Source organism: Juglans regia, chromosome 1, assembly GCF_001411555.2.
Source record: "Juglans regia cultivar Chandler chromosome 1, Walnut 2.0, whole genome shotgun sequence".
Lineage (NCBI taxonomy): Eukaryota > Viridiplantae > Streptophyta > Magnoliopsida > Fagales > Juglandaceae > Juglans > Juglans regia.
Genome location: NC_049901.1, coordinates 41,266,823 through 41,338,911, shown reverse-complemented (window position 1 = coordinate 41,338,911; position 72,089 = coordinate 41,266,823). Strand labels below are relative to the sequence as shown.

Here is a 72,089-nt window from a genome sequence, read left to right as displayed (position 1 = left end):
TGTCCTTATGATACTCTTAATCATGACAGTTCTTTGAGATGCAACGCCATGATGCTATGAGGGCGCTTGATATATACGGGAGGGCGGGGCAGCAGGTAACATTGTTTTTTTGGAATCTTTGCCCTGGTCTAGACTGCTGCTCAGTGTTTGTAAGGGAAGGAATTTACTTATGTCATTTTTACATATTGTGTATTTTTCAGGCTGATCGACTATCAGAATTTTATGAAACATGTAGAAGTTTTGATATTGGCCGTGGGGAGAAGTTTATTAAGATCGAGCAGGTTTGATGTCTTACTTGTGTTTTCTTCTGGAGTAGCTGTCTTGGATTTTTTTCTCCCCTTTTTTTGTTTTAAATATTTTTGTTATTAAGTGAACTACTTTATTCAATGAAGCCACCTGCATCATTTCTACAAGCCATGGAAGAGTATGTGAAAGAAGCTCCACGGGGTTCAACATTTCGCAAGGACCAAGTATGGAACAACTCTTTCTTAAACTTTATTAGACTTGGATCAAGTAAATTATTAGAAATAAATTTCTATGTGCATTAATATTTAAATGTAAAGCAAAGAACATCAGATATTACTGACCAGTAGTAATGCAGGGAGTGAGTAGTTTCCAAAAGTGCAAACTTATAAATCAAAACTAATTGAAATTATGGTATTGATTTAATTTGGAGCTTTTGGAATTTACAAGGTCTCTGTCTATTTAGTTTGTCCTATTTTTGCATCTATTTGTATTAGGAAGTTTTCGGTTCAGTTTTGATTGAGTTTTATTAAGTATAGATAATAGAGTAGTATCGAGGTTTGCTGGATAGGTTGTACCTGAGGCTGATAATTCTTCTTTTATGTACTTTTTTTTTATTAATTTCATTTTTGTCAAATACTTAACAAAATTCTAGGACATTCTAGAAAAGGTGAAAGTTGATAGAAAGGAAGAAACTTCTTGAGTGAAGAGTCCAATGGTACAGAGTCTTTACCATTTGTGCAGCAAAGAGTTCTCAAGAATGGAAGAGTTCAACATAGCAACATGGCAGAAAATAAAAGAGATAGAAAAGCCTATTTCCGTAGTTCAACCTGCGCAACAATTTAAGACCATGTCACCTGCATTGATGGTTCCATTTCTTGAAAAGCTCAATGCTCTGATTGCAAAGAAGGATGTCCTGCTTCATTATGGTTTGCATTAAGGCGAAGCCAAGTACACGAGACATATACAAGAGCAACACCTATGCATGGGTGTCTAAAGATACAAGGAAATCATGTATGTTCATGCCATTAAAGTCTATTACAATCGACCAATGGAATAAAGTTTAAAGAAAAAAGTTCTAAGCTCATCCATTGTCCTTTCACGATCCTCAAAGCTGCGACCATTCCTCTCTATCCAGATGCACCACCATAGACATATTGGTATCATCTTTCACATAGCTGCAATTTGAGAGGTGCCCCAGAGGCCTTGCCAGCTGGCCAAAAATTCAACAACCCTTCGTGGCATCACCCAATGGAGCCCCGCTCTAGCAAAGATATCATTCCACAAACTCCTAGCCACGTCACAATGCAATAATAAGTGATCCACTAACTCCCCACTTTTCTTGCACATATAACACCAATCCAATACAATGAGTTGATGTTTCCTTAAATTATCTAAGGTGAGGATCTTCCCTATTGAAGCTGTCCATAATACTATTCACAGAATATCTGAGATCACCTCACTATCCAAATGCAACCTTAGTCTTCCATATGTTCTTCCATGGGAATAGGGGACTTATAGTATACCCGAACAGTAAATCTACCCTTCAAGAAGCAAAGAATTTTAGTACTTCAAAGCTTCAAAACTTTAGGTCTTCTCCAAACAGGGGAGAACGATGCGGTAGCAAGAAGGTCTTTGAAGAGTGGACTTAAATACCTGAATTATTTGAAATTATGGTCTTTATTTGATGTGGGGCCTATATGTATTGAGAACCTTTTGGCTTAGTTTTAAGTAATTTTTTAAAGTAGGGATAATCTAAAAGTACCTTGATTTGCTGGAATGGTTTCTACTGGAGGCCCATGAATCTTCTTCCTATGTCCTAGGTTCTTTACTCCGGTTCTGATTCAGCAGTTTCTCACTTGGTTTAGAAGTTCTTTTGATTACTTTGCTTTCTTGTTTGGAATCCTAGTCTTCGTGAGAAAATGATTGGGATTCTATCAAGATATGGTGGAGATATTGGGTTAAATAATGTAATTATTTTTAAGCTTTGAGGGTGTGATAGTTTTTGTCCTTCTTAGCTGCGATTGCTTGAGCAATGTAGGTGTGCTTGCCTAGAATTTCTCATAACCTAACCAGCACTAAATTCTTAAACATCAGACCTCATCCAAGAAGCCGAAATTTCCTAGAAACCTGATCTAGTGCTGGGCAACGTATTTAGGTCTGCACACATGCAATCTCGTATGATGGTCAGCAGTCAGCTTTCTTTCTCTTTTACGTAAGAGGACAACGCAATAGTCTGTGCAGATTGGACAACTAAGTATAATAGTCTGAAAAGTGACCCGATTCTCCTTTAACCTTTCTTGTTTTTCCTTTTCTTTTGATTCAATTTTTGTCTTCCCTTTTTCTCTCACTCTATTGAAGGCATTGTTATCCTTTTATCTGCATTCTTTGGAATAATAAGATTTTCTGATCAAATTATAGTATGGTTACAATTTCCTAAATTTTTATCTTAACCAATCAGGTGGTTGATAAAATTGTCTCCCCCAAGGAAGTCTTGGCCATAGAATATAAGAAGGCCCCAGAGGTGCAGGAGGAACGTCCAGCATCGCCACCTCCACCTCCACCTGAACCAGTGAAAGTAGAAGCGCCTGTAGTTGAACCTGATTTGTTGGTAATTCTCAAATCTTGCTTCTTATTATCTTAAAAACTTAGGTTAAGCTGAAGCTTATGTGCATATTTTAATTTTGAAAAATTTGCATCATGGATGAACACAACTTTACCACTTAAGCATGCTCACCAATGCGTTGAGTCTTTAATAGTTTTCCTAAGGGTTTTGTTTCTTTCTTGGTTGCTAGGGTCTGCATGATCCTACTCCAGAAGCTTCAGAATTATATGAGAAGAATGCTCTGGCTTTGGCTATTGTTCCAGTTGGTAAGGCGTCATTTTTCTTTGTCGAATATATCCAATGTAGTGTTTAGCCACCCAAAGAGGTTAAGAACTGGATTTAGTCCCCATAAACGTCAACTTGAACTGGTTGTGTTCCAAGATTCAGAGCTCTTAATATTAAGAATTGAGAGCTCCATATATAATAAACCTCAAGGAAATTGGGAATATAAATCTTAGTTTCCCTACAGACTAAAGTTAGATTGAGATAAAAAATTTGTTCATTAATTGGAGTGAGCTTCCATGTTTTGTTGTGATGGTGGTTGCAGCTGATCAACCAAGACCTGCTGCTCCAAATCAAGTAAATGGAACTACAGGCTGGGAGTTGGCACTTGTCACTGTTCCAAGCTCAAATGAGAGTGCGACGGCTGCTAGCAAACTGGTACTTGATCTGTTTCTTTCCCCCACCATTTTGCCTTAACCTCTCTCTCTCTCTCTCTCACACACACACACACACACTCATAAACACACAACAAACAAGTTTTTGCTAGTTCACTAATGACTGATGAATGTTGTACTGATGAATGATACTTTTCCTTTGGCTGAGTGTAATGACAATAATGCTTTCCAACACTGTCATTATTGAAAATAGGCTGGAGGATTAGACAAGCTTACACTAGACAGCCTTTATGATGATGCAATCAGAAGAAATAACCAGAATGTGAGCTACAACCCATGGGAGCCAGTCCCTATGGCTGGTGCCATGGTGCATCAGACAACACAAGATCCGTTTTTTGCCTCCAACACTGTGGCTGCACCACCTACTGTACAGATGGCAGCAATGGCCAACCAGCAGCAGGCCTTCATGTTGCAGCAGCAACAGCAGATGATGATGATGGGCCCACAACAGCAACAGGGTTTAAATCCTTTTGGAAATCCATATGGAGCCAGTGTCCACCCCTATGGCTCAGGTATGCCCGTTCAAGCCTACAATCCATACACAGGCCTTATCTAGATGCTTTGTCCGAAGACCACATTCTTTGTCCAGAAACATTGTGGAAACCGAAAAATGGGAGAGAAGTCAGGTTCTTGGCTATTGAAATGCAAAATATGAAGAATAGACAGATTATGTGTACCATATGTTGTGCATTGTGCAGTAGTTAGTTAGGGTGAGATTCTTTGTTGAATAATTAGTCGGAGCGAGGACTTTGGATGATTTGATCATTATTTCATGTCAATGAAGGTTGGTAATAATGTCTTCCAGACTACTTTTAGTGATTCTTTTTATACCTGCTTAATCTTTGATATGCTTGAGCAGGAAATGTATTCTTGACTTCTTGTATATGACCAGCCATAATAGTACTACTACTACATTCATGTAATGAATAGCCATTAATTTCTCTCTTTTGCCAAGTTTAATTTCACATTTTATTTTTGTTTTTAGTCATTTCGTTTGTGTTTTTTGGTCAGTGTGATAATCCAAACTGTATTTTACGTTGGGTGATTAAGAATGCAATAGCCACTATTGTTGGATGATATAGTCCCGGTTTGGATTGAAAACTCTTATCTCATTTTATCATTATAATTTTTTTAATTTTTACATAAAATATTATAAATAATTTAATATTTTTAAATTTTAAAATAATAATAATATTTTATTTAATTCATCTAAAATCATCTTAACTATTTTTGAATCCAAACAGAGCTGTTGGGTCAAACTTGAGAAAGAATGCGATTTCACACTATCAAGAGTTTTCAAGTGACTTCCAAAAAAAAAAAAAAAAAAGTGGCTGCCAGGTATAAAGGGCATATGCAATGTTTCAAAGTTTTGCGAAAGGTTGGTAGAGACAGATTTCTTGCAGTTTTGGTTGTGTTTGAATGTTGAAGTGAGTTGAATTGAGTTGAGTTAAGATAATAAAATATTGTTAGAATATTATTTATTATTATTATTATTATTTTAAAATTTGAAAAAATTGAATTATTTATTATATTTTATGTTAAAATTTGAAAAAATTATAATGATGAATTGAGATGAATTGAGAGGAATTGTGATTCCAAACGAAGCCTAAGTTAATGATTGTTGAGGTGGACATCCCAACGGCCAAGGGAGACTCGGACTTTTGGGGAGGGGAACTGACATTTCCTAGGCAGTTTGGGAGCATCCCAAAATGATAAGTTTTTTTTTTTTTTTTTTTTAAATAAAGTTGTACCTATTTAGAAAAACTATTCGTGATTTTAATTTTCATCATTTTTTTACGAGTATTATTACAATCATAAAAAAAATTATATAAAAATAATTTTATAGATTGACATGATTTTATGTAGTCTATTAAATTACTTTATAATAAAATTAATTTTATAATCTGACAAATTATATCAATTTATAAGATTATTTTTACATAATCTATTTGTGACTATAATATTTTTCTCTTTTTATTATTCTATAATATTGTATTAGATAATTAAAAATTATTTATTATATTTAACTTATAAATTTATTATTTAATATCATATTATACGATGATAAAAAAATAATAATTAGTAGATTTTTTCTTTAAAAAATGATATTTTTGCTGATAAAGTCTACCAAAAAAGTATACCGATCGGTATTTTTATCTTAAAATATTTGTGTATTTATTTTTTAGTATTTAAAAAAATACTAATACAAATGATTTAAGAAAAAAATTAACAATATCAGTATACCATTTGGTACTCTTTATCGGTAGTTGTAGCATCGTCCTACCTATTTTACCACTCTTTCAAGTTGTGAGTAGTTATGTGAAATTAAAATTATTGTAATGAAGTGATATAATTAAATAAATAATTTTATTTGAAAGTTTTTATATCACATAATATTCACGTGGCTAATTAATTTGATTTGAAAAATAATTATATTGGTTGATGATAAAATGAGTTTTAAAATAATTATAAAAAAAATTATAGGTATATAATTATCTTGGGATTAATTCTAACTATATCATAATCAAAGTTATTTTAGTACGAATAAATATAGATAGAAGTCACTATTGGTAGCATCTATTTTGCATACATGATGTGGCATCATGTAGACCACACATCTCTCCAAATGAGTGTTGGGAACAATTAATTAGAAGTAGTCATGCAATGAGTGCAAAATATGCACTGTTATAGTGATTTCTCTCTAGAATAACTCGAAACTTTTCAATTTTGAATTTTATAAAATGGGAAATGGCATATACAAGTCTAAATGCACTAGTTTTGTGCAGGTTCTTTATAAAAAAATGAATCTTATTATAAAAATATAAAAAATTCTTTTTTTTTTTTTGTCAGACTCACATTTTTATAAATGAATAATGTTAATGTTAGAAATACTAGATCAAAGTATACAGCAGAAGCGATATTATCTCGTTGAAAATATCTTGGATCTAGTACGATTATTTTATGAATTCTCTGTCATCGTTGTTGTTCATCCATAATCTCCCGTATCGATGCTAGAGTGTGCTACATTGTAAAACTAGAGCAATACTCACAAATTCTATAACCTAAATACCGGGACTAGAGAGAACCATACTTGAGAGAGAGTATGTCACTTTTTGTTGTTACAAGATTGAAGCCACTCATCCAAAAGGGGGAGAGACTATGTAAATACCCTCTCTAAGTGTAACCCTTGACTGGCCATTAAGAGTCAGCCATCAAGGCTAATGAAGTGGTTTAAGAGCCACTTCATAACCCCCAAGACCCTAAGAGAAGGGGAATGGGTGCCCACTATGAGTGCCCATTTCTTATATCTCTCACTCGCACATAGTGGGCAAGACTACAAGTCTGCATCTCTTAATATGTTCTCAATCTTGTTCATACTTGGCAAATAGGCTATGCGAGTCTGTGACCATCGAGCACAACTGTAAAAGTAAAATAGGAGCACTATACCAAATCTCTTTGAGAGAAGATCAGCATAGCATCATCCCTAAAAGTGTCTCATTGTGCTTCGACTCATTTGATCACATCAGACTAAGGGCAGGTTTGGAGCATAAAACAAAACATAAAATTCTCATCTCATCTCATCTCATCATTACACTTTTTTCAAATCTCCATATAAAATATAATAAACAATTCAACTTTTTCAAATTTCAATACACATTTTTCAAATTTCAAAACAATAATAATATTAAAACTTAATATTTTAAATTTCAAAACAAAACACAAAATTCTCATCTCACCCCCCAAACCTACCCTAAGCATTCCTAATCTCTTTCGAGTCCAAATGTCTCAAAGTAATGCTCAATCTCCATAAAACATAATGTACTCACAGTTATGTCACAACTTCTAAGAAGCAACATAACTTGTCGGCAATGAGTATACACCAATATCGATGTGTTATCAAATAGTCTTCTCTCTGTCCTCATGTCATTTAGTTTAAGTCCAGTTACTTTTCTAGCAATGCTTCTTTAGACCGCATCATTTATGGTCATAGATAACATGCCAAAGTAGCAGACACTAAAACATCAATCTTGTGACATAGTCAAAAGTCTCCTAAGGGCATAAATAAATTAAGGTCTTCAATTATGATCAACAAAACTCACACAGTGAGGAATCAGAGATTCATTCACTCACCTCTACTATTGGTCGCAAAAACACATGTAATATGAAATAAATGTTATAACAAAGTTCTTTTTCTAAAATGAAAGAGTGTATATATAATTTCAATACACTGTACAAATCTTAATCTAGTCGTTGTTTCAACGCCTAATTTGAGTCCCTCTATTTGCTTGCTATCCGAAGCATAAATAGGGATCTCGCATCTGGCTAAACCACAAGTTACATGGATTGTGGGTAACCATGCACGATCCTTTTAAATATGATGGACCTCATCTTAGCTCCCACTAAGACGACATATCTTTTGAGTCTTATAACTTATCCCTCTCTAGACAAAATACCAAGTGACACATTATCTCATCTTTGCTTGTTACCCCTTTGTAACGTCAAAAGTGATCGCTCGTGTGAGTGAGCCGATCTATGCCTGTTGATATATCTTTTTCACCATAACTCTCAAATTTATGGTGAATTTGTGCTTATAAAAATGCTTACAACCATGCTACATGATCATAGAATACATCAGTATCATGTGCATGATGAGCAATACCATGATGAAGAGAAATCACTGTGCGCATTCTTATGTGTAGTGACTTTTCAAAACATGCTTTTACAAAGAGACTCTACTTTTAAATATAAAAGTTCTTTGCACAACCATGAATTCAGCGACTCAGCGTGAATCTTATTTAAGGTCAAACTCACAATATAAACCTTAGATTCTAGTTAGCAAGTCCAACTGCGATTTTTAAGAATCCACAAGGTACTATAAATGTCATTTAGCAAACTTAATTTGTGACTTCAAGGTTTTATATAAATCTCTTATACTCAACAAAAGCATGCGAGATAATCATCATTTATTTTTCATTAAGGGTAAAACGATTAGAGTCTTATCCCCCAAAGACAATCACAATAGTTTAGTCATTACTTTTAATGACAATCGCATCGCAAATTCATTTAATCAAGTAAGTCATATTTACCCTCTAACAAAATCTCAACCTCCAACTCCCATGAACAAACCATAATTAAAACACAAAATAGTATAGGTAAAACTAGATTCTTTGATATTTTTCATCTCATTATTTGTCTATGAATTTTGAACAAAAGCTCATAAATTTTGAACAAAAGCTCATAGAAACTATTTTTCTTATACACAGTCTCACAATACGTGAAGTCTTAACTACTTTTCATAAACTCATGTTCATCATCTTGTAATATGGAAAACCTCTAATTAGGCGACAATTAATAATCTAAGACAACGAGATCTTCATATCTCTTATGAGGACATTTTTCTAAAATTGTCAACGACATTCAAAGAACCCAATTTTACAGGTTGTTAATAAAAACAACTGGTACATGAGGTGTCTTTAAATAGCTGCACGAAAACAATACTAGCAACATTGATTCACTTTTTCAACCAAAATTGTACAAGCAACAATCATGCACTCAAAATATTTTACGCCTAAACATCACAAAAAGCTAACCATCTAATTCTCCTGTGATAATAAACTATTTGACTCTTTTAAGAAAAGTTTTAATAAATGTGCGATCAATGGCTGTTGTTTGCTCTATTTTTTCCTAGAGATTTTTGTTGTCCATTACATTTATGGGTAACTAAATTCTCAAGTAGGGTTAGGGATGAACTTGCACAATAGATGGTAATTTTATTTATTTTTAATTTATGTATTTTATTTTCAATTACTAAAACTCTTTTGTTTTATCATTCTCATTTCATTGTTAATGTTTTCTTCTCCAAATAATCATAAAATTTATTCTGTTTATGGATTCAATCATGCTTTTTCTATTGAATGGATTAACTCTTTGATTATGTTTGGATCAATGATTTATCTATATTGATTTAATTTTTTGCTGCAACATCGCTTCCTGAGTATATTATCATTGTTAGATTTTCTCAATAGTGATAATAATTTACGTATTTTAAAAGTGGTGAATGATTTTTCAAAGGGTTACATTTGGTTTAATCTTGGTTTATAAATCTATACATTTCGATTGAGAATTTTGAGAATTGAGTTGCCAATTGAGTTATTTAATGAATTAAGAATAATTAAAATACCAGATTTGTGCAAGGGACTCCCGACGCTTTACTGTTTGTCAAATTTGAATACTTTTTACGTTAGTCACTTTGTTTCACTTTAATTTGCATTTAAAATTAATCTTTGTTCTCCATTAATCATTTAATCTTTTTCTTTAATTTATTTGTTCTTTCTACAATTATTTTAATTTGTTTCTCTGTGGAATCGATACCCCAAAATTGTGCTACAACTACCACGTTATTATTTGGGCATAATCAAATTTTAACGCTGATGAGTGTATGAAAGTGCACTATAAATACTCTATTATTGGACTAAAATGCTAAAATATGAATAAAAATCATAGAAATTAATGTGTATTCTTGAATTGAGTTTCTATTTATTTTGGGATACTCTTGAACAGATTTTTATATTTAATTTCAGAGTCTATAAAAGAGCAAGTCCAAACCCAGTCAAATTCAAAGGACTTTCAAGTGGGCAAGACGTTGGAACAACCTATAAAGTTTCAACGAGTGTAGGATTCTTTAAATAAGGATAATGATGAAATTTTAGAGTAATTCGGATCTAGAGAAATAGTCAGTCCGAAATTCGCTAGAAGCAGCTTGTACATACTTTAGTATTTTGATCATAATGTTCTGCTCAAATATCATATTGATGCGATTCTTATTGGAAATATATTTTAAAGGGTTACAAAGTTATCTCTAATAAGGATTTCCAAATTCAAACTTCTGAAGTGCGTACGTGACTGCCAAGATTAGTTTTAAAATTTAGGCGATTTTGTATGTGGGAATATGAAAGACATTAGGGTTTCTTTCCTACCCTATATAAGCATTTCATTAGTACGAAATTGAGGGTGGATAAGGGGGAAACGACTCAGTGTTGAAGAGGGGGAGACGAAATTAATTTTTATGGCCGTCGTTTGCTTTATTTTTCTCTTAAGATTTTTGTTGTCCATTATATTTATGGGTAACAAATTCTCAAGTAGGGTTAGGAATGAACTTGCACATTAGATGATATTTTTTATTTTATTTTAATTTATGTATTTTATTTTCAATTACTAAAACTATTTTGTTTTATCATTCTCAATTCATTGTTGATGTTTTCTTCTCCAAATAATCATAGAATTTATTCATCAGTCATGCCTTTTCTATTGAATGGATTAACTCTTTGATTATGTTTGGATCAATGATTTATCCATATTGATTTAATTCTTTGCTGCAATATCGTTTCCTGAGTATATTATCGTCGTTGGATTTTCTCAATAGTGATAATAATTTATGTATTTAAAAAGTGGTGAATGATTTTTCAAATGGTTAAATTTGGTTTAATCTTGGTTTATAAATCTATACATTCTAATTGAGAATTTTGAAAATTGAGTTGCCAATTGAGTTATTCAATTAATTAAGAATAATTAAAATACCAGATTTGTGCAAGGGATTCTCGACGCTTTAATGTTCATCAAATTTGAGTATTTTTTTCGTTAGTCACTTTGTTTCACTTTAATTTGCATTTAAAATTAATATTTGTTCTCTATTAATCATTTGATATTTTTCTTTAGTTTTTTTTTTCTTTCTACTATTCTTTTAATTTGTCTCTCTGTGAAATTGACACCTCAAAGCTATGGTACAACTACCGCATTATTCTTTGGGCATAATCAGTGAAGTAAATCTAAAATTCTATATTCGGATTCCTACTATATGAATTCAGTATATTTAGCGGAGTCATATTAAAAATATTCTCTTTTAGTCTTTCTAAGCAACGAAAAATTACTGATATATAGCTTCCACGCTATTTATGAGAATTTTTATATTCTATAACTTTTGAGAGTCACTATCACTAATGGTACACCATTACTAGTTAGTGAATTACTTTTACTATTTTCGACGATCTTTTATAAAAAAAAATTTGAAAATATTAATATTAAAATAATGCAGAATGAAACGCTCTTTCTAAAAAATTAAGTGTTACAAAAATCTACAAACTCCCACTAAGATAAGCACTCTTCCGAGCTAATCACATGCAAAAACAATTTTTTCTAGATCAAAAAAATCAAATTGAATCAGTCATAAGCATGAACTGAACAAACTCGGGCTACTTAATCATTTATTTTGTCACATTCTAAAAGTTTAAAGACTAATTACTATAATTAGCCTAACAAATACTAGTGATAAAATAAGTTCATACTATGTCATGTAAACACAATACATGTACAAAAAGTTCATCACATTTTGTCCAAATAATTATTATTTACAAAAAATAATAATCTAGACAATTTATAACATAAAATAAAATGCCTAACAAATGTGACAAAAACATGACATAATATCATGACATGCATGTATTCAATAACCATAATCACATGCAAAAATATTGTAGATAATTATTCATGTGCCATAACGATATGCTTATTTAAATAAACAAAATCTTCAAACACTCCAACAATAAACTCTAGCCCAATGGTTGAGTTCATTGTCCTTGTGTGTGAGGTCTTAGGTTTAAAACGTACCAACCTTTTTAATTTTGCCTTTAATGATAAAAAAAACAAAAAACAAAAAACTTGGATGGGCAAATGACCCAAAAAGAACACAAAAAATTGGATGGGTTGTGTGCCCAACACATTGCGCTGTCCCGCAGCCAGCGGGCTGTTGCCTAAGCTTGCTGCGTGAGTCTCTTTCTGTTGGGCTTAAGGCCCCAAGTTAATTGAACTCATTTTTTTTTAAGAAAATGGACTGATATTTTTTTAAACACAATATAGTATGGGTCGGATTTAACAAATATGTTTATTGCCAAAACCCATTTCAGCCCAAGCAAATAAAAAAAAATGATCACAGTCCATTTCATTGTCATTGTGTGTGAGGTCTTAGGTTCAAAATGTACCAACCTTTTTATTTTTGCCTTTAATTATTCAGAACAAATAAAAGATTTGGATGGACTAATGACCCAAAAAGAACACAAAAATTTGGATGGGCTGTGCACCCAATGCATTGGGCTCTCCCACAGTTAACGAGCTGTTGCCTAGGCTTGCTATGTGGGCCTCTTCCGATTGAGCTCAAGGCCCTATGTTAACTAAACTCTTTTTTTTTTTTTTAAGAAAATGGACTAATATTTGTTTAAACAGAACATAGTATGGGTATGATTTAAAACAAATATGTTTATTGCCAAAACCCATTTCAACCCAAGCAAAGGAAAAAAAAATGATCACAAACCAAAAGTGATTTTAAAACAAGCCTAAGCATAATTTGAGTCCAAGCCCTTTTCTTAGCCCAAAACCTTTTGAGGTAAAAAAACTGTTCTTCTTTCTCACATGTAACCTACATATGGTTACTATTCATAAACCAGATTTTTTTTTTTTTTGCATAGAGCCGCTGTCACCTTGTCAGCCAACACCGCGCACTGGTGCACATTGCACCTGGTGCCTGCAGCACCCAGTGAGCAAAGCAGCTGATGAGCACTGCATCACGATGAGCACAGCTCTGCTGGTAAGCGCTACACCACAATGCAGGTGGGTTCCGTTGCAGATCTGGTTTCAAATCAGCCAGATCTGATGCGCGTGTGCAATGGTGCGACATGATCCTCTGTTACGGGCCAAGCTACCAATTAGGCCTAAGAGACTTGAGGACTTGTGGCCATCAGGCCCACAACCTTAAGAGTTATATCCGTTTATTTCAAATTGCTGAATTAGTCAAGATTGCAAATAAAAGTTGTTATCTGAGTTGTTGGTAAACAGATAACTAGTGACATCGTGCCTTTAATTTCAGTTGTTAATTTCCCTGTATTTCAGCATTTATGTGCCAGTAAGTAGTTATTTTCAATTCCTTGCAATTGGGCAATTATTTTGCCAGTCAAAAATTATCTCTTCGTTTCTATGGTCCTTATAAAATTCTTGAGAAAGTGAGAACAGTAACATATTGTCTAGAATTTTCCGGTGACTTTAGGATTCATCCCACTTTCCATGTGTCCAGCTTGAAGTCGAAATTGGGTCACCGCAATCTCCACTCCACCCAATTGCTGCTGACAGCTGCTGATGGTGCTTTTAAACTTGAGTCGGAGAAGATCCTACAACGGTGAATGGTGCGAAGAAACAACAAAGCGGGAGTTGAGGTTCTTGTTCTCTGGAAGGGTCTCGCACTTGAGGATGCATCTTGGGTAAATTATTACAAGCTGCAAAAGGACTTTCCTGACCTTGTGGACAAGGTCCCCCAAGGAGAAGGGAATGTTACAAGCCAAGCTACCAATTAGGCCTAAGAGACTTAAGGACTTGTGGCCATCAGGCCCACAGCCTTAAGAGTTATGTCCATTAATTTCAAATTGCTGAATTAGTCAAGATTGTAAATAAAAGTTGTTATCTGAGTTGTTGGTAAACAGATAACTAGTGACGTCGTGTCTTTAATTTCAGTTGTTAATTTTCCTGTATTTCGGCACTCATGTACCAGTAAGTAGTTATTTTCAATTCCTTGTAATTAGGTAATTATTTTGCCAGTCAATTGAGTTAATTGTCTATAGATGCTATTGAAAGCATCAATGAAAAGCATCTGATTTCTAGCCAACAGAAAATCCAGGAGATTGATCTTTTCGAACAAATTAGTTCACTATATTATTTTTGTATTTTCCTCTAACATCATTTGCAGTACAAGTTGCAGAACACGCGATCTCATGCGCAGCATTGCGTGTGGCAGTGCTAGTTGCTGCACCACCCTCGTCGGAGAGACGCGACCTTGACTATCACAACACCTATTGGTATGAGCTTTTGCTTGACGCGCAACACCTTGGTGTTGCAGTGCTACTTGTCACACAACACTTTATTCGATGATGTTTGTCGCGCAACACCACTTTGGGCGCTCAAGGCACTACGCTGAGCAGCTGCAGTGCCCATTGTATCCATGTGGGCATACAATGTCATTGGGTGCTCGATGTTGCGTAGAAGGCAGCCCATGGGTCATCTGGTAGCACTGCTCATGGTGGCAGTGTTGCTCTTGCGCTGGTTGCGCATGCTTGTGGATGAAACAGAGATTGCTATGTTGAGCGCAACCCTTCGTCGCGTGCAGCATAGAGGTGGTTATTGCACCTCTTGCAGTGTTCTTGTAATGCCTTGCTTGCTTTGCCAGTTTGTGTACTAAGGGGTTGCTACCGCTTGCAATGTGCTGACTTGCACAACACTTTAAAATGATACAAACCTCCTCTAATTGCAATGATTCTCAGGCAATCATGTTTTCGAGATAGGAAAATTTTTCTCATAACAGAAAAATGATTTCCTTAAAGAAAATCACAAGCACGTCAAAACTTAAATCAGGAGCAACTGATTTTGCTCTAATACTAATGTTAGAAATACTAGATTAAAGTACATAGCAGAAGCGATATTACCTCGTTAGAAATATCTTGGATCTAGTGTTGTTATTCCATGGATTCTGTCATTGTTTTTGTTCATTCGTAATCTCCCGTATCGATGATGGAGTGTGCTACGTGATAAGATCAGAGAAACATTCACAAATTCCACAACCTAGATGCTGGGACTAGAGAGAACCATACTTAAAAGAGAGTATGTCACTTTTTGTTGTTACAAGTTTGAAGCCACTCATTCAAATGGGAGAGGGGCTATGTAAATAGTTCCTTTAAGTGTAACTCATGACTGACCATTAAGAGCCTTGATGAAGAGCCAACCATCAAGGCTCATGAAGTGACACTTCATAACTTCCAAGAGAATGGAAAAGGGTTCCATTACGGGTGTCCATTTCTTAGAGTTAGAGACAAATGCACAAGGCTTGTGAAAACTTTTTGTAAAAAAATAGATTCCTCAATAAAAATTGAATTTTTTATACTTTTTGTGATGAGATCTAAATTTTATAAAAGACTTGTATAAATCTTATAAATTTAAAAAGGAAAAAGAGAGAGGAGAAGTTATATGTTTATGTATAATATAATTAGAAAAAAAATGTGTATGTAAATATTTTTTCTAAAAAAAAAAAAAGAAGAAAAAATGGGATGGAGGAGCCTTCTTCTTCTACTTGTTGTGGTTCATCATCGTCGTCGTCAAGTTGAAGTGCCATAATTTGATTGAACGTTCAAAATTCAGCAAATCTTCGCATGTTCTCTCTCTACTCCCATATCTTGAGATTGCTACCATTGCAATGTCTTGGTTCTTCAAATCTTTCGAATCCGACGACCCTGATTCTTCCCACTCCCACTCCCACTCCCACCTCTCTTCCTCTCCGGAACACTCCCCCTCCACCTCTCCGCCTGCCCTCACACACGACCTCTCCCTCCTCGGCCAAACCCTCACCACCAGATTTCGCGGCGTTGCCGAATTTCTGGCACCATCGCCTGCTACTTCGATCACCCCCACCTCCTCCGTTGATTCATCCGATGCTCCATCATCGTCGCAATCTCTCCTAGGGATCCGCAACGATCTGGTCGAAATCAGCGGGAGCTTCAGAACCGGCCTTTCCCTTCTGTCCAGTAACAAGGCGGTGAGTGAGATCTCGAGGCTCGCTTCGAACTTTTTGCTGTTCCAGAACGACGAAGTTAGAGACGAACAAGTTTCGGGAGAGGACGACGACGATTGTATTGATGATGGTGTGCCTGGGGTCACCGATGAAGTTGTTGATTTTGTGTGCGATATTTCGGCGCGCCCCGAGCTCTGGAACGATTTTCCTTTACCACTCGACAACGGTAGCGTTTATTTTACTTTATTTTTTTATTTTAAAATAAAAATAATTTTAACTTTTGCTTTTTAAATCAGTTTGATTGGATTTATTGCTGTAATTGTTAATATTTTCAATACATTTTGGTTATTGAGTAAAAAATCATAGCAGCATCGTCGGCTTGCTTACACTGCCTTTTCAATTTCATTCATTGCTGGGAGAGCTCGGATTTTTTACTGTTTTAAATAATCTAATGCATTGTTTACTATTTTCCTTCACTGGACTTCTGAATGGCGTAACATTCTAGGTCGTGGTGGAAACCCAAGAACTGGGTTTTCTGTAGTGGAAAGGTGAATCTAAAAATTTAGAGGAATATTTGGCCAAGGAATTTGTTAAACAAGATGACCTTTTTCCTCTTCATGGCCATAAACTGGATGTCACCACTCTAGTCAGTGAGGTCTAACATTGGCTTTTTAAACCCTGTTGATGCAGTGAATACTCGGGGATATCAAACGAATTTTTATTGACTTCTACTACAGAAGTCAGTAAAGTTTTATCTGTCATTAGAGCAAAGCTTTAGCACACTGCATATAAAGCTTGAGCTTCATGAAGTTCTTTTGGGTTTCTGTTGTATTTATCTGTCAATGACACACATACACAGACGCAGTCCAATAAAATCAGGTATGTTTATATTTGGAGTGGTAGATACTGAAAAAAGTGTTGGATCACTAAGGCAATGGAACAAACGAAGGTAGAGGCCTAGCACGATTAGTTTATAATCTGGCTTGTTTTGTTGCAGATTTCAACATGTCTGATGCTCAGAGAGAACATGCTTCAACCGTTGAGCATCTATCCCCAAGTTTGGCAGCTCTTAGAGTTAAACTTCAGAGTTATATGAGTGAAGAAAGATTTTGGATAATTTATTTCATATTGTTGCTGCCAAGATTAAGTGAACATGATTTTGGGCTTCTATCAACTTCCAAGGCAAGATATTTGTTCCTATATGTTGTCTGCTGTGTTGCTTAGATAAAAAAAAATGTTGCCTTTTGTTTCTCTTCAATTGACCATAGGGAGATTGACCTATGATTTTCCATTTTAGTCTTATAAGCTCTCGCTTGAACGTGGTTGATGTGAAACTGAACCCTTTTAGAATGATAGTATTATAGTTCATGTAAAAGATTTTTTTAAAGCAGATATAAGTTTTTTTTAAAGAATTTAATTGAGAATTAGACCTAGTTAAAAAAAAAATTGTATTCTTTACCCATTTACATTTTGGGAGGGTTTTGATGAGTTTTTTTTTTTTTTTTTTTTTCCCCTCAAACAAATGCATCTCTTTTAATACGTGTTTCTTCTTTGCAGATTGTGGAATCAAGAGATGCACTTTTGCAGAAGCTGCAAAAGAATGCACAGGTGGAGAATGACAACAGAAAGACTCTTGATAAATCTCAAGATGGCTGCATGGCCAGCAAGCCAGAAGGGAAGAATGTACTATCTGAGGAAGAGGCTTCAACTGGCATCATAAGTGGAGGAGTAGAAATGGATGATGAACAGAATACTGACAAGTGGTTAGAAGATGAACCTATTGATACAGGCACTACTTTGGGTGCCCAGGAAAAACTTGAACATGAGGAGGACATTTCATTCAGTGATCTGGAGGAGGATGATAATGATCTCTCTAATAGACTATCAGGCCTTAACTCTGCCGAGGAAACTAAGTCACCCAGAGGATGCAATGACTGGGTTCAACTGAAGGGAAGTCCTGAGTTTCTGGTTGGTGGTGGCCAGCAAAAGGCAGTCCACTCAAATTCTCATGATAAAGATTCGGAAGGTGAGGAGTCGAATGACTGGCTTACTGTTGATGATTTTGATTAGAGTTTGGTAGTTTGTTTTATTCCCGATTTATTGTGAAGTTTCTATTTGTTTTTCTTGGGGCTCTGTACAAAAATTTTCAATCAATAGCATCAAGTTATTTGTTTTAAGTTACTATTCATTCTTCCTTTGAAGAAATCTATTGTCAAATGGCCAGAAATAGGTTCTTTAAAATTTTCAATAGGTTTGCCGTATACTTTATTTTAATGAATGAACGAATGACTCATGGATATTCTTCTAAATCATAACTTAAAAACTGATATTGTCAAGGTTCTTCGCAGCTCTTCACTTTCTCTTGCGTCCGGAATCACTGTTATTTTACTTTGAATCGAATCAGTCTCTTGGCCATTATTTTTATGACCCAGTTTACTGTTTTTTGCACCAAGATTCTGGTATATTTGGATTTCTTTTTTTATTTTGTTAATTCACATTATCACTGTTTTCTGGGAATTCTTATGTATACAGATGTGGTTTGTGTCGGGTCCGAATTCATGACAGTGCATGGTTTGAATTTCTTGTGCCAGATTGATGGCTGCCAGTCTTTGATAAATGACTGTTTCTTGTCTGTTCCCATTCCCATGGTTCCGTCGCGTGCCATAACGATGTCTATAAGGCCATTTCATCAGGGGTGTGGATATACGACACTATCCTCACCCTTTATATTGCCAACTTGGAAGTTGCATGCTCAATACCCTTGAACCAAATGCAAAAATCAAAGTGCTGTGGATAAAAAATAGCAACATAACTGAATTCATTCAACTGTATCTCTTCAACATCTGATCATATCTGTGAGAGGTTGGTGAGTGAGATCTCACGTTACAGGCGCACAAGCTCAAACTACGCTGCGCCAACATGCGGGTTGCACTCAGTTTTTTTCGAGCCATTGAAAATGTTCAATGACTGATTCGGGTCGATATAATTTGAAATTCAAATAACCAATTTATGACCATTTAATACAATAATGGATTATTTTTAAAATTATTTTTATTGTAAAATAGATTTGACGAATTAGATAAAACTACATCAATTTGTGAGATTATTTTTATATAAAATTATTCTTTTCATAAATATATAGATGATAGACTGGCATTCGCATCTCTAAAGTTCTAAAACTAGCTTTTACCTTTTTTAGTTAAGGCTCTTGAAATCCATCACATCATTATCTATATCATTTAAATAATGGAGACCTTCTCCTAATACCAGACAAGTTATTGAAATACAAAATGAATACCGCTTAAGAAAATCATATTTTGAAAAAAAAAAGAGGGAAGACCACGTTAGGATTTTAGATGATTCATAAAATATGAAAACAGGCGACCCTAGGCATGAACGAACACCTAACTTGCTGCTGCTTTAATATTTACAACTTGATGTTCCTACTAGAATCATGCTTCTTCGGTGTCTTTTCTACCTGAAGCAGGATTCTTCTCTACGAGGTTTTGACCACCATTTCACACATCAGTTCAAGGTATCAGCTTACTAGTTTTGTTGATCTCCAAGCATCACGACCTCCAGCCTCTCCAACCAGCAGGATAGATGGGAATTTTAAGATCCGATGTGTTTGACATTGGTCTCGATAGTGGGTTAGAATTGGATCCCATAAAAGAAACTGGACCCCTTTGCATGTATCCGATAGGTGGTCTTGGTTGCACAGGTCTCACAGTGACTGCATTGTGGAAACTATATGCAGGAGGCACTGTCTGGGTTGAAAATGGCGGATAGACTGTGATCGGATGTGGAGATGGGAGCAGAGGGCTTGGAGGACCTGAAGAAATTTGGAACCTTGACTTTGTTACTTCGTGATTGATCATAGTTACCGATGGTCGATTTATCTGTGGAACTGATTGCTTGTGAAGCTCAACATCTGGCGGGCACCATTCAGGCATATCATCGTCATCTTCGTCAAAATGGTTCTTTGAACGTGGAACAGCAATGCTGCTGCTACCAGGTGTGGTAACAGCTTTAATTTGGGCTGCGTTTTGTTCTTCCACAATAGGAAATCCAGATGTCTTGCCATGTTCACCAAAGTTCTTTACTAGAATCTTCTTCTCTTCTAGAGTAAGCATTGGAAGATTTGAAGTTTCCAATCTTCTTTGATTGGCAAATAGCGACTCTACAGTAGGCACCATCCGTGGAAGGGATCCATTCATGTTCCTAAATCCTTGAGAAGCTCCAAAATCAAATTCAGGAAGGTCGTCATCATCAGGCAGAGGTGCAACTCTGTTGACAACATCAGGTGGGAGGGACAAGATAGGCCTTTGAAGTTCCAAGCTCTGTTTAGGTCTCTCGGGTCCCAAATTGTGCATCTGAGGAGCTTCAACTTCCAATGACTGTCCCAAAGAATCCTGATGAGAGTCACAGTCAGAACATGATGTTTCAAGTCCCACTGAAACAGATAGAGAATTGCTTTGGAATGAACGTGTTGGCAAGGGTTTAATGACGGTGGAAGAATTCTGCAACTCAAGTTGAATGTTGCTAGGCTTGATATTCTTCCTTTCAGAACTTTCACTTTTTATAATCTCAAGAGTGGTGCAATCTGCTCCTGACGCAACTGGGATGGATGCCTCAGCTGGTTGTGTATAACGCAAATTATTTTCAGCAACTCTTTGGGTAGAAGAGTCAGGTGGGGAGTTGACAGGGTGCTCTGTCCAGGAACAGTTTTGTTTCTGAGATTTCTTAACAGAATTTGCTCCTTTTTTTCGCCACACAACACAACCAATCAAGGAATCTTGGTTGTCTTCAACAGCAGCCATGCCCTTGAAGAACCCATGCTTAGCAAGTATTGTGATTATGGTCTCACTGCGAGGACAGACATAAAGATCAATACCTGGGGAGAGTTGTGCAAGCCCAACTCTGTCCCCTTCTTTGTACCCTTTTGCAACCTGTCAACAGGAATGACAAGAAATAGAACTATCATCTGTCTATCAGGAAAAAAATAAAATTATATCCATGATGGCTGCCGGTATTTTCCAAAAGTGTTCCCTTTCTGACTCACCTTTTTCAAGCCTGCCAGTCCAGTTTCAGATGACCCTTCTTTCCAGCAAAGTGAGATTACCTGAAGATGAATGCTAAGATTTGTTATAACCTAGATTTCAAGGAACTGTTTGATGTAAGATAAAAGTTTTCTGAGGTAAAGCATCTGAAATACATAAGATATTGTTCATAGGGAATAAAATCAAGAATATTATTTTTTATAGGCAACTAATACATAACTGAGTACTACTGGAATTATGTGATGCATTGAGTTGGTCTCTTATCAACCTTCATAAAACTAAAGTAGCCTGATTTTTATCACTTAACCTGCCAACTTTTCTTTGATCAGATTAGCAACCAAACTGGTTTTAATCAAATTAGCCAATTGATAGTTAATAAACATTTCCTTCTCTCATGCAACCAGACAAATCTCTAACTGTCCATACACCCACAGCCCCTGTATATCTGGTGCACAAGTTTCTGTTATTCAAGATCTCTATGGTCCAAACTTCCAGCCAATGGTGGATCAAGGACCAGACTAGACAGGCAACTCATCCGTGATCTACCCGATCCATGTCTACCCAAATCATTGGTGGCAAAGAGAAAGGTCAAATTTGCTCAAAGTGAAGCAAGGAAATTGGCAATTGGAAATTGGAAGCAATTCAACTCAGAAAAGAAATCATGACATCAAACTAAACTTTTCTTACAAAAATATATATCAAGCACAATCATAACTCTAGTTTCTATATGATTACATATGCATGTACGCCATCTGTGTGGTTTTGCAATAGCACAACTTTTTTCCCATTTTTGGTAAGTAATAGCACAAAATGTCAGCAAATCCAAATGCTCACCAGAACGTTTGGCAAGATTGAACTTAAGATGTAGCCCACCCGAACACCCATCATCTTAATACAAGCCAACTCCCTGGATCAAAAGGTTGCCTTTAGGCTGTTGAAGGATGTTATAATTATTTATGTATAGCTACCAACAACTCTATTTGACACCATTTACAGCATAACTCACTGCACCCAAATGTTTCCCTGACTTTGTAGGATGTTATAATTATTTATGTATAGCTACCAACAACTCTATTTGACACCATTTACAGCATAGCTCTATATTGACATTCATTGGTATCACTTAATTTCCAGATTTTCCAAAATCACCCTATTATTCCTATCAGGAACTAAACATTAACTTTGGAAACTTTATCAATAACAATTTTGGCAACATTGGGGGTGGGGGTGGGGGTGGAAGAGAGGAAGAACCCTACTCTAATCCTCCCAACGAACACATGAACAGCCACAATATATGTCAATGCCACCAAAATAAGCTTCAACATCTTTAATGTATATTCTTGCACCTCCTACAAGTCGAACCCTTTGGTCATAAAGATCATCTATTCATATTCATATTCATATGATTTTTCTTTTCAGCCAATATGAACTTCATATAGTAATCATAAGAAACCTGCCCTTTGTCTAGTAGCTCTTCAGTTTCTAGTGAAGTCACCGCAGAGTATTTCTCTATCAGAACAAAAGCTTCAAAAGTTTCTGGAATGCATCACTTTTCTATCCGTAAACAACACAAAGCTCTTTGATTTTTTCTCACCAAAGCGAAGGAAAACCGCAATCCAGTTGCCTAGAGTATTAGTCATCATCAAGCTAGTATATAAACAAGGAAGATTTTGGCCTTACTTCCATAAATCTAATATAACCCTGTGAACATAAGTGCCTATTTCACAATGGTACGAAGAGGTAAGAGAACCATACCATTAAACCCCGGTTGCGCGAACGAGGGAGATCCTGAATATATTTTTCAAAAGCCTCTAACCTCACTTTCCCTTTGACTTCTACAGATTCAGACCACTTGATATTAGGCATCTTCTCACCGCTACAGAAAAATAATCATTGGACAAGATTAACAGTGAAATTTTTACCCTTCCAAGGTCCAACATTATACATACATGGTGGATGTGATGTTTGGTTGTAGCATATTATCCCAAAACAAATAGGAATGATCGTATACATAACATATTTGAGATGAAGTTCTATAGTGCGTAAACTGAGTATTTTTATTTTAAAAAGAAATCAAGAATGTTCTAATTGAGATTACACAAGGCATCAGAACTTATGTGCAAGTATGCAATCCAAATGCCAGAAGCAATCAAAGGAAAGGAAAAAAAAAAACCAGCTTTAAATCCATTCAGTCGATAAGAACTCAAAAGAAAAAGTGGAAATTTATTACTCCACTTGAAATGAAACAGCGTGTGTAATACCCCCGATTGGATTGAGTAGGAAGGTGGTGAATGGATCCCACAATATTTATTGGGAAGGTTAAATTCTTACTTAACCAAGGATAGAGCATTTTTTAGAAGGAATCCATTTGTCTTAGGATGTTAGTGTACATGCATTTTCTAGATATGGTGTTCACCTTTGACTGAAGCTGAAAGTGGCAGACTTTAAAAAAAAATCAATATGGTGAAAGCCATATGCTGCTCACAACTTTTGGAGCGTTCACTTACTGTCATAAGAAAACATTGCTTCGATAAACAAAACAACTTATACAGATTAATTTTTGTTGACTCCAAATGACAGTAGGCCTTATAACTAGTTTACAAGGGTGTTTGGTGAAACTTGGGAGAAGAGGAAATGGTTGTGGGGTGATCGGTTTCAGTCTGCACAAATGGAGAAAGGCAGTACTGGTTCTGCAAGCGATTTAGTGGAAGAGTTTCATCACATCGTAATAAGTTTTCTAAATTATATTTATTTTCTCATTTTACATTCTCCATATCACTTTTCCTCTTGAAGACAAGATGTCTCTCTTTTCCCCAAGTGATGCAATCTCTATCTAACAAATTTTGTTCCCTCCTTTTGTTGGAAAACAAAACTAAAAGGACAAGTGATGTTAATAAATCTAGGAAAAATATTTTATCAATGAGTTGCAAGTATCTATTTAAAAAACTGAATATAAAAAAGAAATTGAATGAACCTCTTAAAGAAGGCAACCGCAACCACATTAACAGAAGAATTCAACTGAAGGGACCCATCCCAGAGCTTCTCAGCAACAGTGGGAACTACTTTTCTGACAAGTGATTTACTTTTTTCATCATACTTAAAAGAACCAGGACTTGGATAATGCCGAGTATCTATCTGCATAGGAGGAGAATCCCCATTTCTAGGTACAGTTTCTTCCAAGAAGGAATGCTTAGAATTCTCAACATCTGATCCTTCTACCTTATTCATGTTTTGCATATTTCCATCTCCTTGACTTCCACCCTTCTCTTTTTTACAGTTATCAGTCAACCCTGTACCTAAAGAGCCACTGCTAAATGGTAGTTCACTTTGCAGTGACACTTCATTTTCCTTGTGTCCAACGCATGAAGAAGAAAACAAAGAGCCTGTTCCAATATCTGAAATAACATTTACTCTGGGAGAATTTGAAGTCTGACCAATTTGTTTAAAATCAAAAGATTTCTTGATTTTGTAATTCATTCCAGCTTGCAAACCAGGACGACCAAACTCAGCCTTTCCTACAGGTTCATCACAAGATTTCATAACAGACATTTTTTCATGCTCTCCATGAGCTTGAATGAACATATCACGAGTCTGGGATTGCCAGTTTGATTCTTTCAGGATTCCCCCATCCAAAACATGATCTGATTCCGAAATGGTACACTTCGTATCCACAGTTATTAACTTCCTCTTTCTTGATGACTCAGATGTTCCTGAGTGAGGTGTCAGAGTCTTGTTCTCCATAGAGGAGGCCTGAAGACTTTTAGGTGTATGTGAATGCCCTCTTGTTTCTCATGCTGCATATGTCTGAAATCCAATACACCAACAAGCTTTAGTAAGCCCAAATGATCTTTCTTCCTCTAGGTCTGCATTCAGGACATATAAAGCCAAGTAAACAAGAATCTACTGATTCTGAATTAGGCTGTAGGTAAATCATTGCGACAGCCAAAAGTTTCAACTTTAACAATTGGTCTGAATGGCAAAAGCAACAGAACAATCCTTTTGTACACTCAGTTTCTCTTAAAAAGAAATTACTCTAGTCTGAGATCCAGAACAATCCTTTTGGACTTTCAGTTCTCTTAAAAACAAACTACTACTCCAGCTTTAGGGCATCCAAATTTTTTTTTCTTTCCCTTCTATTTGTATCATTACTGAAGAATATTACGTAATGTTTAAACTAATGCAGTAAGAACTAAGAGGTCTTCCTTTCCAAAGTTTGCTAGCATATAGAATCAGATAATTAAAAAACAGCAGATCGAACATCAAGAGAATGTCTAAAAGCCTAATACCTTTGGATCGATCCTCTATATGCAGCAAGCCAAAAAGTACCTACGGACTGAGCCCTCTTGAGCAGACGACTTTGCCATTAGAGAATAAATAGCATTTGAGGCTATGCCACCATTCTCCAACTGTGAGTAAACTCTCAAGGCCTCAAACAATGAGAAACTCAAAGACTTTGGATAGCTATTTTTACTTCTAATATTTTACTTCTCATTTCATCATGATCCTTCTCGGTTACTTTTTTTTTGCATTTATTTTCAGTTACCGAGGATATATAGTACTGCAAATTTCATCTAGGATAGAAATCTCGAAGCCACTAAAAAAACGTTGGTATTTTATTTTGATTTTGTATTGCATCAACTTATAATTAGCACCGATCGAGCCAGCTGGTTTTTTCTCTCTTTTTTTTTTTGTTTCAAGAATGAATCAGGTGATTGTGTAATCTCTACTCTCTCTTTAAAGTCATAAAAAATGCATTGTTTCTCAGCAGTGTCCACGATAAATATCTTTTTTATTATTATTATTTTGCATGTATTGCCGACACATGATCATGTTTTAGTTACACCGGGTTAATTCTGAATGGTGATGCGTCATATATATATATATATATATATATATATAGTACTGCACAAATACATGATGGGATTATTTTATGGTATTTTCTTTTGAAAAGGACAGTATCTCCAGAATATAATTTTCAGTACTTGCATGATTAATGGACAAACAATAATGATATCTTAGTCAAACGAAAGCAATTTTTATTTATATATCGACAAAAATATGTTTGTTCTTAAACTGCAGACTGGTTAATTTGCACTATTGGTTCATGATGTACTAAGGGTTCTAACGATCGATGTATGTAAATATTTAAATAAACCAGCTACTTAATTACTATGGTTCGAATAGTTGTGTTGACGTTCTCGTGAGAGTCATGACGTGCATGCATGCATGGAAGATCCCATTTCGTAAAATTAGTCAGTCTCATTTTGACTGTTCAGTTCTTCTGAAAGCTGATTAGAAAGAAAAAAAAAGAAAAGTACTTCTAGTCAGTCTCATGTATTCAGCCATTTCTGTATTTCATAGAGAGTTTTGAGATGGATGACGCGTACATGTTAATGATTCCAGTTTCATGATCAATATCGGTTCTTTGATATGATCAATATATAGCACGTACGTGTGGAAGAACATGTTTGATTATATATTGCCAAACTTTAATATATTGAATTAATTTCAGGCCAGAGAGAGATATCACAGAGAGAGAGATCTACGTCCATAACTAATTAAGAGTACTCTATATGATCATCATGTTAACATCAAGATTTTAAGACCATAATTACTTATATATATTAATTGGTACTCAATATATATATACATATATATATGAGAATATATACATTAATCTGTAATCTTGGTATATATGCTGCTAATCTATCTGCATGTTTTTGAGTCTTTATCAGATATGATATTTCAGTTTTTGGGCAACCTTCAAATTAAATTGTCTCGTTTGCCAATTTAAGTCAAAGAAATTAAGTATGCTCTATATAATTAGCTGCATGTTTCAAGTAGTAGTCTAAAAAATGTGTCTTAGTCAGTCAAGTAGGCAGGCCGATATTATTCTATTGATCACAATATTATTACGTAGTAGTAGTAGTAGTAGTAGTAGTGTCGCTTTCAGTGGCTGAAAAATAGTAATTATCTAGTCAAGTTTGTTTAGTGCAGAAATTAGCTAGCAGCTAGATCGACGATGGCCTTCAAAAGTACTGCATACTTTATAAGAAGTGGTTATTCTTGCAGCCTAACCAGATTTCAAGGCTGCATGCAAGAAATCTCTAGAAAATGGTCTATTATATATAGGAATCAAGATTCTTAATTCTCCCTTGCAACCAGCTTCTTGTCTAGCTAGCTACTTTGATCAGTGTCAAAAAGAAAATGTAACGATGGATTTTAAGCTTTAAAATACTTTGTAATTTCCTATATAGCTGCTAGCTAGTCAGTGGGGTTTAGAAGTAATTAATTAGGATCATGGCTTCCTGGATTGTAAGCTTTAAAATGCTTCGTATTTTTCTAGTTGTCAGTATTTAGCCAGTGATGATCTACCACATATATAATTATATTTGACACAACTTGTTTGATGGATTTAGACTTTGTAATTTAGCAGTCTAGTTGTTAGCTAGTCTTCTTTGGGGTTCAAGATCTTTTAGAGTAGGGTAGTTTTTTTTTTTTTTTTTATTAAATATCAACAATTGCTTTCAATATAAATGACTAGCTAGGGATCTTGCCACATCAGCGTTTTGTCAAACACTTCTAAAATACATTGAGTGCTGTAAATACTGAGCTAGGATGATAAACAAGCTCATGTTGGTAAACCTAGTAAGTCATGTTGATGTGCCAACCATTTAATTTGAAAGTGCTGATTGAGATTTAAAAACTCTATACAAAAGACTACCTCAAGAATTTTAGTTAGGCCCTATGTGTCAAGAGTTTTAAAGAGTTTTAAAAAGTATTTAAAAAATTAGTTTGTTTGGATGTTACATATTAAAGTACTTTTTAATCTCAAATAAGCTAAAAATTACGTTTACGGAAAAACATAATTTTTTATGCCCTCAAACATGCTTTTCCAGACAATCTGGAATGTAGTTCAAATTTTAAAAAGGCCGTCAATGGGCAAAAATATCTATACAAGTTTCAGATAATTATAACTTTCAAACTTTTAAGGATATGATCATAATTTTTAAAAAATCGAATGATCATCATTTCTACCTCAAAAATCATTTGTTTTCAAACAAATGTAATATATTTGAAAGTACTTTAGACATATGGTTACCGCTTGGAGTCAACATGACTTTTGTTCCATTCTACAACATACATTTATTAATTATTATATATGTCTCAATATTTCAAATTTAATAATTTTTTTTGTAGCCACATCATATGCAAGATGTAGGAACTTTTTTTTTTACAAATATTAGAATAGTCATCAACAATTTTTAGACCTAATAAAAGGATATATAGTCATGGACGCACCACATGATTTTGTATGAACTTTTGGTACAATTTGAATAGTAGGTTAATATTGCTCATTTATGCAAGCATATATATTAATTCACCAATCCAAATCTCAATTAGCTTGGCTACCCTAGCATTATTATTATTATTATTATTTATGAAACAGCCCCTTAATTTCTGGCCTATACAAATTAATGGTCTATTGGCATACTTTAAAGTTATAATTAGTTCCATGCGTTCTAGTACTGTTAGGATGGTGTGGCACCATATAGAATATGTTCGATGTGTAATGCATCCCAAGCATCTCAATATATATTTAAAACTCCTAGGTCTTTTTTTCGTGGGAGGAATCCTTGCATGGGATCACTCTTAATTTCTTATGATCTTATTATTTTTTTTTCTCTACTTCTTGTGTAACACTCACGATCCCCTCCCGGCCTCGGGGGGGGACGTTCTTCCGGCCACAACCCCCCCGACGTCCCTCCCAAAAATCGATCGACCTCCAATATCACATGATCTCCTTAAATCTCTCCTTCTCCCTCCCCATTATCTGCTTCTTCCTCCATTTTCCATTAATTAATACATTAATCTTAGAGAAATAATACTTGCAGTCATGGAATGCGCAAGCGCCATGCAGTTGCTTTGAAAAAAAAATGAATAAATATGAGATCCACATGAAAAGAAATTAATTTTTTAATAGTGGATCTCACTCTTTTTCAAAGCGACTGCACATCGTTTACACATTCCACGACTGTATGTAGCATTACTTTTAATCTTAATATATAATTCCCCTCACACATGACCTAGCTCTACCCTCTTCCTATATATTGTGTTTACACCACCCTATCTCCTCGCCAGTCACCCTATCATGCCTAATTGTCATAAATTAAAAAACAACAAGGAGTCACTATTTTTGCTGCCCCATGAAGCCTGCAGACTAGAAGCTGGTACAAAAACATTAATGTCAGAAGAATACTATGTATCAGCCACTATTCATTCTCACATCTCACACCTCACACTTAATAGCTTTTTCATAGAGTGTAAGGGTGTTTTTTATAGGGTATGGAGATGTTTTTCATAAGGCGTGAATGTGCTTTTCATAGGGTGTGGGGTGTAAAGTAGTGAATGGTAGCTGATGAGAAGAATTTTTCTTAATGTTATTTCGACTTCACTTTGAGCTTCGCTTCATGATTAACTATGTGGATAGAGTCAAAGACCAAAACAAACTCAATAATAAAATCTCGACTCCAATTCTGACTTTTGAAAATTAAGTTTTAATTATAAAATTTATGTGCATTAATTTGAAAAATAAAAAATCATAATCTCTTCTTCTCTTCAGTCTTCCAGATTTCTTTTTCCCCAAGCTTAAAACCCTAGCCATTTTTGTTCGTGTGTGGTCCATTTTTGTTCCCTATTGTGGTTAGAGATCATACAATAAGTATTATTCTTATCGATCCCTGCCCTCTCTCTCTCTACCCTCTCTATCTCTCTCTCTCTCTAGATGCATGCATTCAAGCAAAAACCTGATCTCTAATTTTGTTTAGCAGTAATTTGTCCCTCGATCCAAATTCTAGAATTCTTATTTAATAAGTATAAAGCCAGTTTAATGTCCATTTTTCATTAATTTTGATTAGTCACTAACTAAAAACTCCAACTTTGTTAAGCTATTGCCTCATCAATTAATTAGGAGAGAACAATAACAACATATGCAACAGGAGAAGTGTATTCGGTTACTTGCGGTGGATTAGACTCAAGCATCCGGCAATTAGTAGATCTAGAGCAACTAGGCATGCATTGACTTAGGTACTGTTTAGATAGTGAGTTAAGACGAGATGATTTTAGATGAAAATAGCTGAATACAATATTGTTAGAATATTATTTTTTTAATATTATTATTGTTTTAAAATTTGAAAAGGTTAAAATGTTTATTATATATTATATGAGAATTTGGAAAAGTTGTAATGATGAGATGACTTAAGACAAAACACTTTCACTATATAAACGGGGCTAGTTGATTAGAATTTTCTGTCGTTAATTTGTTCTCTTTGATCATAAAATTTTCCAAAAAATGGAGGAAAAAAACTAATTAATAATGGTATTAAAGTTGCAAAAGGATTTTCCAGTGTCTTCAAACATGATGAATAAGTATCAAAACCATATTAAACTAATTTGACTCTACCTGCATATTGATACTTTTGATCTCCTCATTTTCAGTCTCTAATATTCCATTCAATTGGTAATTAAACACTTCTTCCATTATTCAAGAGGTTTTTCTAATATTATTTAGTGTTAGTCGTTTCAGATCTAGAAATTTGTTGCTCAATTTGAAATTCAATGCATGCCACATTTCGACCACCAACATCAATAATTGACTGTAAAATTTGTAGTTGGGGGCGATCGAGTTGCTAGCTTGACTTGATTCGATCCCACTTTGACATTGAAAAAGTAGAGTGGAGTTGAGTTATATCTAGTCAGAGTCCAAAAGAGCTAACTCCTTTCGGAGTCTTGGAGTTCTCTTAACTCTATTAATGAAGTTAGGGGTGCAAACAAGTTGAGTTAGAGCAAATAGTGAGTACTGGTCAAGTCTTCATGTTCATTCAATTTCTATTCAAACAACGAGCGGGGCTCGAGTTTATCACCAAGTTACAATATTTTACGGTCATGAACAATTCATAGCTTGTTCACAAGCTACTGAGTAATTTATCATCAAGTTACATTTTATATTCACGAACAGTTCATTTATGTTTGAGCTTGTTCACAAGCTATTGCATGATCTATAACCAAGATACATTTATGTTCAAAAGCAGCTCAATTATTACTTGTTCACGACCTACTTAATTTTGACAAATTAACTTATAATTTGAGTACTTACATTTGAGTTTTTGTAAATATCTTTAAATAGTTTATATATACATGATATATCAATTATTATACTCCTCAGGATTCAAATAACACGCATAGTATCGGAAACATGATTTCCTATGATCTTTTCAAATATTTAAGATAATTATAAAGTTAAAAATTATACACTACAAGAAAACTGTTTATTTGTGTCCAGCTATATATTTCTTGCGAAAATGACTATTTCCTGCTAAAATGAGTTTGTTTTTGTCGTAAATAGTCATTCTCGTTGCAAATAATCCGTCACAAATGCTCATTTTTCTTATAGTGATATACCATTAAAAGCAATAAATGCGAAGTTACTCAAGTTCACACAAGCTTAAATGAGTTCGGCCAAGCTTTATACGATTATATCATTTAATAATCAATTATAATTTTGTATTAATAAACAGCCCATTTAATAAAACGAATCGAGCCATACTCGAGTTTAACCAAGCTGATCTTGAGTGGCTTGTCGATTAGTATTGTTTATATTTATAGCCCAACTTAAATTCGTAGCCTAGCTCAAGCCTATTCATGCAAGCCATCCTCTTAATTTTCTCCACGAAGTTGAGTGAGACAAGGTCTCAACAGTTAACACCATCACCAATATTTAGTGACTACAAAGCCAATCATCACCACATATTTGGCTAGACTATTGACGATATATACTCGCTGGTCCAATCCGAAACCAATTAACCACAATTTTTTAAGGCTTTTCATCGAATTAACCACTCATGATATCTTACCAAGCCTATTTTTCATTTCATGGAATCAAATTCGATTTTATTTTATTTTTTCTCATGCATCAATTTTCGATTTCATAAAAATTAAATCCTAATATTATAATATACACTCGTGTTTGGATGCATACTTAAGGTTGGTTAATTGTAATTGATCATTTAAGAGAAGTTGACAACTAAGGTTCCCGATTATAATTTATATATGTTAAGAAAATTTTGTTTTATATTTCAAAATTAACAAAATATAGTTAATTTATACATTTCAGAAAATATTCTTATATATTATGGAATTTATATTTCCCTAGCCTTATATATCTACTTACTGGACACGATTAGCTCATCACTCACACTCAATTCTATGAGTAACTTTCAAATTAAGCTACAAGATGATCTCTCAAGTTGAGATTTTATGGTCAATTATTGTTGCATGCCTAGCTGATAATTATTGGAGAATGATCATTCTTATTAGCTCACTCACACTCAATTCTATAACCTTTCAAATTAATTAATTAAGCTACATGATTAGTTAAAAGGTACCCTTGAAGTCTGTCGATTTAACTGCCCTCCATCTTGTTTTTGAAATTTATTCAATTATATTAATGTTGAGTTTAGGTACCTATAAAAAAAAATAATGTTAAAGAGTTTAGGAGTGTTGAAACGAGATTTTCTGCAAGGAAAGTGAACCTTTGGACTAGAGTACTATTTAAATATTATATAGTATTTAATTGATTTCGTACGTTAGCTTGAGAATTGTGGTACGTGGTTCCTAAAGCGATCTAACTATATTTTGAAAAAATTTAGTCAGATAAATTATATATTATGGCCATTGTGAAATAGAGTTATGCAAGTTGTAGTACATCATGATAAGTTGGCATGCACCATGCTTGACCCTTTGCAGTTAATTGGGGCGTGACATTTTGTACTCAAACTAGAAATTATATACCGTAATATTATACAAAATAAACTAGAAATCAACTTTCAAGGAGAATTAAGCTTATAGCGTGACAACCCCCAATCGAATTAAATTCTCTCTAAATTCCCCCCCACCACTAGCTAGGTCAAGATACTAATATAGCTAGCTAGGTACCTGACATCAAAATAATATCCTATTAATCTTGTTCCCTATATATATACCAACTTCTCAAATCATATTTACCTGATTAATTCTTTTAGTTTTACATGGAAGGATCGATGCTCGTGAAAGAATCATGGAGGATTATATAAGATATATATGTTAATAAGAATAAAGGAATAATAATATTGGAATGGGAAATTACCTGGCAATTGGCTTTGGCTGCTATGGTATATATATAACATCTGGAAAGAGAGAATAACCGCAGGTTTAGAATATAAAATAATAATGCTACTGCTCATCTGTAACATACAACTGTAGATAATGGTAATGTGTAAGGAATAATGCGTCAACCATGATCTTTTTCCCCTTTATTGTTATGAATTGATCATTGGGTTTTAATTTGTACTTGACTTTGATACATGAACAAGTTCAGAGATTTTCTTTTATTTTCTTTGGGGTGTTTGAGGACTTCTGCCACTTGAATGAATGCAGTACTACTGATGAACTGCTAGCTGCATGCATCCATTTGGTTCAGTAATATCTAATCTGGCTTATTCAAATTTCAAACACAATAGGCCAGATAAAGAAAGGGATGATAAAAGGCAATAAGAATAGTACTTAACCATCCCATCTATACCAACAGTACATTATATAAAGTCTTCCACGTTAAAAAGAAAATCATGAAGTCAAATTAGTAGGCGATACCCCAACGACAGCTTAAGTTCAAGAGCTCAAACTTGTCATGTCATCACAAAATACACTCATGCATACATACGTAGATAAAATAATGCTGAATTTTACCAATTAAGACAACTAAAAATGGTGTTAATCTCCTATTGACACGCCATATCTTGCTTCATGAACAGTTATATGGTTAATTACGCGAAGGAAAATTGATCCAGAATAGAGGTGTGAAAAGTTAAGGTCTCTGCAATACCTTTCAAATGGGGGGGGAAGGAAATCAGCCTTCTCCAGCATTAAACTATTAGAGAGGAAAACAACTTCGATCTTCATAATGTCGAAGCTAGAAAAACGAACTAATAAGAGTACTCCTACTAAAAAGAGTACATAAAATATAACTTCGAGAAATTTTTACCACCAATTATGAGTTCTGACGACTTCTGGTCACTCGGACTCAAGCTATAATAATTAAATATATTGGTTTCGGCTGAAAGTTCCATATTTACCCAGGTAATAATCTTCTGATAATACTCTAAAAATTCCTTAGCTTTACCAAACAAAAAGTTTTGAGTAATTTAAGCGTTTAAAAAAACCCATTCTCGAAGCCCTTTAAAAAAAAAATAAAAAAAAATAAACCGCCATTGTTGAAGCCCTTAAGCCCTTGATAGATTCTTCAACTAACCCAAAACTCAATGATCAAATCACAATAAAAGACTCTTCCTCTTTTTTACAGACTATAATGTTTGCATGTGGATCTGAAGCAAATTTCTCTATACAGAAAATCCAAAACCAAGAAACCACAGAAATATATGAAGGGGGCAAGCAACAGCAACAGAGGCAAACAAAGAATTTCGTAATCAAAATTGCTCGGATATTCCAAGAAAATCGAGATTTCTTACCTGGGTTTGGTCCTTGCTGATGCCGGGAGGGAACGGACGGACGCTCTTTTCTAAATTTCTCTGATGGAATAGCATCTGAGGGTTCCGTACACTCGAGGGTAGCCAGCCGTGTAATACGAATACGGATGCAATCTTGGCCTTTGCTTTTAGGAGTTTGTCAGGTGTCACTGGCCTGGGAATGTTAACCTTACCGGCCTTGTCTCACCAAAAAGTGATATGCTTAGGACTAATAATGATTATCTTACACTTCTAGAAAAAAAAAAAGGTAAGAAATAGAATTGAAAAAAAATATAATGGTTAAATAAAAAAATTAAGACTCATGATTTATCTCAAAATTAAATGTCTTAATTTATTTTTGATTAAAATTAAAAATTTTCATTTATTTTTAATTATAAGAATGATCAAATTTTAAATTTATCACTCGGTCAAATTCTGACATTTTGTTATTAGACTCTAGGGTACCATCACTAATCAATGTTTGATGTGTAGCACTCAACACGCCACGTGTGCACCATTTTTTAAAAGATATTAAAATAAAAATAAAAATACATAAATTTAATAAATAAAAACAAAAACAAAAAAAATACTCTAGTATTTAATACGGCAGATGGTGGGTGGGACTCCGTATTTATAAGGTTTAAAATTTAAAATATATTTTTTAAATTAAATTATAAAATGATATGTTATATAAAAGTCTTAGAATTGGGTTATTCTATAAGGGATCAACTGTGTTATGTAATATTGTTCAAGTACATAGTTACGAAATAATATAAAGCCAACCGGCTGAGGATTTGGTCCGAACGAATATTTTTTATAACAATAAATTTTTACAACTTCACATTTCACTCTATATTTTTTTTAATTTTAATTTTTTTTTCTTTTATCAAATATTTATTATATAAATAATAAATAGAAATTTTGAAATAATTTAAAAAAATAAACTAAAAAAAAATTTAAAAATTTACAAAAGTATAAAATGTGATGATGGTTGTGTAACAAAACTCTTTTTATAATTATGAATAATATTAGATACAGTCTTAATTCGAATGTACAAAGTTTACATATTCTATTTGAAAAAAATGGGTACGTCATTAAAAAAATAATTTTTTCATATAAATTTTAGATTTATCTATTTTTTTAAAAAGAATGTGCAACTTACACATTTTAAAATTTTAAATATTATTTCTCTATAATTATTTATCCTAAATATATTCCGTAATCAAGAGATTAAAGATGTAGGTAATATTCGGATCAAAAAAAAAAAAAAACTATTGGATCTTGAAAAGCAAAATGGGAAGTTCTCTAAAGGTCCAATTCCGTCTCCCTCTCTCTTGCGTATAATGGGTTTTGTTGTTCCTGGGCTCGGCCTTTAATATAACGGCCCTCTAGCAATCAATAATTTTTATATTTCAAGTCCGGCCCATATTCGTTATGGGCTTCACGATGACTGAATGAACTGCCCATTTCGGCTCATTGCTAATTCCATCTGGACAAGAAAAGCAATGCTTGTTTCTCTTATAACGGCCATTTTAATTTTTATAGTCATTCTTATCTCATTTAATTATTATATTTTTTAAAATTTTTTATATAAAATAAATAAAAATTTTAATTTTTTTAAATTTTAAAATAAAAATAATATTAAAAAAATATTTTATAATAATATTTTATTTAACTTTAAATTTTTATCTCAATTCATTTATAACTCCAGATTCTTAAGAACATGAGTTTGAGATTTCTATTGTAACTCTGTGCTCTTTTTGTATAAAGTGTTCATCTATTATAAATTATAAATTAAGATTTATTAATAAAATTAGGATACTGTTTTTTTTTTAAATAAAATATACCTCCAATCTATTAATTTGTAACAAAAATTTAAATCTTAAAATTTTAAAAAAATTTCAACTTTTAAGTGTAAATAATTTGAAAATAAATCTTCCAAAACCATCTAAAAGTAAAAATTTTTATTGAATGATTAACTTTCAATGTCTGCCAACTGCAAATTATACAGACAGACCCAGCTACTGGGGCACAAATGAAAACTTCTAGAGCATCAAATCGCAGTAAGTGAATCGAATAAACCAGTCCTGTAGATCATTTACAATTAAAATAATTGAAAATGAATGATTTCTATTTTCTTAGTGTATAAGTACGGTATAATTATTTAAAAAAATAAATATAAAATTTGTAAAAAAAAAAAATAATTTTTAATATGTACTCATAGATTCAGTACAAATGCAATATTCTAAAAAGAAAAATATTACTCTTATTGTTCATTTTTATTGCTCTATTTTATTGCTATGATTTTTTATTTTTTTTTTATTTAATAATTAAGAAAATATTTTTTAATAATATTGTAATTTTTTTAATTTTTTAAAAAATATTAAAAAATATATGTTAAAAAAGCAAAAAGAAAAATTTTTTGCCTAATCCCAGCAGGAGCTGGGAGCGGTGGACGTAGCACGTCCCCTGCCTGCTCCTGCTACATGAACATGATCTGATCATCACATATATATCATTTCATTGCCGCGGTGGAATCATGATCTGATCTCCTCAAAATACATAAACAAATGAATATTATCACCGTCATCATCCTCATCCTCATCATTTACATATCTATTCTCTCACCACGTGCACCATTTTGACATTATTGCAGGAAACAAGAACCTTTTTTTTTTTTTTTTTTGAAGTTTTTGCTGCGAAATAAATAAATAAAACATCGAACATCCTGTGGATCAGTGGATGTACTCTATCCTTGTACAAGATCACAGAGAAAGGCAGCACCACTAGATCGTTGACACCCCCACAGATTTCGTGCATGGGAGCTGAGAGAGTAAGCAATGCATTCATTTGTAGCCATGAATTTCGTGGAGAGATTCTGAGCCATTGGATTCCACTGCAGCACCCTACGTCCATGAATTCTTACTGTATACAGACAACACGCGCGACAAAAAAGAAAGAAAAAAACATACAGAGTACTTAATAGGGTCTGTGTTTTATCCACCAAACACGGTATAGCGCTTATGCATGGGTCTTTCTGTTTGGTCTCGCGATATGTTCCCATTTTCTTGCTAGAAATTTTACAGAAATGGATAAGAATAAATATAGATAGAAGTTATTATTAAGAGTATTTATTTTGTATATATGATATGACATCATCTAGACCACACATTTTTTCAAGTGAGTATTAAGAATAATCAACTAGAAACAACCACACAGTGAGTGTAAAGTATGCACTGCTATAATGACTTCTCTCTAACATTACTCAAATAGATAAATAAAGTCAAATCTAACTAAATTCACTCAAATGGCTAATAGAATGTAAAAATATGCTAGAATTAGGTAAATTCATTTTAAGAGTAACTTTCAACTACAGTAAATGCATACTTTCGGCCATATTTAGATCTTGATTTTTTCTCTTTCTACCGAATTCTGTTATTTTTTGTTGAGCTTCCTTGTTGTTTAGTAAGAAATCAAGATCAAGAGACAGTGGTGTGGATTTAAGACGGCCATACATGTCAGTAGTAGTAATTAATGAATTTTGTCGGTAATTACTCATTGGCCACTATTGGCCGTAATGAATTAAACTCCATCGATCCCTGCTTGAAACGTCCATCTATATATGTATAAAATGCCTGCCATGCAAAGGGTATTATAGATCGATCCAGAACGCATCTTAATTATATATATATACAGACATCATTTTTCAACCACATGCATGCAGTACGATGCATCTGATCTTGGCAGTTGGCATGACAATGATGAACGTTCATTATTCATTCTCTTTCAATTTTTGGGTGAAAATGAAATTCTTTTGTTTATAATTTGATGCCGCTTGTTGCATGTGTTTACTGGTTGCTGTTCTGCAGCTAGCTGTGATCGATATTGTCTAGAGTTGTTCTGATATTGCATGTTTTAATGCATGTGGCATGTACGTACGTACGTACTAGAAGAGATCATGAATGGCATGTGAGGCATGCATGTGTTTATCTTGTACCCTAGCTAGCTTTTTAACTTGCTTCGTCAATATATATGTTTTCTTAACTTAACCAAAGGAAATGAAAATGAAAACACATTGATGATCTATAGCATATGATATATTTGCCCAGCTTCTAGCAGTACTACTACTGGGACCAATGACAAGTGGTTGATTTTGGGTAAGTTTATAATTTCTTGCATACAGATACGGTAGTAGTGCGTCTTTTTTAAGGGAAAGAACAATAATTTGATACTCAAGAGAGGGTTAAAGCAAGCAGGCCAGGAGACCGATCACATCAAAGTGAGCTAGCTAGCTAGCAATGCAGAATCACGGATTCCACAACCTTACAAAACTTCCAGCCTCTTCACTCACTCACGGACGAACTTCCAGACCCATGACCATGACCCTTTCACCCCCACATTCCTTACGGTTTCTCACTGTGTGTTCCTTTTCTTCTTTCTCTCTCTTCCTCTAACCCCACCATTGCACATGCTTGCATAGCTGTACGGTTTCCCAGGGGCCAGTTCAAGATCAACGTCTGCCACCCTCTGTTAATTACATATTGTTTGCATAGTTATTACCATATATCTTAATGTTTGGAAATATTGATCATATATAATTATCATGATCTGTTCTAAGATCAGGCCGATACCTTTTTCCATGCATAATTTGCAGGCCAGGCGCCTTCAAACACAAGATATGCATTATAAGCAATCAAAATAAAAGATGAAATCTCTCATCATGTGTCGCGCACAAACATCTATTATTGACAATCGATGGCTAGGTGTGGTTCAACACAAACTAAAATTAAAGGATCTACATATATCCATATATGAGATCGACATCTCCAACCCATTTCAGATAAGTTTAACAAGCTAGATAATTAGTTTATAAGCGTTCAAATGTCATAAATTATAAACTGTATCAAGTTTCACACATATTTCTACATATAAATATATATGCCACAAACAAGGGCGTACGTAGATACCAGATAAACTAGCTAGCTAGTTGTAAATCTCAGGATCCCATAATTGATTTCTCTCTGTCAATGTCCAGTACTTTTCATGTAACTTTACCAATTGAGGGAGAAAATTATCCAACAAGATTGATTTAATTAGAATGAAGTAATATATATATATATATATATATATGATGAAGACAACAAAACAAGAGTACTGCTTCGGTACTTTCGTGGATTAAATTTGATGCAGGAGAATTTGAGTCAGATGATGCTGAGTTGTCAGACTGTACGTATGCCCTGAAATACCTAGAGGTGGCAGATTAGCGTAAAGAGGATAGAAAATCGTGATCTTTTTCTTGATTGTGGCAGTTTTGGCTACATTTCGATATTTTGGCTATAACTTTCGCTACATGTATCAGAATCGCGCATATGACCCCAATTTGAAAAGCACTTTTCGGCGCGCACATCATGGCCACCCAGCTATGCAAGGTGTGCATCATTTTCGAAGCAAAATTCTACTGTTTTCCCCTCCGATTTCCTTTTTAGTTATTTGTTTCCTTTTATGGTAATATTTCATTTACTGTTTTGGAAGTGATTCTAAACTCGATCTGGGATAGATTTTTGGCAATTACTTCTTTATTTACGTATTTAATTTTGGCATGATTATTGAAATTTTGCTATTTTTTATAAAATTTCAATACAGTCGATTTTCAGTTATTACAGCCCTACTTGTGAGTTGATTTGGTCACTCTTAAATATTGATAATTGAATTGAACATCAGAGATGTTTTCTCTGTATTTTTTGGCGATTCTCTTGTTTTCTTTCTTAAGAATTATCTGTTGAAACTAACCTGCAGAATAATCACTATATATTCTGTCCGGCGTCAAAATTCTTTATTAAAAAAAAAAACGATGATCAAGGGAAAGATGCATGAGCTGCACTTATGCATGCATAGAAATAAATATCTAAACAAATTAAACACCCGCTAAGCATGATAGTTGTACTTGCCACATAAATATTGAACCTAGCTATAAGATCTATTTTAATTTAATGTAAATCGGTCATCACGCATTGCGCTGCTACGCATATATCAGTCGAACCGCCGTAAGAATATACTAAATTAAGGTATATATAGAATGACTCCCGTGCAGTATATATGTATTTGATAGTACTCCCATGCAGTATATTATTGAAACAAATAATACGAGCATTTACCCTTCGTTTCTAATGATCTAGTACTTCTGCAAGTAAAAGGAAATCGAGAAAGCGGCATGTACATACTAATTTGATGTTATATATTGATCTTCATGACTTATCACTATCATCACAAACTAGCTATGTTATTGAATAAATTTGACAACATGACATACATAAAAAGCTGTTATATATTTTTAGAATGTTAGTTTCTGATTATCAGACACTACAACAGAATTATTTTTTTGGTTGATAATTTTCGTCTCAAAATATTTCTTGAGACAAAAAAACTCGTCCCAAAGTTGTTCCAATAACATTGTCCCAAAAGATATTTTAAGACGAAAATATCAATTTCGTTCCAAAAAATATCTTTTGGGAATAACTTGAGCAAAACGATTCAATTGCGTTCGAACGGAATATATATATATATATATATATATATTTTAGACGATTGAATTTCATCCCAAAATCAAGTTCGAACGATGCAAACTTGATGTTCGAACGCATCCTTCATGAGTGATCAATTGATAGCAGTCCGTTTGACCAAATAGGCATGAGGAAACGTTCGAACAAATAATTTGATGGTCGAACAGTAAAATATATTTGAATGTATTGAGTAAGATGTTCGATCGGACCATAATAGGATTGAACGATTTGTTATGAGATGAAGTTCAAACGTTTATTTCATGTTCGATGACTTCGTTCGAACAATTTAAAGTATTGTTCGAACATTTAATACCAATGATATTCGAATCTTTTATATCAATATTCGAATGATTTTACTTATTTTGTTTGAACAGTTTTTTCTCATTCGAACGGTAACTATTTTATGTTACCCAATAATGAAAAACTAAATAAACATGCATAATATTTTAAAAAAAAATACATTATAATTTGTTCAATGCCTATAAAAGTAGTCTAATAAGTGCAAACTAAATAAATATAACAATAGTACTGGCGTACTTCGTATAAAAATAGATCCCAAAATCTGTATGTGTAATGTAAATCAGTTGCTTTGAGACTTGACCTGTTGCATAAGCATCTTCGTTTGGAGTTGCACCTCTCTCATGAACTCTTCTTGTTGTTGTTCGTGTTGTTTAATGTGCATTTCCATATTTGCTTGTGTCGTCAATTGAGCCTCTATAACTAATGTTGCCTTGTAGTCAATTTTTCGATTTTGAAATTAGTTTTCTCTAATGCTATAGAGGTGTTAGAGGCAAACCCGGACGATGAGAAAGAGCTAGAAGGCTTTACACAGAGACCCAAACTCCTCAAATATCCTGAACGTTGACCCAAAACTTGTGTAAACATTTCAACATCAAGTATTGAGGAATTTTGATCTAACGCAGATTCAGTACGTAGGGTAACCATTTTTTCCTACATATAAGAGAAAGAATTAATAGTCACGAATATTCAAATATGTTTAATTCAAACAGATTATAATACTTACATAATTTTCATGGGCATTGGGATGAGTCAACTCTCCATTATGATCAGTACGTAATGTAACATATAATTTTGTTAAATCATAATTGGTATCTGACTCTTACGGTAAGAGATATTTGTTTTGATATAAAGTTATTAGAATACTTCCAAATAAAAAACAGTATACAATAAAAAAATAAAATAGCACTACCAATTTCTTAGAGAGGCGATGGAAAGATCTTAAGCCTGCATGATGATGAATTTTCAACTTCGATCTATTTGTTTTGTTTATAGAATTTTGCTCCTGCATAGAAGTTGTAAATATTAAAAAGTGAAAATTATAAATAGGACACGTAAAAAAATTTATTTAATTTACCTTATATAATGATCCTCAAACATGTCACAAAACTTTTTCCAATAGGTAGGTCGAACATCTTGAAAATAATATTTGCGTGCATCTTCCTTGTTTTTGAACTTATTATAATGCTCATGACACCTTGATTTTATTTGCGGAATGCATTACATATAAGCTCATCAACTGTCTTACACTCCTCTCTCCGACCAGAATTTAGTTTGAAATCATTCTTGAAAAAATATATACACAAAGATATTGTCACCCTGAATATTCTAAATTTTATATACACATTAAATAATATTAATATAAATCAATTATTTAAATATTACCAAACAACGCGTCTTGATAAACTCTTTCACATCTTGGGGGGACTTTCTGCTATGAACTCATAGCCAAAGGTGCATAAGTTCGTATTAGGGCTGCTAGCCACACCATACGGTGCGGGGTAGCCCCCACCCTACCCCCCGTCCCGCATTGGCTAGGGGGTGGGGTTTTCACCCTCGTCCCCCACCCCTGCATCCTGAGGGCGTGGTACCCAGCCCCCGTTGGGTAGGGTGCAAGGTTGCTCGCCCCACCATGCGGGGGTGGGGCCCCGCTGCCCACCTCTAATTCATGTAAGAGCACCCACATTGATGCAAGCCAAATTGTTGGTTATCATTCGTCTCCAGTATGTTTTTCATGAATGTTAACATTAATCTTATTCATTTTACGATATTTTTTCAACGTTATGCCTCTAATAGTGCATTGACCTTGACGAGATTATACTGTTAACTGTATAAAATATAATATTCGTTCTAGAAACGAAGTGATGATTAGAAATGATGTAATATGTCTATTTTATGACCTTAATTGAAATGAATAAAACGTCGATGCACCATCATCGAAACTGTATATCTGGATAACAACAAGGGTTGACATTACCAAAATCATAATGTAGGACGCGAACAGATACAATTGAATAGTTTGCGAGAATGATCTTCCAATCTCAAACTGTCCACTCAAGACAATTCAAGTATTATTAATCAACCGTTCAATGAGATTGATAACTCTCGAACGAGTCTAAAGTTTATTTCGATATAACATACAATTACTCTCATGTAATGCACAACAACAATTCAGGATACAAAAATATATCAAACAACAGATAATTATATAATTAAGGTATTATTTTTTTGCTATATGATTTAATTGTACCACATGATGTTCTTAAATTTAATCAATTATACTAGATGATTTTCTTAAATATAATCAATTGTGCTACATGATTTTCTTAAATATAATCAATTGTGCTATTAGTATATTTATCCACTTGGGTGCATGTTTTTAAGTATTAATTATAGTTTATTATTATGTTGTTTTATTGTGTTATTAATGTTAACTATTTTTGACCAAATATTTTTTATTAGTATATTTATTCACTTGGGTGCATATTTTTAAGTATTAATTATAGTTTGTTATTATGTCTATTATGATAACCTCTTATTGTCTATTATGTTTTTAAGTATTAATTATACTCTCATTATGTTTATTATTATGGTGTTCTATTGTGTGATAATTTAAAATACTTTTTTAGAATTTAATTAGAGTTTTTCGTAATTTATTATGGAAATGCACGTTCGAACGTATATAGTATACGTTCGAATGTAGAATTACCATTCAAATGTAACATATATAGTTCAAATGTAACAGATACTGTTCGAATGGTAACATCTACGATTCGAACGGTTTCAATCCAGTTTCCAAACTCGAACGCAAAACAAAATCGATATAGACAAACATATAGATATAGACAGACAAATGCAAAACAACCTAGTGATTATTCACAAACACAAATCATGTATCACAGACAAACATAGATATAGATTATAATGAGTAGAAATAAGAGATTTTACCTTCAATGAAATTCCAAACAATCCAATAAACACAAAAGACCTATACAACATTTAGGGGATACAATAAAATTAGTACACATCTAAAATTTACCATAAAGAACATGAGTCAAGGTGCATAAATATTTACCAAAGCTAAACTCTTGGAAACATTTGTGTGCAACTCTTTCTCAAAAATGTCCCTCAATCTTACTCACTATATCTCTATCTTTCTCACTCTTTGTTTGATTTCTCTAAACTCAAGTGTGAGTACCTCTCTCTCTGACTTTCTGAAAAAAAAAAAAAAGCCACTCCAATATCTCAACACTCTCTAGATTCAAAGAAGAAATTTGAAATGAAGAGTGTGCGATACTAGGAGTGATCTACGGCATTTAACCCAGATTTAGTATTTTTGAACTTATTACGATGACAAGTCACAAAATGTCATTATAACAAGGTCATTGAATTGAAACGCCGCCATTCCAATTAAAACAACGCTTATTACAACGAAAAAAGTCTTCACTTGCGCGACCTTTTAAAATCCATACCGTTCAAACACCTCACATTTACGTTCGAACATAAAAAATTTCTCAGCATGCAATTTTTTCAGCTGACAAAATTTTCGTAACATTGTTCAAACTTTAATCCGATGCTCAAGGATTGGCGAGAAATATTCTCGTAACCATTTCAGTAGCTGCCACAAACCCTAGCCACCATTTGAACATGAATCGCCGCTAGAAAAAATGTTCAAATGTTTTTATTATGTTCGAACGTAAGGTACTACTGTTCGAGCAATAGTACATCTTAATATATATCATATACTCATAATATATTTTATGAGTATATATTATAAATACTATACTAATACTAGTATAGTATAATACTATAATATATATACTATCATATATATATAAGCATTATATCATAGTATAGATACTATAATATATACTGTCATATACTATCATACTGTATAGTACACTATTAGAATAGTATTAGTATTAGTTTAGTATAGTATAATATAGTATAATATAGTTTAGTATTGTATAATATAGTATAGTTTAGTATATTATTATATGATAGTATTATGTAGTTTAATATAATATAATATAGTATAGTATATTAATTAAGGTATAGTATATTAACAAGTTATAGTATTATAAGTTATAGTATACTAACAAGTTAAAGTATTAACAAGTTATAGTATTATGTATAACAAGTTATAAAAATTATAATATTATATACAACAAGTGTATAACAAGTTATATAGTGTATAGTGTTATATACAAGCATATACTATATATCATATAGTGATATATAGATATAGTATATATATATATATTATTTTGATATATATCAATGATACTATAGTATAGTGATATAGTGATATAACATGTACTATATAGTACTATAATATATATAGTACTACATTATAGTGATATATGATATATTATAATATGGTATATATTATATGACATTATATGATATATCATATTATAATACTATATCATATAGTATATTGTCATATAGTATATACTAATATAATAATATACTATATGATATTATTATATATGATTAGTATATTGTATATGATATTATAATTAGCATATATTAATACTATACATTATAGTATTTATATATCATATAGTCTATAATATATTAAATATAAAAAATTAATTAATTTACTAAATTTGAAATAAACACAGTTCGAACAATATATACTATGGTTCAAACTGTAGGATAGTCTCAAAATCGTTCCAACGAATCTGTACATATAAGGTATCGAGAGAGGCTTTTGAACGTCGTTGTCGCCCCATAACAACCATTCAAAATTTTGAACGTAATCCAACTCAGTCGAACGCCGTCATCGCTGCCATCGAAGACTCATTCCTTTCAAGAGGTACAATCCTTACATTAAATAATGGTTTATTTATATAGGTTTTGTTAGATTATTTGCAAAAAATAGAAAATTTTGATTTTTTCGTCGATGGCCACCATAGGTGGCTAGGAATCCATCGTAGCCTGTTTACCAACTGTTGTGTACTTGTTATTTGTGGAAAAATGAAAGGAATCGATGGATTCTTTTCGTTTTCATGGCCGCTAAGTTGACTCAGCTGTGGTTGAGTTCGATCCATATAATACAGTTTGAATAATTTTGTATACATTCGAACGATAAGAACTCAAATGTCAAACGGTTGATCGGTTCACCATACGTTCGAATTGGATTTAATTTTAGTTTTTGAACATATATGTTTCACGTTTGAACGGTGATGTAAAAATTATAACGTTCGAACAATTAGGTATTCAATCAAACGATATAACAAAAAACAATTTCTCATTGTTTTATTTAATACATAATTTTGTGAATATTCATTTATTATATTTTATAACTAATATTGCATATATATTTTATTTTTTAAATTTTAAGTTGATAATGTCTTATAGGGGACGTAAGCGTGGCATACCAAGGCAATCTTTCATCAAAACAGTTCGAAAGATGACTATTTTATTTGAGCGGCAGGTGAAGATTTTTGACTTTCTAACTCTTATCTGAAAGAGTCATTCATTGATATCAGTCTTTAATGATCGTGGTTGGACACCAATCCTCGACCAGAAGGACGAATCGTTTGACCTTGTTTCTTATATTGATATCGTCTCTGAGTTCTATATATAAATAGATTGGTGGTGCCAGCTCAAATGACGGGAGGTCATACACGATTTCTATCTGATCAACTTCTGTTATATTTTCATCTGACAGACTCATTGATAAGATTAGTATTCCTCGATTGCGGACTGCATATCCAAACGTGGTGCCTAGAGAGTCTCCAGCTTCAGGTGATAGGGAGACGACTGAGGACGAGAGATCTTATATAGATGAACTCGATGGCCTCTCTAATCATGAGGTGAGGCAGTTGGTTGTTGGTCCAGATACTCCTCCCTATGATGGGACAAAGAGCATCAAACAAACAGATTTATCTAGTTTCTTCAAGATTATGAACTTGATCATCGCTAACAATATTGATCCTCGGCAATACAAGACAGAGGTTGGCATGAATCGGGCAAAGTTTAAGATACACGTCACTCATGGTGTTCCTATCGACCTAGTGGGTTATATATTCGATAGGATTTTATCAGAAGCTCGGTACATTACAACAGATATATTGTCATTCAGAATCCTGATCACTCGATTTCTATTACATGACGGGGTCCTGTCAGATATTACTGAGCATGTCCAAGAGCCGATGGGACCAATCAACTCCTCCACCCTGTCACGAAGTACGGGACACTCGAGACTTTGTCTTCTTGGTCCTATTCTAGATCGGATCGATACTCAAAGAGATGCACACCTGAGAGATCGGGGAGTATCGACCAATGAGACATCCACATAAGCCAAGGCATCATGCACAGTTGCTCATAAGGAGATGGCAGAGATAGTGCATGTAGAGATCAGCGGTGATTAATGCAGTGTGTACGGAGATTCGTACTACCATGTCTGACTTACGTACAAAGATGAATGTTAGCTTCTCTGACTTACATACAAAGATTAATGCTAGCATCTATGACTTATGTACAGAGATTGATGCCATGTCTGCGACTCAACTCACAATTAGTACTCGACTGACACAACTAAAGACACGCATATCTGCAGTCAAGGATGTGTGCAGAGAGTTGGGATCTTAGTAGTTTGTATCTTTTATTTACATTTTTTTTGTTTCTAGTATGAATGATATTTGGTGTTTTGTTAATTTAATTTAATTTTGAATTAAATTATTTTTGTTTGTTCTAAATTAATTATTGATTTCTATTATTCCTATTATTTAATTGTTAATTTTTAGATAAATTAAATATTTATCCATAATTAAGTAAGGTATTTTGTTGTCATCAATAATTGTAAAAATTATGTAACCATTTGAACAAAATATATCACGTTCAAACGTTTCTCTATTCCTTTTAGAGATTTTTGAAATAAATGTCTGTTTGAATTCTTTTTTTTACGTTCGAACATTAATTCACATATTTGTTCGAACGGTATCATAATCTGTTCAAACGGTAAGTCAATATCCTGCTAAATTTATTGACTTAACCCACCAATATCTCGTTCGATCATACATAATATCTATTTGAACATTAATTAACTTTGACATTCGAACGTTGTTACTTGTTATTCAAATGTACAACTTATGTCCTACTAGATTTTTTCACTTAACGAGCCAAATTCTCGTTCAACCATAAATAATTTATGTTCAAATGTTTATTTTATTTTGTTCGAATGTTTTTGGTTGATGTTCGAATGGTTATTTTATTAGGGATGAAACTTTTTCGTCCCTATATATACTGTTTGAATGTGTTTGAATGGTAAACACCTTCCGTCATTTTTTAGAAACAAAATTTGAATTTCATTCCTACATCTCATTTTTTAGGAAAATTTTCATTTTGCCCCAAACAAAAATCGTCCCAAAAATGAATTTTTGTTATAGTAAGTGTAATCGAAACAGTTCCAAACTACATTAAAAAAAAAAAAAAAACGACTATATATCCATATAATTTTGAGATGGAGAAAATTTGTATGAACTAAAAAATTTCCCTAAGACTTGGTGTGTCAAGAACATTGACAAGTGTTTTAAAACATGGCTTTGATCATCCCTAGCTACCAATTAAGATATAACACTAATATTCCATTAGAAACCAACACACTGTCAATTACGTTGGAAAGCAGTACTAATAATATCTAGCTAGCTAGCACATGAACATGAAATTGATATGGATACTTGCATCTGTATGGTATTGCCAACTAGCAAAGTTTGTCAGCTGTCTTTTTGAGACTAGCTAGCCCCATGTTCACGTGATCTGCTTCTTGGTTTCTACTTTCTTGTTTGATTGCTCTCGTCGCTATATATTCCTATATTAATACCCTATACTCTGTGCAAATACTATACCACTCTCTATATCAGTCACGGCCTCCTCTCTCTCTTTTTGTTCCAAAGAGAGACACACCCAAGAAGATGGAATCCTCTAAGATTTATGCTCTCTTCCTCATTTGCATGCTCTTCGTCTCCTCGGCCACCCCCATTCTTGGCTGTGGATCCTGTGGAAAGACCCCTACAAAGCACAAGCCGCACAAGCCGCACAAGCCGCACAAGCCTTCTAAAGGCCCCATTGTCAAGCCCCCGATTGTAAAACCCCCAGTGACTCTTCCCCCCGTTACTCTACCTCCGGTAGTGAAACCACCAGTGACTCTTCCCCCTGTGACTCTACCCCCGATAGTAAAACCACCGGTGACTCTTCCCCCCGTGACTCTACCCCCAATAGTAAAACCACCGGTGACACTTCCCCCTGTGACTCTACCCCCAATAGTACCCCCAATAGTAAAACCACCGGTGACACTTCCCCCTGTGACTCTACCCCCGATAGTAAAACCACCGGTAACTCTTCCCCCAGTTACTCTCCCTCCAGTTACACTCCCTCCAATTCTGAACCCACCCGGAACTCCGAAGACACCAAGTGGAAAGCCGTGTCCGCCGCCGCCAGCAGCCAAGGAAACATGCCCCATTGACACGTTGAAACTGGGTGCATGTGTGGATCTTCTTGGTGGGTTGGTGCACGTTGGACTTGGAGATCCGGTGGTGAACGAGTGCTGCCCGGTGCTGCAAGGGCTTGTTGAGCTTGAGGCTGCGGTTTGCTTGTGCACAACTCTCAAGCTCAAGCTTCTCAACCTTAACATCTTTGTACCACTTGCTCTCCAGCTCCTTGTAACTTGCGGGAAGACACCTCCTCCTGGTTACACCTGCTCTCTCTAGAAAACGAGTTAAGTGCAGCTCCTCATCTCCAAACCCTAACTCTTATATATATATATATATATATATATATATTCATCTTTATATTTCGCATTTGAAGATGACGTTAACCTAATTTACCTACCAGCAAGCTTATGGTATATAAGGTTGTCGGGAGTGATAATACTGCATTTTGCTCTCAAAACATTGGTAATGTTTTGTTTTTTTTTGGCTATCATGAGGGCGCAAAATCTTGAGTGTTAAAAAAAACAGAGGGTGATTCGTCCACTCAGTAGCAAAGATTCAAGAGAAAGCACGTCATAATCCGAACCAAAATTAATGTATTCAGGTCTCAAGACCCAAAAAAAAAAAATTAAAGAGCATTAATTCCATTTTTTTTATTCTATGCAGGGCTTTTATCAAGAGTTAAACTTATCTAATAGTTCTTAATTATCTTGAATATGCTATTATTCAAATAAATATACAATTAAGCTTTGAATTACATATTATTTATTTGAATTAATTTATGCTGGGAGAAAAATTAATGGCTCATTGGATCCATGTCATCATGTTCATGTACTGGATTGCAGGTTGCTAGATTGATGGTTGGACTGATGGAATCGACATGAGAGGATGTCGAGCCACATCGATCCCCTCCTCCCCCACTCCCCATTCATCACTCTTTATCTGAAAATGTTATCCTTTTCTTGATTTATTTTCTGGATGTTTGCGATCGACATTGTACACCACCATTTGTTTTTTTAATTAAGGGATTGTTGCATGTTTGTTTTGTCTTATAAGCTAGACAAGGAAGCAATCAAAGATGCTAGCTTTTCGAGTCTAATTTCAAATCTTTTGTGGGATTCTTATAGGCCTTGTTCTATATATATAATATATATATATATAATATATATATATCTTCTTGCATATTTCTTAATTTATTTATTATATATATGTATATATATTTCTTAATGCTCGGTTTGGAAAGAGATTACAATTTTTATAAATTTTTATATAAAATATAATAAATAATTTAATTTTTAAAAATTTAAAAATAATAATAATATTTAATTTAATTTTTAACTTTAATCTCGTTTCAATAAATAAATCAAATCACGAGGCATGCAAGGATTCTTTCACATAAGAATGTGGGGGATTATCTGACTATATTCTTCACAAAAGCTGCCACCGTAGAACAGTACTACACATGATATAATTGGAGAGAGAGATGAGAGAGGTCCTGCTTTTGTTATTCCAATGGGCGTTAAGAAATCCCACCATTCTTATGCACACAAATTTCTCTTTCCGTTTTCCCTTTTCCTTTTTTTTTTTTTTTTTTTTTTATATATCCCAAAAGTGAGAGAGAGATTAGAAAAAGGTTCATAGTCAATTCAAACTACGTGCGGAGCATCATAATTGTTAGCAATCATTACTACTTCGTCTTAGATCTTCATGATGATATATATTAACGACAATTTCGTTTTTAGTTAAAAGCAATTCTTTAATAAATATTAAATAAAATTTCCTTAATTAAAAATAACTTTTCTTTCTAAAATATTACAATTTTTTTTTTTTTTTTAAACAATCACCCAATGACTACTATATAGTGATGGGTGGGGCCCAATTCTTGACAAGAACTCAGCCGCCCACCACATGGTATTGGTGGCCCCAAAAGATAAAAACAAAAAATTCTATTAGCATATTACTCAATTGAAGGACGTGATGATCATCAGCCGACCAAACTAACATATCAACTTATAAATATAACTAAGAGTGAGATATATAAAAATGTTATATATATATATATATATATATACACATTGTTCGGTTTTAAAATTTTTCAAAAAAATACATTCTAAATTTATTTGTAGATATTGAATTTTAAAAAATCTAGCAAAACCACAAATTATATATTCAAAAAAATTAGAGGAAAAATATAGTTTATTTAAATTTCTTGGGTATGGAATAATATTTTCTATTTTTTGTGGGCTATGAAAATTATTATTTGAACTTTGGAGGGATGGCAATAGAGAATTAACTAGTGTGTGTGTGTATATATATATATATATATCAAAAATGCTACTTGTACACGGTGGGGGTACCCACCGCGTACCCGGGAGTCCACGTGGGATTATTAAAACGGTGCGGTTTCGTTTTAATAATCCTTCACGCTCGTTCAAATTGGCAAGACCATCGAGGCGACAAAGCCGTTTCAAACCCGAAGTCATACCTCCCGACCTCCCCTAGTTTCAGTTCAGCCACGAAACCCATGGACCGGAGTGCGAGACGGAAATCCGAGAAAACAGGGACTTGGGTCCGGCTAGACTAAGGGTTTGCTTGGTGGTCTGAAAAATCTGCCCACCCACATCGACAGTGACTATGTTAGAATCTGTTTTGGTTCGTCCAGCCCCGTTTGTTGCCCAGCCCTCAAAAGGTGGCATATTTAAATAATTTCTCAAACCACTTCTACGAAGAAACCCTGAAACCTGAGAAATTTGGAAATGAAATCGAGCACAGGGAGAAAAGAAAAGGCACTGGAATTCTTTGAGCGGGGATTATGGATTGCTGGTGGAAGAAAAATAAGAGATGGGCGCAGGTATGTATAAAGGGAGAAGGGGTTGGTTTGGTTGGTGGAGTTTGTGCCTTTCCTGGATTCTTTCCTGGATTCTAGAAAGCTAAAAGGACTTTGTGGGTTTTGGACCTTTGGTCAACAATGACGAAAGTGAACTTTCGTAAATGGGTTCTAGAAAGCTAAATGGCTTTGCAAAATGTTTAACTCGTTCGGAAATGGCTGAAATCACAGCTCGCAAAAATGGTTTCTGAAATCAAATGGCCCTCGATCTTACGATTTTCCCTTTCGGCGCAAAATGGTTTCGGATCCAGATGGAGAACGATGAACCCACAGCTCTTAAAAATGGTTTCTCAAATCAAATGGCGCTCTGAAACGAGGCCTTTCCGCCCAATTTTTTTTTTTTTTTAATGCCACGTCAGCGATTCCGCTACGGGTACCCGAAGACGGGTACCTGTAGCAGAACTGTATATATATATATATATTATCTGTGAGTTAAAGTTCGGTAAAATATTTGTGGACCATATATGTATGCATCATAAAGGACAGGGAATCTTTACTCTTTTGCCCCATATTCAATGAAAAAGAATATATACCAGGGAGGGAGGGTTCAGTCGAAAATGAAGAGGCACGCGCGCAGTACTTCATATCTTCTTCTCATTTTTGTAATTTGTTTTTAGTAATTAGGTAAAGGTTATTTTATTTATAGGCAAATTTGCATTAATTAAAAGAGTTTTGGGTGGAGACTGGGACTTCCAACAGTCTAGTAACCCATTACAAAAGGTCTTCTGGAAGAAGGCCGAGAGAAACTTAGAGGGAGAATCTCTCTTTTTTCTCTAGAAAACTTCATTTTCGTAACGAAGAGGAGGGTGGAGTTGTGCCTCTCACCCTCCTCTCATTCTTCTTTCCATTTCTGTATTGTGTATACACTTTCAAGGTAGTGTTTTTTCCCTCCTCCATCCATTGGTTTGGTCTTGGTCAGATATGATGTTTTACGGCTATCATTCGCCTACACGCGCCCCACCACCCCATCCTAGAGCCGCCGATCTACTAGCTATAGGACGGAGCAGAGTCATGCCAAAAAGATAGGTGCGTGGACTGTTGAGGAATAATCCCCATTGACTGTGGACAAGGTCTTGGGCATGTTTATAAGCAATGAGCAATCCTCTCTTATACAACCGGTTTTATGAGATGAGTTAGGCCCATAAATTTCATCATGGTATCAGAGCCTGCCATAGGACGAATGTGGGCCTACACTACTTACCCCGTGACAAGGACCAAAAAAAATACTGGCCTGCACGTGAGGGAGGGTGTTGAGGAATAATCCCCATTAACTGTGGACAAGGTCTTGGGCATGTTTATAAGCAATGAGCAATCCTCTCTTATACAACCGGTTTTATGAGATGAGTTAGGCCCATAAATTTCATCATGGACCTCATGAACGGCTTGTTTCCGCGTGTGTTCCTCACGCGCCGCCACACAACGATGCTTTTGACAGCTACACACGCCATACCAGCAGCTTCGTCTCGCCGAGATCTTCCAGATCTGGGCCACCCCATTCCCATCCAACCTATGCGTGGCTGCCACGCACCATCACAGGAGCGTGAGAATGCAGATGATCATTGGCCCCAGATCAATCCACCCAATATCAAATTTTTCACTATGTTATCACTTTCCCTATACTGTGATCTCGAATAAGAGATTGCGGAGGATATCTCCAAAAATATCTCAGACAACAAGAAACAGTGCACTCGCCACTTTCACCGCTACCAGCAGTGGTTCCATTGTTCGTAATTTTTTGCAAACATCTTATTTCCATCTCTTAAGATAACGTCTTCTTTGTAGGACATGGGCGAAGGCCAAAAAATTGGTCGCAAAAATCTTTTTTTTTTTTCTTTTTTATCCACCATTTCGCACTGTTGTTATTGTTTTGGAGTGTTTGTTGGGGAACCCTACCTCTTCCTCTTGTATCATCTTTTTTAATGAAATATACTTGCTTGCTTAAGGAAAAAAAAAACCATTACAATACCGCATTAGTGCAATGAAAAAAAAAATTTGAAAAAAAAAATTGGAAATGGAGGAAAATTAATAGTTCGATACGGTCTAAGGTTGTCATTAAGATGGTTGATTTAGACCTATTTAGATTGAGAGTTTATCTCAACTCATCTAATCATTACAATTTTTTTAAATTTCTATACAAAATATAATAAACAATTCAACTTTTTCAAATCTCAAAACAATAATAATATTCAAAGATAATATTCTAACAATATTTTATTCAACTTTTATCTCAACTCATTTCATCTCAACACACTATCCAAACTCACCCTAGTGGTCTAGAATGTTATGAAGTCAATCATTGTTTTGTCTGCCACAGAGAAGACCATAGCAGGAAGCTGCATGGGATGCACTATTGTAGATTATAACTTGAAAAACATTGGAGAGCTTCATTGCCTCATCCTCATCATTGAGATTAAGAGAATAATGATCCATATAAAAGAGCTACATTACCCAATACCACCATAATTACATGCATCATTAACGAATGAGATTGGAGAGCGGGTACTAGTAGTACATATTGATCCATTTCGGTTAAGATTTGATTAGATAATGAAAATCGGATTCTAGGTTATGGTTCAGGAAGGATTCGACGTAGTTTTATACATATACTACTGGAAGATAGAGTAAAACATCACGATTAGGTGTGTACAGAAACCGACGGAACTGGCCGCTAGAGTCCTAAACTAGAAACCAATGGAAAAGTAATTGGCTGGTGGTAGAAATATTAGAAACCGACATCGGTCAATTCGGTTCTAGTTTGGACCATGTTCAAACCGGCGAACCAATCGATATAATATATGTTATTTTATATATATATATATATATATAAAACGATGTCGTTTATATATATTAGTTAAACGGCGTCATTTTGAATCTAAGTTTTTTTAAAAAATAGAATAAGAAACGACGTCGTTTGGTTTAATACACCGAACGACATCGTTTTGGGTTAGGGCTTCAACCCTAACCCCCAAGCCCCCCCCCTTCCCCTCCTCCATTTCATTTTCACAAACAACGTTTTAGTTCTCTCTCTCTCTCTCTCTCTCTACCTTATTCGGCTATCTCTCTCGCGTCTCACTCTCATCTATCGGTTCTCCTTCTCTCTCGCAACTCTCTCACATATTTCTCCCATCTCTCGGTTCTCTGAATCAAATCGCTAGCCTCGTTGTTGCCACGATGTTGTAGCTCTCTCCCTCTGATCATAAAAGGCCCAAAATGCCCAAAGTCTTAAGCTCTCGGTATGATTTAAAATTTTAATTTTTCTTGGTCCCAATTTGATTATGAAATGTAGTAATATGAATGTATAGTATATTTGAAGTTGTGCTCATATATGTTGCTTCCATTTTCTGGGTATCGTTTGATTTTTCTACCGATTTTCCTGGTATTTGAGATTTGGAAAAGTAGATGATATTATTGTGAAACTTGTTGATGGGGCTTTGAAGGGAAAACCGATTGGAAAACGATGAATCGATCGGAACAAGCCAAAACTACACCAGACATTTTTGTCCCCCTTAGTCGATTAGTTAGGCTGGTTTTGAATCATATAAAAACTTGTCAGTTCAGTTTCAGTTTTGGTCCAAAATCGAACCAACCAATTTGGTTTTCAGCCCTAAATCAATGAGAAGTTCATTCGATAAATTTAATCAATTACTTTTCTATTTTTTTATATTTATAGGTAAAGTAAACAAACCAAAACAAATTTTTCTTGAAAAATAAAAATGGAATAAAAAAAAAGTCCCTTGTTAGAAGTTAGAAGGAGTCCAAAGAATGCGGACTGTAATCTACACATTGATTTTTTTTTTTCACGATTTTTGATAATCTATATATATCAAAAGGTGCGGCAAAACAACAGTGATACTACTGGAAAGAACGGTTTCAATAGTTCTCATACATAATCATTTGTATAGATGTTGGGGCAGATGGACACTACGATGGAATAAACCTACTAATATGCCCAATGTACGTGCTGCAATATGATGACACATTGATAGGCTAATCCTCCCAGAACAAAAGGATCAAAACGTTCGACACGTACCCCACGCTTGATTTATAGATTGTACCATTTCGGTTAGTCCATAAGGATTGGACACCCACATTACAGGATCATACAATCCCGCAACATGAATGCGCCAAACCCAAACCAAGGCAATCTTGAAAGAAAAAAATAAATAAATTCAAAAAATCTTATGTAAATCTAAAGTCTTCTATGCATTCACTCCCATAAGATAGTCATCTATTTTTTTCTATTATTTTTTATAGGACCCTCTTATTTTTTCTTTTTTCGAGTTTGAATTATAGAAAAAGAAATCGAGAAGAAAATATCAACAATAATTAATTTTATTACGAGACAACTCATGATATTATGCAAGACCTCGTACAATAGGTTTGGGAATTCAGGAGAGCAGTAACATAGTACACGTATAAGAAGGACCAGGCTTCAATGGGTTTCCAAAGTGGTTGCATGTTGTACCGATGTCTGGGGCCCACATGCCAGATGACTTGGTGCGATGATGATCGACCATAATAGGGCAGCTAACTGGACAATAGGTGGTGTGTGGCATGTGGGTCGCACGCGTGGGTTCAAATGGAACATGGGTGGTAGTTTCTAGTGTATTGGCGGCTGATCAGAAAGATGGTCGTAAGGGACATGTAGCTCTTTGGGAACTTTAAGGTCATAGATCGTCTACCAACCCAAAAAAAAAAAAAAAAAAAAAAAGGGAGAGAAATTAAAAAAGGGCATTATTAGGTATAAACAATTTAACGTATCAAATTATATATTAATATTGATATGACTTTTTTATTAAAAAAAATTAAAAAAAAAAATTAAAAGAAAAAAAAAGTCTTATATCACACGAAAATTATTTACATCTTCAATTCACATTATTTCATTAAACGAATATCTTACATGTCAATATGAATATACGGTTTGATGCACGAACTCGCTTGCAAGAAAATTTTTTCTATTTTTTATACGTGACCCAATACATTGGTGATTTAACTTCAGTTATGTTAAAAAATTATTGGTATTTTAATTATTTTTAAAATTATAATGAATCTCATTATACATACCAACTTATGTGTACTTAAGTTCTTTTTTAAAAAGTTTTGTATACATAGAGACAGGTAAAATTGCACTTAATACTTTATTTTCTGTGGCAATTACAATGTCTTATGAATTTGACCTTAATTTATATAAACTGAAAAAAAGATGCATGATTGCGGACTTAATTTATTACCGATGATCAGTAACAATGTCTTATGAATAGGAGGTTTGAACCCCCAACTCATCCTATCCCCATAAATATTTAATTACTGGAAAGAAAAATACATGAGAAATGCAAAAGATTAATACCATTTTCAAAGTAGGAGATAGATTGGCACATGAACCTTGTTTGTCTCTTCTGATCTCATGGAAACATGTGGTGTCTGTGATAGGGCCTGGTTGTTTTGTTTTGTAATCGCAAGTTATTTGGTGTTGTATTCATGATCTGGGTCGTCATGTAAAATATATTCAATTCTATCTTTCTTCTGAATTTGAGGCTGAGAATGATATCAATTCTATCGTTTATTTTCTGCAGTTTTTTTTTTTTCTTTTAAAGTATTATTGAAACTGGAAAACTATTCCATTGCCCCCCAAGTAATTTAATAAGCCTAACGTTTTGTTTAGAAAAATAATAATAATAATAATAATAATAATAATGATCTCATTTCAGTAATCATATTTCATTCTTATATTAGAGTAATAATATCCGTAAAAAAATTTATATAACTATATTTTAAATTGAAAATATTTTTATAAATTAATTTTATTTTTATAAATTATTTTATAAAATTGTATTTAATTTAAAATATAATTTTATAAATAATTGTAAAATGGTAATTCTATTATATCTCTTAATTTATATTATTCATTTTGTCCCTTAACGTGCCATCACAATGTGGTGCCACGTGATTTATTAAAAAAATTTAAAAATTATGTATTCTAAATAAAATGACCCTAGAAAATACAAAAAGATGAAGACTAAAATCATATATCCACTCTACCATTTTATGTTTGTAATTTTATTTTTTTTAATAAATCACGTGGCACCACATTGTGATGCCACATTAAAATCTATTTTTCCGATTTCAATTTTGATATAATGTATATTATATATTTTTATTTTATTTTATTCTGGTGCCACATTTCGGTTGATATAATGTAATTATATCACATTAATGATGTAATTAATACAATAATTTTCTCATTTACATCCAACTCTCATTTATATTTTATAACGATACAAGATTAATGTGATTAAAAATAAAGTAATGCTACATGCAATGGTGGAATGCGCAAGTGCTATACAGTCATTTTGAAAAAGAGTAGGGTTCACCATTAAAAAAAAACATTTCATGTGGGTACCATATTTATTAACTTTTTTTAAAGTGATTACACGACGCTTGCACACTCACAACTGCAAGTATAATTTCTCCTAAAAATAAACATGTAGATTAATTAGAAGTCTGACGTCATATTCAAGATTAAAAAACTCCAAGAATTAAAAATATCATACATTATGGGTTCATGAGTGCACTGTGAGTCGACTTTGTGCCTTTAAGAAGTTATCGAGAATTTGTTAGAAGGATTTTTATTTTTTGTATAGAATGATAATATGGTAATCCAAATTTTCTCATTATTAAATTTAAAAAAAAAGATAGAGAGATCAGGTCAGAAAATTCGATTTTACTGAAAGTATTTTCGTGTCGGGTAATTAGGGGTGAAAAAAACTGGTGAACCAAAAAATCAGACTGAATCGGTGGGTTGGGTCTAGAACCGTGTTCAGTCCAGTCCAGTACCGGTTCCATTTTTTTCAAAACCGATCAAACCTTTTTCTTTTTCTAACACTGGTAAGGTTCATATATATTTTTTAATTTTTTATATGATTTTTATATTATATATAAAATACGGTTTTACAAATCTCAAAATCAATATATACCGATTTAGTTCTAAAATATGTCTAAAACCGAATCGATTACCCATAGAACCGATTACACCCACCCCTATGGGTAACCGGTTCATCAGAAGCTATCTAAATTGGGTCGGGTAAGACCATATTTTTCGGGCCAGCCCGAGTGAACAGACCTACTTGGAGGTAGAAGTTCATTAGTACCATATGACCAATCTTCAGTCACCGCAAAAATGCTTTTCCTGCTAAACGAACTTTGAAGGTAATTATAATCCAGGGAAATTATTCAATCCCCAGCTGTGAGGGATTGAATAATCTCAGATCAACCCCAGCTACCATGCATCCCTATGCCATATCAGAAGGTCCAAGCCTTAGTAGCATCCAGGATAACTTTGTCACTCTGACACCAATATTATGCATGCCGTCAACGCAAACCGCACTGCAACATATATGAAAACGAAATTGTTATTTTGAAGTTGGCCACTTTGATGAAGCAAAAAAAAATATCATGTTCTTTAAAAAAAAAAAGACTTTTTAGAACAGAAAAATTTCATTAGACCCATAAAAATCCATCTAGTTTAGCCCACTTTGATGAAGCAAATTAGAGCTGCCCTCACGCCCATATGAAATGCTACCTACCTCTTAGCCATATATGGACTTTTCACATTCATGATCTCATATGAAAGAAATTTTATGACTTTTCTTAATTAATTGGGATAATAATAACATGGATTATTTTTATTAATTATTATTATTTTACACTACTTTAATTACGTCACAGGGAACGTTGTACGGCATTCGATTGATATCTATCGATCCCAAGGAATAATGAATGCACACAATTACATTTGAAAATCGCCATTGCCATTCAAGATGACAGTAGTACCCCTTAATCTAACCAAAATTTGTGAAGATGGATGAGAATCAATTAATAGGTCATGCTTGCATAGACGACGGTACATAGTTATCTGGATATCAAAAATTTGCACGCATGCATATAACAGAAAGAAAAGAAGTTCAGAGCCTTTGAAATGAAAAGAAGACTTGGGAATTCAAATTCAAATCGAAAAATGTCAATTCCTTTCTCGAGAAGCACATGATCTCTCTCTATTCTTGAACACCAACTGGATTAGCCACTACAACACGATAACCCCAATCAAACTACATCTCAAATCTGAAAGGTGGGCATCCGAACTAACCAAAACACAGACACAGCCACCACCCCCAAGTAATGGACTCTAGATGTGAAAAATTATAAGGGGCCAAAAAAAATAAAAAAAGAGGAAACTTTATTCCCTGAATTGAACTATATATATGTTACATATCCTCGAAAGGATTGCTGATCTAACCGCTATCTAATGCTGAGAAGGGGGGGCTGGACATTCGGCTCAACAATCAAGAAGAATTATTCAATGTTACGCCACTGGGGAGGAACCTGACGCGACTACTCTGCTTTAACTTGGCAAGAGCTTCTGTAGACTTACCGAGCTTGAGATCCACATAAATCAAAGTCAGAGTCGCTTCCCGACTGTTGGGTAATATGGATAGTGCTTGCGTCGCAAATTGATGGGCCTGCTCAAGTTCGCCTTGCATGGCAGACACCGCAGCAAAATTTGCATAAAGTGCTGCACGCGCCTCTTCCGGCTTTAGGAAGACGATACCTTGTGGGTCCTCAGCTAAAGAATTCATGGTAGTCACTGATACTCCATTAAACTCTTCGCTATCGACGGTCCTCTCCACTTGCCATTGCTTCCAGTCCTCTTCGCTGAATGGCAAATCAAAATTACTTCCCCCAAACAAATAAATCGACAAATGCTCAGCAGCTTCCTTTGGTCTATTTAACAGGCAGAGGGCCTCCGCTGCATACAAATGTCCAAGAAAGATGTAAATTCTAGAACATTCTGTTAGTTCCAAGAGAGACCTAGCGGTCAACAGGGCCTTCGTGGGGTTTTGCAGTTCCAACTCTACATAGGCTACGTTAGCAAGAATAGCTTGCTTGATCAACTGATTTTCTCTTCTCTGAATATCTTCATAATAGGAGAGAGAATTCTGTATGAGCTCCTGACTTGTTCCTCCCTTTGGTTCTTTGGCGTCACCATTTGCATTAGCCTGACCTACACCTATTGTTACAGTAAATGCTTTTGAATCAATGTTGTTTAAGTTCTTGTAGTTTGAGTTCTTAGACGAAGCCGCTTCACTTGATTCATTTTCCTCCAAGGAGGAACTAGAGGGCAAATCAGATTTTGAATAGTTCCACTCCGAAGAGTTCAGCAAGTGCAGAGCATTGTGCAGACACTGCCGGGCAAGCGACATTGAAAGCTTTGGTTGCCCATCACTTCTCAGAGTAAAAGTATCCCCTTCAACAGAGTCCACATGTCTGTTTCTTGATATCCCGTCTTTGACAACAAGTTGCCTCCATTTTGCCTGGCCAACAACATGGACTTTGACCTCTGATCTTTCTGATGGAGCATGATTAGTTTTTAGTAGTCCCTTCTCTAAAGCCATCAGACAGCATTCAGCAAGTCGGAGCCATAAGAGAGGTCGGTTGTAGAACACCAAACTGGCCTTCTGGAAGCAGCGAGAGGCAAGAATTGGTTTCCCACAGGCCAAGTACTGTATACCGCAGTTATATATTATAAGAAAAGAGTTATCCTGGGAGAAAGTTGACAGCTTTAGCGGCTTTTCCTTCCGAAGTGATGAAGTATTAGTCAGTGCCTTCGAAAAAAATATTGATGATGTGTGGTATTTCCCAAGCTGATAATAAATGCACCCAAGATTGTTGTTGAAAATGCTTGAAATTGCCATGTCTGTCCGATTACTTGAAGCCACTAACAGCTTAATGGCTTTACGGTGGTTGCCGCGTGCAGATTCAATCTGAGACTTCAGGAGGAGAGCCTCCGTTGATGAATCGTTCCCACGTGCAATGTTCATAACATGCTTGACTTCACGTTTTGCTTGCTTGAGGTTCCTAGTGAGAAGCAGAAACCGAACTTTATAAAGCTGCAACTTAAGCTTCAGATCAACTGTGGTCAAAGACCTATCAACAGTTGGCCTTGACAGATCATTTGAAGACGAAATACCAGAAGGCCTCACTCGATTTTGTCCACCGATATCTAGTGTTGAGAACATGGTTTCATATTCAAGTGCCTCCTCTGATAAGGTCCTCGATAAAGTATTTTCTGAGGCGTTCACACTAGCAGCTAAATCTGAATGAGAAGCATCTGTAGCCGGTGAAGGAACAGAGGAAGATTTTGCAACGAGGTTCCCAGACTGTTGTGTTGTGTTGCCATTGTCACCTTGACTTGTGCAACTAACACCAAAAGCTCTTTCCAAATAAATTAATACATCCTGAACACAAGTAATCATACCATTTTGAATAAGGACAATAGAATGTGGATAAGCAAATTGAAAATGATAGTGTGAGTTTTTCAAATGAACGTGAAATTTGGACCAAGACTGTCAGCAAACTGGCATTTGATCAGAGCATCGTCTGAATTGGATTATCATTTTTTTATTTTATAAATAAGATGTAAATTTTATTGATACTAATGAAATAGGCGAAGCCCGTGTACACAAGAAGTATACAATGCTACCTAAATTTTATCATTGCCCTATATATGGCAAGAATGCAGCTCCATTAGATGGCTTGAACTGCCTAAAATGCACTAGCATAGGATTTAAAGAACCTCAACAGTTTCATTGAGTTAAAAGTTTCTATAAAATGCACTTTCAATTTGATCCGTCAGGTTTAGAAGGTCAACAGAACAAAAATTTTATCTTGCACACTTGTGTTCACAAGTTTACAAGATCTACCAATGCAACACTTGTGTTCACAGTTGCCACAGCTTCACAAAGCACACCTCGACAGGGGGCCACATATCTTGTACATTGTACTTGTGGACATCAAGGCTTAGACTATTTGAATTCTAAATTCCTTATAATTACACCTCTCCCAGATTAATTCAAGAAAAAGCTTGAAATAAGTTCCATTTTTTTAATAAACAAAAAGGCACACAGCATGTTTCAATCACATTCCCATAGAGCACATTTACAAAGGAAGAATACCATACCGCAAGCAAGAAATAACTTCTTAGCAGGACATGGCAAACCATTTTTAATTGTTATTGTTAAATTATGCATGCACCTGTGGATCTGGCTAAGAAAACCAGAGCATCACAAGATTGGGAAGTAGATGCTTTCAAAGAGTTCTATAATTTGCTGTACTCCACTAGTGTGAGAGTAGGAGATGTAGACAAGGTCTCTGGATCCCCTAAAAAAGGGGAAGTACACCGTCCGTTCATTCTATCAGGCCCTTACTACTCAAAGATACAAATCTTTTTTCTTGGAAGAGTATCTAGAAGACAAAGGCACCTCTAAAAGCAGCTTTCTTGTATGGACAACTACCATAGAGAATATTGTCACCATAAACTATCCTATGAATTTTATGCATAGATCACATTACTAGAATGGGGCAGCAAGAAAAAGCACCCAATATGGTTATGTTATGTGCTGATATCAATGGAAATAATAGCTAACTGTTTCAGGGGTTCCAACAGGAAACCCCAAAAGAAGGCTGCATAGCGATTTCACTCTGTAGCAGAATACCTTGAATTGTTGAAATTTGAGACAAGGAACAAGACTTAGGAAGTGGCATCATGGGGGAGGAGCCCATTTAATGATATCCTTCAATTTAAAGGCAACAATATAATTCTAGATTGTATCATATTGAATATACTGTCCAGAGTATCTTGACATGATAATATGGAAGTTATAGGTCTTAAAAAACAATTGGAAGTGATAGGTCTTATCCAGTTGGGCACATTGGATTTTCTCTCCCCTAATTTTTTTCTCTCTGTACACTCGAGGAATAATGCTGTGTCTTTCCATCGGTGTTTCTTCTGCTAACGGTGGTTGAGACCAGTGTTGTTTAGCCCAGTTTTTTCAGTACTTTATGTATAGTTGTGTTGTGATGGGGTCTAGTAGGAAAGTTATTATTGATCAAAAGTGCTTCGAATTTAAGAAAATAAATACAAGGTGGTGGAGAATTATTGAGAGCAGCTATCGTGCTGTGAATCACATTTTCATTGATCAAGACTCGTTGGGATGGCTGGCTGCCATAGTGGAGGAAGGTGTTGCTTTTGAGGGACCCTTTGTTTTCCTCAGATCGTGTAGAAATGGTTCTCAGGTGTTGGTGGTGCAGAGGCAGCGTAACTTTTATGGGAGCTTTTTCTCCTTATCAGAGTTCAGTCAAGAGAAACAACATGGCTTACTAGTGATACCGGAAAGGAGGAAAGGGGTAGGTTGGAGGAATTTTGGAGAGTTGTTGAAGGAAATTTCTGCAACTTCCTCTATTTTGGGAAGGAATAACAAAGGAAGCCGCCCATGGACGCCTCCTTCTCCACCACAGGGGCACCAGGTCTTCTCTTTGTACAGAGAGGCCTTGTCTCGAGCTCCAAAACCTGCAGAGAGGACAGGCATTACTTCCACTCTGGAGAAGGCGCGGCTCTGTGAAGACGCGAGTTTGGGCAAGAGTCTGTCAAGGCCAAGTTCGGTAACTCTACTGCATGTTTTGGCTGAGATGGAGACACAAGTGGGGGTGTTTGCATATTAATAAGAGGATACTAAAACGTTGCATTGAGGAGGGATTGTAGAGGGAGAAGGCTCTCGTAATGGGCCAAGGAGAAGGCTCTCGTAATGGGCCTGATTATGATCCTGGGCTCCAGGGATAAGGCTCTCTTAAGGGCAAGAGTGTGGCTTCTGATGGGCCTCAATCGCAGGCCAGTCTTCAAGTGGCCCAGCGGCCCAACATGCTGGCCTAGCCCGTCTCTCAGGCCCATGGTACAAAGCCTGCCTGGAGACGTAGGGCTGCTAACAAAGAAAGCCCACCGTCGTGTGGGCCTCAACCTCCACCGTTGGCTATGGGTCAGGGGTCGACGTCGATGGTGGTGGGTTCGTCGGCGAGGTCTGGGGTGCCGGAATTGGCGTCGATAGGGATTAGAGTTGTTGAGCCGAATCTGAGTAGTGTCGTGAGCTGCTTTTTATCGCCGGAATCTGCACAGAATCAGTCATGTGATAAGGGCTCGATGGGAGTGCGTCGGCAGAGGCTAGAGAAACAAACCCGAGCCTGTGAAGTGTTGAGAAGTACATTTTGGCGCCGGAATTGGTACAAAAACAGACAGCTTCCCTTGCATCAGCAACCCAAGCGATGGTAGCCACAGCGACAAAGAACCAGGCGATGGCAACCCATGAGATGAAAACCCTCGATGAAGCCAATTGGTCCTGTGTAAGTTTCGTTAGAGCACAGGGAGCTTATGGGCGGGCCGCCACCCATTGAGGTGGCACAAACTTGGTCGCCAGCATGCTCTGGCCTATCTCCCGAAGCTCTTGCGGCAAAGTCATTATCGGCATTGTCACAAAGTGGTTTGATGGCAACGAATGCTGATTTAGCTGAGCTTTCGGGCCTAGTGGTGACACAGACAATGCCGCCGGCACCTTCTGGGTTGCTTCTTGTCCCCTTGGCGGCGAAGGTAGTGGTCCAGGTGTCGGATCAAGTTGTTTCTATGGGATTGGAGACGACAAAAGACCCAGTGTTTTTGAAAATTCTGGCTCTTTGGCTCTGTTTACGGCTAATAGGGATGGGGAGGATGAACCTACTCCACTCAACTCCTTTCATCCAAATGTGTCAGATTGGGTTATCTAGAGAGTGATAGACATTAAGCATATGGTAGGAATTTCTTACGGGGATTTCGAAGCAGAATTTTATGGCCCTACTTACAGCTGTAGAGGCTGTTAATACCCAATCCAAGTCCAATCAATCCTTAGCTTCGGCCAAAAAAAGGGAAAGAGAACTCAAAAGGCTAAAATGGGCAATGAAAGAAGATGGGGGTGAGAAGAGCTCTACTCGGGAGCGTTGTAAGGGAGGTAAAATGGTTGTCCCATGAAGCCAAAAATATTATCATGGAATGTGAGGGGGCTGCATGATCCTAATAAGCGGCTCCAAGTCAAAAATTTACTTCGCCAATGGAAAGGGAACATCATATACTTACAAGAGACTAAATTGAAAGCTATTACAAGACAAATAGTTCGTAGTCTATGGAGAGGACAACATGTAGGGTGGTCTTACCTACCATCAAAAGGAGCTTCTGGGGGAATTCTAATGATGTTTGACACAAGGGTGGTAGAGTGTGTGGGTGATTTCACGGTTGCACGCTCTTTTGTTAATCTAGAAGACACCTTCAAATGGGCATTCGCTAGTGTTTACGGCCCAAAGATTGATTCGAAGAGAAGGTTTTTGTGGGAAGAACTAACGGGAGTCATTAGTTGGTGGGAGCTACCAAGTTGCATTAGGGGGGGGACTTTAATACATCTCGCTTTCCAAGTGAAAGGTCGGATGCTTCTCACATCACTCCAGCTATGAGAGATTTTCTAATTTCATTTCAGAACAGGAGCTCATTGACATTCCACTATTAGGAGGCACGTTTACCCGGTCCAACAACCGTGATTGTCTATCTTGGTCGAGGATCGATAAATTTTTGCTAACTCCCGATTGGGAGTCACACTTCTCGGATGTTGCTCAAAGAAAATTACTCTATTTATGCTCTGATCACTTCCACATCATTTTAGATTGCAAAGGCATCCAAGGGGGTAGAAAGTATTTTAAATTTGAGCATATGTGGCTTAAAACTGACGGTTTTGTAAACATGGTCAGGCAATAGTGGACTTCCTATAGTTTCCAAGGCTCTCCAAGCTTCATTATGGCAAAAAAGTTGAAAGCGCTGAAACAAGACCAGAAGCAATGGAATGAACAAGTTTTTGGTAATGTGTTTCAGCAGAAGCGCTCCCTTATGGAGAAACTACAGGGTCTGGAAGACGAGGAGGAGGCTAGAACCCTTTCTGAACCTGATAAAATTCACAAGAGCCAGGTAGTTGTTGATCTTAAAAGGGTTACTTTGATAGAGGAGATTTATTGGAGACAGAAATCAAGGGTACTCTAACTTAAAGAGAGGGACAAATGCACGAAATTCTTCAATAAGATGGCTAACTCTCACAGGAGGAACAATGCTATTGATATACTGATGGTAGATGGGGCAGCTTCTTCAGATCATATGGTAATCAAAAACCACATTAAACAATACTATCAACAACTCTTATATGAAGAGCACAATTGGACACCGAGAGTGGATGGTTTGTCTTTTTCCACATTAAACCAGTAGAGTGCAAGGTGGTTAGAAAGGTCATTTACAGAAGAGGAAGTGGGCAATGTTATCAGAGGTATGGCAAGTGATAAGGCTCCCGGTCCAGATGGGTTTACTTTAGGTTTCTTTCAAGATTGTTGGGAGATGGTCAAGAAATATATTATGCAAGTCTTTCATAAATTTCATTCTAATACTAGATTTGAAAAGAGTCTTGATGCCACCATTTTAGCCCTCATTCCTAAAAAGGTGGGGTCTAGGGATGTGAGAGACTATCGCCCCATTAGTCTTGTGAATGGGATGTACAAGATTCTTTCCAAAGTGTTAACAAACAGATTAAGCTCGGTGGTGGAAAAACTAATCTCGAAGCCGCAAAATGCGTTTGTCAAAGGTAGACAAATCCTTGACTCGGTACTTATCTCAAATGAAGTCTTGGATGGTCAATTGAAGTCTAGAGAACCAGGGCTACTTTGCAAGTTAGACATGGAGAAAGCATATGATCATGTCAACTGAAAGTTCCTTCTTTAGTTACTTGGAAGATGTGGTTTTGGGAAAAAATGGCAGAAATTGATAGAATTTTGCATTTCTTCAGCTAGTTTCTCTATCTTGGTAAATGGCTCACCGATGGGTTTCTTCAACTCCTCTGGTGGCTTGAGACATGAAGATCTGCTTTCTCCTATACTTTTTCTTATTTGTCATGGAAGCTTTCAGCAAGATGATTGAAGGCCTGGTGGACGGTGGGTTACTCCATGATTTTTCGGTGGGGAATGGCGATCTCAATATTTCTCACTTGTTATTTGCTGATGACACGCTTATCTTTTGTGGTGCACACCTTGGACAAGTCCAAGCCTTGATGGCGCTACTCCTTTGTTTTGTTGTTGTGTCAGGTTTAAGTATCAACCTTGCAAAGTCGGAAATAATACCAATGGGGGCTATCCCCGACGTGGAGATTTTAGCTACTACCTTGGGATGCAATATATCTTCGCTTCCTATGAAGTATCTTGGCTTACCGTTAGGTGTCTCGTTTAAATCTGAAATGATTTGGAATGATGTAGTCGAAAGGGTGGAGCGCAAATTGGCTGCTTGGAAGAGGCTATACTTGCCGAAAGGCGATAGGTTGACTTTGATTAAAAGCACTCTTCCAGAGATGAAATAGGTGCACCACTTAGTAATGAACGCAGGACTAAAACCATCCTTTGACTGAAAGTTGTGTGAATTAGAGCCACTATTCTTCAACAAATCAGGTAATCAATGTCAACTTTTTTTTCTGATTGGTATACAAATTTTATTGATAATAAGGATAGGTAATAACCCAAGTACATGGGATCATTTACTTATCAAAAAAAGTACACAGGATCAATGTCAACTTAATTCACTCCATTGTGGTTTACCATTTACTCATTTAGAAGGCTATGCACACAAGACAATACTGTATCATGCCTACTGAGTAAAATTATCTACAATGTCATAGCAAGCCATGCGAGCTACTTGAAGAAGTAAACCAATATCTTTCCCTACTCCATTAAAAGGTCACAAGAAAATAAGAATATGTCCGTGTCAGAACAAAACCAGTCATTAAACGGCTAAGCCACATATACAAAGCTAGTAATGAAGACATTAATAAAGAATGGAGATATCTACATGTGAGAATTCAAAGCATTTATTAATTCAGTATTCTACCAAACAATTAAGAAAGAAAGAAAGAACTTTTTAAGAAGAAATTGGGCCTTTTAATAAAATTTTCTAAACAAAAGCTACAAGTTTCATATACTTTCAAGTCTCAATTTCATCTCACTAGGGTCTCTAATACTCCCTGATCTTAAGGAGAAGAACACAAACTCCCACCAAAAGGTAAGTAATTTGTTTCGGATGTTCAACATTAGCAATAGGTCTTCCACTTAACAAACCCCGGTCTGCCAAACTTAAAAAACATTATCGCCATAACAGGAGGAGCAAGTCACACAGGATATACAACCACAAGGCTCAAGCTCAGCAGTTGCCTCTGTCTAATAATACTATATTTACTTTAAAAGCAAACAGTGGTAAAAGTTCAAGAACATGGGCCAAAAGTTTTTACTGAACTGATTACTCAAACTAGTAAAATAGAACTTACAATGGACGAGCCTAGAATATTTTTCTTTAATAACTTATTCCATTGGTCAACTGTAATAAACTTCCATGACATGACTATTCATGATTTCCTTGAATCTCTAGTCCATTCTGCATAGGTGTTGCTCTTGTATAAGTCTTGTGTACTTGGGTTGTGCCTACTTTCTACCAACGATAAAATTATGGGTAATGATATCATTACACCTCCTTTGCAACTGTTTACTACCCAGCTATTTTTTTTTTTTCATTTTGCTCTTTGAATTTGGATTAAAAATCTCAAGACATGACCTTCTTACATAATTTAGAAGAAAATAAATTCAATCAACTAACGTAATCATGTAATTTAATTAAAAATAAATTCAATTTTATAAAAATTGACCTTTTGCTCTAAGTAAATTTTTATAAAATTGAATTTATTTTGAATTAATTTACATGATTATATTAGTTGATTGAATTTATTTTCTTCTAAATAATGCAAGAATGTCATTTTCTGGGATTTTTAATCCAGATTCAAATAACAAAAGAAAAAAAAAATAACTAGGTAGTAAAGCAATAGTAAAGAAGGTGTATGGGTATCATTGCCCTAAAATTATTATTTACCGATCAAAAGACAAACAAACAAAAAAAAGAACTTACAGCAGACTTTGAAGCATCATTGCAAGCAAGCCCAACATCTAGCAACAAGAGGCAGATATGAAGAGCTGTTGTCTGCACATAAATTTATAGAAAAGCATTTAACACAGGATTACAACCACCTAAGAAAACCATAGGGTACAACCATCATACCTCATCTATCGGTTCAATATTTTGATACAAAGGTTCTAGAACCGATAATGCCTTTGTATATTCATGGAGATGGAACCAGATAACCGCCTGATAAAAGCAGGTTTAAAAACAAGCATGTGAATTCAAACAATAAATAAAAGAAAGAAACTACCCTTCAGCAACCTCCAACAAATTTATTTAAAGACGTACATAAAACATACAATGTTTAGGATTGCCACGGAAGTGTCAAATTCATCTGTGTAAACAATATTGGAACTATTTGTTGTGGAAAGTTGATTTGCCATCGTACTTCCTTTAGACCCCAAAGTGACTTTATTCAAAAGATTGCTAACAGCCTCCACCTGTTCTCCAGATGCACAGGCAAGCTCCTCAATTCTCTTCTGAACCAATACCACCAAAAAGAAACAATGAATGACGTATAAACAAGAAGCAAAGATGAAATCATCAACTAGTAATCAAAATGAGTCTGGAATACTAGATGAGAGAACCACAAATATTACCTTAATGCAGGGAACAAAATTTATCTCAATAGTGGCTATTTTCGTTACAGCAGTTATATAGAATTGAAGGAATAGTTGCACAAGAAAAGGAATACAAAATAGTGGCCACAATACGGAACAAGAAAGAAAAAATCAGTAACTTTCCCAAGTATAAACAGCAGCAGAATATATTTCAGCCATTCGATTGAAGGTCACTGTATGTCATTATTTATAATTTAAAATTTTCCTGTAAAATAAAAAAATTACTATTTAAACAATTGGACTTCCAGAAAGATGTAAATACTAGTTAAAAGGCGGGCCATGATACATTACATACTGCAATTTCCAAACCAATTTACAAACATGGTTAGCAATTGAAAAAAAAAAATCGCATTTCTATGCATATAAATGGCTTCATTTTCTAATCTAACCTAGAAAGTTTTAATACACACACATACATATTTATATAAATTTAAAGAACATGGTGATGAACTAGAAAAAAAAGTACTGACACTACAAAACTGTACTATAGAAATCATTATTCTTCCTAGGGTTACATATTCAATGATAAACTCAGATGCTGGACTTTTTCCTTAGTTGATTAGTACTCAGATATTGAACTTTAAGCAAATCACTTTTTCTTCTAAGATAA

General features: G+C 34.8%; 5 protein-coding genes across 9 annotated transcripts in view; 3 read left to right on the top strand and 2 right to left on the bottom strand.

The window, feature by feature from the left end:
• LOC108995650 (putative clathrin assembly protein At5g35200) overlaps positions 1 to 4,479 on the top strand; it is an 8,474-nt gene extending 3,995 nt beyond the window's left edge. For both annotated transcript variants that reach the window (XM_018971241.2, XM_018971240.1), the window contains exons 10-16: positions 30 to 95; positions 201 to 281; positions 393 to 470; positions 2,705 to 2,854; positions 3,039 to 3,114; positions 3,396 to 3,508; positions 3,719 to 4,479. In XM_018971241.2, the coding sequence (XP_018826786.1) occupies positions 30 to 95; positions 201 to 281; positions 393 to 470; positions 2,705 to 2,854; positions 3,039 to 3,114; positions 3,396 to 3,508; positions 3,719 to 4,081 (927 nt within the window). In that variant the 3' untranslated portion in view covers positions 4,082 to 4,479. The remainder of the gene's footprint in view (positions 1 to 29; positions 96 to 200; positions 282 to 392; positions 471 to 2,704; positions 2,855 to 3,038; positions 3,115 to 3,395; positions 3,509 to 3,718) is intronic.
• An 11,168-nt stretch (positions 4,480 to 15,647) lies between these two features.
• On the top strand, positions 15,648 to 18,300 carry LOC108995594. The gene is made up of 3 exons (XM_035694080.1): positions 15,648 to 16,349; positions 17,121 to 17,305; positions 17,681 to 18,300. Exons 1-3 carry the CDS (start codon positions 15,809 to 15,811, stop codon positions 18,191 to 18,193), a joined length of 1,239 nt encoding a protein of 412 aa, XP_035549973.1. The 5' UTR covers positions 15,648 to 15,808; the 3' UTR covers positions 18,194 to 18,300.
• A 1,031-nt stretch (positions 18,301 to 19,331) lies between these two features.
• LOC108995656 lies at positions 19,332 to 34,934 on the bottom strand. 3 transcript variants are annotated; one of them, XM_018971252.2, is made up of 6 exons: positions 34,746 to 34,934; positions 33,368 to 33,407; positions 24,158 to 24,987; positions 22,939 to 23,059; positions 21,186 to 21,245; positions 19,332 to 21,072 (listed from the first exon to the last, which is right to left on the bottom strand). In XM_018971252.2, exons 3-6 carry the CDS (start codon positions 24,922 to 24,924, stop codon positions 19,693 to 19,695), a joined length of 2,328 nt encoding a protein of 775 aa, XP_018826797.1. In that variant the 5' UTR covers positions 24,925 to 24,987; positions 33,368 to 33,407; positions 34,746 to 34,934; the 3' UTR covers positions 19,332 to 19,692. The 3 variants fall into 3 exon arrangements, with proteins under 3 accessions (XP_018826797.1, XP_018826798.1, XP_035550340.1); XM_018971253.2 differs by having other exon boundaries at positions 24,158 to 25,046; positions 34,746 to 34,860; XM_035694447.1 differs by lacking the exons at positions 33,368 to 33,407; positions 34,746 to 34,934 and adding an exon at positions 25,470 to 25,597.
• A 14,503-nt stretch (positions 34,935 to 49,437) lies between these two features.
• On the top strand, positions 49,438 to 51,164 carry LOC108995655 (36.4 kDa proline-rich protein). Its single transcript, XM_035695225.1, has 2 exons — positions 49,438 to 50,326; positions 50,886 to 51,164. Exon 1 carries the CDS (start codon positions 49,525 to 49,527, stop codon positions 50,317 to 50,319), a length of 795 nt encoding a protein of 264 aa, XP_035551118.1. The 5' UTR covers positions 49,438 to 49,524; the 3' UTR covers positions 50,320 to 50,326; positions 50,886 to 51,164.
• Positions 51,165 to 60,896: 9,732 nt separating this feature from the next.
• LOC108995646 (CCR4-NOT transcription complex subunit 10-like) overlaps positions 60,897 to 72,089 on the bottom strand; it is a 16,918-nt gene continuing 5,725 nt past the window's right edge. The window contains exons 3-6 of one of the 2 annotated variants that reach the window (XM_018971235.2): positions 71,159 to 71,338; positions 70,959 to 71,045; positions 70,809 to 70,880; positions 60,897 to 63,219 (exon numbers count right to left, since the gene is read on the bottom strand). In XM_018971235.2, coding sequence (XP_018826780.1) covers positions 61,267 to 63,219; positions 70,809 to 70,880; positions 70,959 to 71,045; positions 71,159 to 71,338 — 2,292 coding nt within the window. In that variant the 3' untranslated portion in view covers positions 60,897 to 61,266. The remainder of the gene's footprint in view (positions 63,220 to 70,808; positions 70,881 to 70,958; positions 71,046 to 71,158; positions 71,339 to 72,089) is intronic. The other variant, XM_035688462.1, reaches the window with a different exon arrangement.

Coding starts and splice junctions, on each gene's coding strand:
- LOC108995655 (XM_035695225.1), top strand. CDS start 49,525: ATGGAATCCTCTAAGATTTATGCTCTCTTCCTCATTTGCATGCTCTTC.
- LOC108995594 (XM_035694080.1), top strand. CDS start 15,809: ATGTCTTGGTTCTTCAAATCTTTCGAATCCGACGACCCTGATTCTTCC. Junction 16,350..17,120: donor TCCTTTACCACTCGACAACG/GTAGCGTTTATT, acceptor GTTTTGTTGCAG/ATTTCAACATGTCTGATGCT. Junction 17,306..17,680: donor GGCTTCTATCAACTTCCAAG/GCAAGATATTTG, acceptor TCTTCTTTGCAG/ATTGTGGAATCAAGAGATGC.
- LOC108995656 (XM_018971252.2), bottom strand. CDS start 24,924: ATGGAGAACAAGACTCTGACACCTCACTCAGGAACATCTGAGTCATCA. Junction 21,246..22,938: donor CGCGCAACCGGGGTTTAATG/GTATGGTTCTCT, acceptor ATTCATCTTCAG/GTAATCTCACTTTGCTGGAA. Junction 21,073..21,185: donor GACTGGCAGGCTTGAAAAAG/GTGAGTCAGAAA, acceptor TCCTGTTGACAG/GTTGCAAAAGGGTACAAAGA.